This window comes from Triturus cristatus, chromosome 8 (genome assembly GCF_964204655.1).
Source record: "Triturus cristatus chromosome 8, aTriCri1.1, whole genome shotgun sequence".
Taxonomy (NCBI): Eukaryota; Metazoa; Chordata; class Amphibia; order Caudata; family Salamandridae; genus Triturus; species Triturus cristatus.
In genome coordinates this window covers 505,862,556-505,934,644 of record NC_140591.1, presented here as the reverse complement: position 1 = coordinate 505,934,644, position 72,089 = coordinate 505,862,556, and positions in this window count along the sequence as shown.

Below are 72,089 nucleotides of genomic sequence, written 5' to 3'. Positions count from 1 at the left end.
TGCACTAATAAGGGAGGTATCCGAGTTTTAATGCCATATTGGATGATGCCATGGACAGGAAAGGAGTGGCTCGCACCTTACACCCGGCGGCAAGTGCCACTCTGCAGTCAATAGTTACGGATGGGAACCTAGTAGACATAGGGCGCAACAGACACCCCATGGTGAGGGAAGGTACATGTATATCAGATCATCACTGTCCGTGGTCCCGCCTGGACTTTTGGCTGGTCTCCAGGGACGCTGCAGCCTGGACTGTTGGCATATCGCACTTGCCGCGCACACTGTAAGACCACGCCCCATGCTTACTGCAGATGTCACTCCCGGGGTCACTCCCCTGTGCATTTACCTGGCGACTCCCACCACATGCTATGCTCAATGAGGCCTTTAAGGAAGAGATACGGGGAGATATCACTGACTATTTTGCTAACAATGTGGGATCTGTGGATACTGAAGCATCACTCTGGGAAGCTTTAAAGGTGGTGATTAGAGGCCAGTGCATTGCGAGACAGGCAGGGGTGCTGAAGGCAATTCGGGGCACGCTCGCCTCCTTGGAGGCCCAGATTAAGGCACTAGAGGAAACCTTTTACTCCAAAAATGATCCCCACACTGCGCAGAAATTAAAATCTCTACTATTAGATTACACGGAGGAGGCACAGCGCGAAACAACGTTCCTAGGCAAGTATGCTGAGGCTCGTAGATACGGTGAAGGGGATAGGCCGGGTCGCACTCTGGCTGGCATGATTAGACCATCTAAATCAGCGACGTTTGTCCATGAGATACGTAATTCACAGGGTGATATGCTTAGAGGCCACGTGGGGGTGGCTGGCGAGTTCTCTTCATTTTAATCCCGGTTATACACGACTACTCAGGGGCATGTACAGAAGAGCTGAAGTCGTTCCTCGACACACTGGAACTGGTCTGGTTTAACGATACCCATAGAGAATATATGGACCTCCCATTTACAGCAGAAGATGTAGCACAGGTTATTAAAAGCCTGCCCCTAGGTAAGGCTCCTGGCCCTAACGGTCTGACTACGTCATTCTATAAGACTTATGTCGAGGAATTGGCACCTAGGCTGTTGGCGGTTTATGAGGGGGCACTGGAAGAAAGGGGTGCTGCCTCAGTCCATGAGGGAGGCGACGATTCTCACGCTCCTAAAACCTGGGAAATCGGAGGAGGAGCTGGACTCCTACCACCCGCTCTCTATGATTAATGTGGATGTCAAAATCTTAGCGAAACTTTATTGCTAACAGGCTGCAGCCACTCCTGCCAATGATAGCACTGCCGGATCAGTCGGGATTCATCCCGGGGAGATCGACATCCCATAATTTACGAACAATATTTTCGGTAATGCACTACCTCCACCCAGACGAAATAGCTGCGGTGGTGTTTTTGGACACCACTAAGGCATTTGATACACTTGAGTGGTCCTACCTTTTCTCCATTCTAGGGTGCATGAGATTCAGTCCGCTTTTTATGAACTGCATTAGACTACTGTACACCTCACCCAAGGCACGCGTTCAAGTGAATGGTTTGCTCTCAGACCCCTTTTCGATCTCACGGGGTACTAGACAGGGGTGCCCATTATCCCCTTTACTTTTTGCAATTGCAGTGGAGCCCCTAGCAGCTCGTATCAAGCAACACCATACTGCACGGGGTATTGGTTTCAGCTCCCGCAGTTTGCTCATCTCCTTATATGCGGACGATGTCACGCTTTACATTATAAACCCCGAAGAGAATCTGGACCCGTTGCTGAGGGAGTTCATTCGCTTTGGTGGACTCTTAGGTGTTTTTATTAATTGGGCCAAGTCTGTGATATTCCCGTTGACAGATGGTTCCCCCCCAGTAGAATTCCCCTTACGCTGGGAAGCTGTAGTGGTCAAGTATTTAGGGGTCTGGATCAGTCAGAATACGCAGGAGGTGTGGCGACTAAACTACGGCCAAACAATGGTGTGGCTGGAGGACAAGGTAAACGTGTGGGCTAAGCTGCCGCTGTCATTGGCAAGCAAGGTTAGCACTACCCAAAATGGTTATCCTGCCAACATTTTTATATTTGTTTGTTAATATACCGATCCCACTCACCAGACACTTTTTCAATACCCTCAAATCCCACCTGATCACACTGTTGTGGACTGGAAAACAAGTTAGAGCTTCTTGGGATCTACTGACTCTCCCACTGCGGCAAGGTGGTTTGGGAGCCCCTGACATGCAGCTTTATGCACTATGTGCACAAGCACAATATTTGCATTACTGGATGCAATATTTGCATTACTGGGTTGAAACTGACGCAATGGCCCCCATCCCGCTTAAGGTCGCGCTGTATCAAAAGCCACACCGCCCTCGCGGCGACATAGGCTGGGACCCTGTGCTGGTCGTAGGATGAACTGCGCAAAAGGGCGGGGATCCCATTGCTTTATGCCCCTTCCATCCCCCTCCCACAAAATCCAATGATGCCTTGCATACAGGACAGTATGAGTAAGACACTAGCTCAGAAAATGAGTCTCCAGAAGTTTCAGGACCTATACCCTGGAGATGAATTTAGACCTCCCCCAGTTGCACCCGAGGGACTGGTGGTGCCATTCACTGAGATCTTTTTATATCATAGAATATGCACGGTGTGCCGTTCTCTCTGGGAGGAATTCCCGAGGGCGCCGCCTACCCTGCATTGGAAAACTTGCTGAAATTCCCATCTCCTCGTAAACTTGTTACACGCCTATACACTCGCATGCAAGACACCACTCCGATACTAACGCCAATCTCTTTTAAACATTGGAACGACAAGCTAGAAACACCATTGACCAAAGCCCAATGGGAATATTGTTGTGGGCAGCTCTCGGAACGCTCCCCGAACTATAAGTTAAGATTGATTCACTTCAAATATTTGCATAGATATTACAGAACTCTGGTGAGCCTCCACCGTATGGGCCTTCTAGCCAAGGGTTATTGTTGGAGATGTGGCTATGCCCCAGCTACATTTCTCCATATGGCGTGGCATTGCCCCTGGATAGCCGATTTCTGGGTGCAGCTCTTTGAGTCGGTAAACAACATGTTGGGGGTATTGCTGGACCCGTCCCCTATTCTTGGCCTATTGGGGTATGTAAAGGACACTCCGCTCAAGTTACGTAAGCTGCATGCCCTTCTCCTTCTGTTTGCAAAGCGCCAGGTCACTGTCTACTGGGGCAGATGGCGAGTGCCCTCCATTAAAGATTGGGTTGGAGACATCACATATGGGCACACACAATTGAGTACATTTTGGGAACTGATGCCACCCTCCTCTAGACCCCGTAATATATGGGATCCATTCTTAACTTGGAACACTGATTCACAAACAACAGCTGAAGTGACAGATGTGGAGGTCTCACAGACATCATCACACATGCGATACATTCACTCCTCACACCTACTCCCAATTATAGAGAGCAGTGGACGTTGTGTCTGGCAAGTGATTGGATGTGCCAATGTAGTAATAACCCTCTCAGGGAAAACTGTGTGTAGCATTGTTACCTTTGTATTAATACTGATAAAATATGCGTACACTCTATTGTTCAATTAATAGCATGCCTGCGGTCTGTGGAAGGTGTGTACGGTGTATTCTGTCATTAATATTATGTAATGAAGTGACTCTATATGCATGTGCTCCTTTATTGATCCATATCAAACTGGCTTGTTGGATTTTAATGACATTGTTTGTTTGAAATGTCAATAAATAAAATTTCAAAAAAACTTTGTGCGAACAAAGCAAACACATGGAGATGATGAAAGGAGTGTTGAACTTTTCAAAGGTGAACACCCTAAATATCGATTCAGAAATATCGACTGCCCAGAATATCGAAGTCAAAATATAGAGTGGACAGAATATCGAATTATCAAAATATAGATAGGTCAGAATATCGAAATTGGGGTACGAAATATCGATTTCCATAATATAGAATTTAAAAATATAGAATTCCATAATATCGAATTTTAAAATATAGATTACCATAATATCGAATTTAAAAATATAGATATCTATAATATCGATTTTTTTTCAGTGGTATGTATGGTAGTATATGTGTTAAAATTATGTATTATTTTTGTAATGTATGTTTAATTTATTTAAACTAATGAATGTTATGTAATTTAATTTTTGCGTAATTTAATTCCGTAGCGGGTTGTGGGCTTATAGGGGAATAGGGTGGGAAGTAATTTAATTATGGTTAATTAAATATTAATTATATTTATATGTTCTGATAATTAATTGATTGATAATTAATTTTTAATTGGTAATTAATTTTTATTAATTGGTAATTATTTTATATTAATTGATTAATTGATAATTATGTGAATTGTATTTTTTATTATTAGGAGCGGGTTGTGGGTCTGTAGGGGAATTGGGTGGGAAGTAATTTAATTGTAATAAAGTAAATAATTATTTTTTTATTTATGTGTATTGATAATTAATTATTAATTGGTAATTAATTAGTATTAATGGGTAAATAATTTGTATGAATTGGTAAATAATTTTTATTAATTGCAAAATTATTTTTATTAATTGATAATAATGTTAATTGTATTTTTTATTATTGGGCGTGGGTTGTGGGTTTATAGGGGAATTGGGTGGGAAGTAAATTAATTGTAATAAAGTAAATATTATTTTTTTATTTATGTGTATTGATAATTGATAATTACTTATTAATTGGTAATTAATTTGTATTAATTGGTAATTAATTTTTATTAATTGTTAATTATTTTTTTTCAATGGTAATTATTGTTATTAATTTGTAATTATTTTTAATAAACTTTTTATGGGTCTTGATAATTAATGTAATCTTATTTTAAAATTAAATCATTACTTTCCCTAGTTTTGTACTCTCAGGAGTGGGAATAGTATTTTTTACACTCCCGCTATCCAACTCTTTCCCTACTGTTGCACTCACTGGAGTGGGAATAGTAATTTTTACCCTCCTTCTATCCAACGCTTTCCCTACTGTTACACTCTTTGGAGTGGGAATAGTAATTTTTACCCCTACACTATCCAGCGTTTTCCCTACTGTTGCATTCACTGGAGTGGGAATAGTAATTTGTACCCCTACGCTATCCAACGCTTTCCCTACTGTTGCACTCACTGGAGTGGGAATAGTAATTTTTCCCTTCCCGCTCTCCAACGCTTTCCCTACTGTTGCACTCTCTGGAGTGGGAGTAGTAAATTGTATCCTCCCGCTATCCAACGCTTTCCCTACTGTTGCACTCTTTGGAGTGGGAATAGTAATTTTTACCCCTACGCTATCCAACTTTTTCCCACTGTTGCACTCACTGGAGTGGGAATAGTAATTTTTACAGCTACGCTATCCAACGCTTTCCCTACTGTTGCACTTATTGGAGTGGGAATAGTAATTTTTCTCTTCCTGCTATCCAATACTTTCTGTACTGTTGCAATCTGTAGTGGGAATAGTAATTTTTACCCCTACGCTATCCAATGCTTTCCCTACAGTTGGAGTCACTGGAGTGGGAATAGTAATTTTTCCCTTCCCGCTATCCAACGATTTCCCTACTGTTGCACTCTCTGGAGTGGGAATAGTAATTTTAACTCTCCCGCTATCCAATGCTTTCCCTACTGTTGCACACTTTGGAGTGGGAATAGCAATTTTTACCCCTACGCTATCCAACGTTTTCCCTACTGTTGCACTCTCTGGAGTGGGAATAGTAAGTTTTTACCCCTACGCTATCCAACGCTTTCCCTACTGTTGCACTCACTGGAGTGGGAATAGTAATTTTTCCATTCCCGCTATCCAATGCTTTCCCTACTTTTACACTCTCTGGAGTGGGAATAGTAATTTTTACCCTCCCGCTATCCAACGCTTTCCCTACTGTTGCACTCTCTGGAGTGGGAATAGTAATTTTTACCCCTACGCTATCCAACGCTTTCCCTACTGTTGCACTCACTGGAGTGGGAATAGTAATTTTTAACCACTACGCTATCCAACGTTTTCCCTACTGTTGCACTCACTGGAGTGGGAATAGTAATTTTTACGCTCTCACTATCCAACAAAAGCTCTACTTTTTTACATTACTTTTATTATATTTACATTTTAAGCTTTTTTATATCATATTATGTATGTTTTATTTAATTGTTTTTAATATTTAATTACTTTTATATTATTTTTAATACATTAAAAAATTCGATATTTTAGCTAACTATATTTTAACATTCTATAATTTGGAATCGATATTTTAGTACTTACCTGTTTGTAAATAGGGAGTCGATATTCTGTCCTTCTATATTTTTGCGTCGATATTTTGGGCATTCTATATTATGTCCCTCGATATTTAGTCACTGAACCCTTTTCAAACACTCACCCCCAGTCACAGATCTGGGTTGAATCCATCATCATCCTTTAGCTCACTTTGTCACCCTAGTTCAGACACAGCTATTTGCAAATCAGTCTTGACACTGTGGTGCCGATCACGATCCGGTAAAAAATTCCCCCGTGCGACTCGTATCGGGTCTTTTTACCGTACGAATCGTACAAGTGCCGTACGAACTGGCAATCACGATTCGCATGGTAAAAAGTCCATACGAACCGCACTGGGAATCATTCCCCACACGTCCTCGGGTCGGAAAATGTGTCCGACACGTCCTCGGACGATTTACCTTACAAACGTGAAAAGCCAAGTCCGACCGAGGAATCACGATCCATCCCGTGCGTCCGAGGTTACAACCGTATGGAAAAAACACCGTCCGCACCGAACTCCTACAGCAACCATGGAGACATGTGCCCGCATACGCGCCCAACACTCCCCCCAGCCCCCGTACGTCCGACACGTACCCCCCGTATATGTATACCCCCACCCGTCTATGTACACCCCAGTACGTTCCAGTCGTACCCCCACCCCAGTACGTGTCGTACCACCGTCAATGTACACCCCCCCACCCCTGTACGTGTCGTACCACCGTCTATGTACACCCCAGTACGTTCCAGTCGTACCCCCACCCCAGTACGTGTCGTACCACCGTGAACCTACACCCCAGTACGTTCGAGCCCCACCCCCACCCCAGTACGTGTCATAGCCCCGTCTACCCACACCCCAGTATGTTCCAGTCGTACCCCCACCCCAGTACATGTCGTACCACCGTCAATGTACACCCCCCCACCCCTGTACGTGTCGTACCACCGTCTATGTACACCCCAGTACGTTCCAGTCGTACCCCCACCCCAGTACGTGTCGTACCACCATGTACCTACACCCCAGTACGTTCGAGCCCCACCCCCACCCCAGTACGTGTCATACCCCCCGTGTACCTACACCCCAGTACGTTCCAGTCGTACCCCCACCCCAGTACGTGTCGTACCACCGTGAACCTACACCCCAGTACGTTCGAGCCCCACCCCCACCCCAGTACGTGTCATAGCCCCGTCTACCCACACCCCAGTACGTTCCAGTCGTACCCCCACCCCAGTACGTGTCGTACCACCGTCAATGTACACCCCCCCACCCCTGTACGTGTCGTACCACCGTCTATGTACACCCCAGTACGTTCCAGTCGTACCCCCACCCCAGTACGTGTCGTACCACCGTGAACCTACACCCCAGTACGTTCGAGCCCCACCCCCACCCCAGTACGTGTCATACCCCCGTGTACCCACACCCCAGTACGTTCCAGTCGTACCCCCACCCCAGTACGTGTCGTACCACCGTCAATGTACACCCCCCCACCCCTGTACGTGTCGTACCACCGTGAACCTACACCCCAGTACGTTCGAGCCCCACCCCCACCCCAGTACGTGTCATACCCCCCGTGTACCCACACCCCAGTACGTTCCAGTCGTACCCCCACCCCAGTACGTGTCGTACCACCGTCAATGTACACCCCCCCACCCCAGTACGTGTCGTACCACCGTGAACCTACACCCCAGTACGTTCGAGCCCCACCCCCACCCCAGTACGTGTCATACCCCCCGTGTACCCACACCCCAGTACGTTCCAGTCGTACCCCCACCCCTGGACGTGTCGTACCACCGTGAACCTACACCCCAGTACGTTCGAGTCGTACCCCCACCCCAGTACGTGTCGTACCACCGTGAACCTACACCCCAGTACGTTCGAGCCACACCCCCACCCCAGTACGTGTCATACCCCCCGTGTACCTACACCCCAGTACGTTCGAGCCACACCCCCACCCCAGTACGTGTCATACCCCCCGTGTACCTACACCCCAGTACGTTCCTGGCGCACCCCCAACACAACCTCCTAAGTACGGAGCGCACCCCATGCCCCAACATCACAACCGCATGTACGAGTCGTACAAAGCCACACACAAGGACATAATCGTACAACCAAATGGCCCATGTACACACCGTACACACGCTCAAAACGCACGTACACAACAAGGACAAAACAAAACAACACAAGAATACACCATTCGAAAGGCACACAGCCACTAAACATGGCCAACAACCACTAAAATAACACAATCACTGACCTGCAACTGTCAAAAACAAACAGAGGCCCAATACACCACCACTCCTTATAACACACCCACCCAAAATTCAAACACTGCCACACCCACCCATGGACCAATAAAAAGGGCCCACACACACAAACCATGAGCCTTTGCAACAGACTCACTGCTGCCAGACACCACAGAACCAGACTACAAGCTACACCACACCTTACACTTGCACACCTTCACACGACCACCCTCACAAACACCCTCTCATCACATTCACACACACACACAACCATCCACACCCACCCCCAACATCCACACACCCCCCACACCCACACCATCCCCACCCACACCCCTCACCATGCCCACTACCAAGAATCCAAAGTTCAGTCACCGAGAGTTGGAGGTCCTTGTTGATCAAATCCTCAGAGTTGAGCCACAGATCTTTGGAACATTGGTCAGAAGCACCAGCCAGGCAGCCAAAACAGCCATGTGGCAGACCATCGTCGATGCTGTGAATGCCGTTGCGGACACCAGGAGGACCAAGCAGGATTGCCAGAACAGGTGGTACGATCTGCGGAGGAGGGTCAGAGCCAAGAGGCAGGAGGAACACGACCAGGCCAACGCCACCGGAGGAGGGCCCTCCCGCAGACCCGTACAGTACCATCCCTGGGAGGAGAGGGTGATGGCCATACTGCCGGTGGAGGCAGTTGAAGGAGTAGAAGGACTCCGAGACCCGGGTGAGTACACAAACAACGCACCTCACATGGGGGGAACTGCAACCACAACCAAAATTACTAACAGGCACGCAACCACCACAAGCCATAGCATGACTCAACCACACTCCATGAGCAGGCACATGCCACTGCTGCCACCATGCCCCATGCACCCAGCTGGACAATGTCAAGTCACAGGCCACAGAAGACAACAACACATGACACGGTAACCCGGATGGCGGGAGGCTGGGCACCAAAAATCACATAGTGCGACTCCAAAGCAGACAACAATGCCCTCTGCCCATATGGCCTAGGTCACAGCCAGACAAACACTGTGTCCCAACACAGGAATGACTTGCCAGCAAATGGCGGACGCCTTGCATCAACACATGGGGGTGAAGGCACTGTTTTGCACATGACAGCAGCTAATGAACAGCCAACATTGTGAAAGAGTGGCAGCACACACCACCACAGCAGCAGCGCACAGACACACAGCTGACAAAATGGGTGCCTGGAGATCAGAAACAAACTCACATCAACAGGCCAAGGGCCACTCAAAGATCTGCCAACAGTGTGTGCCCAGGAAGCTGGGCCAAGGTGACAGAGGGTGACACACGGAGGGAGGGAGAGGGGGACAGAGAGGGAGGGAGAGGGGGACAGAGGGAGGGAGAGGGGGACAGAGATGGAGGGAGAGGGGGACAGAGAGGGAGGGAGAGGGGGACAGAGAGGTAGGGAGAGGGGGACACAGAGGGAGGGAGAGGGGGACTGAGAGGGAGGGAGAGGGGGACAGAGATGGAGGGAGAGGGGGACAGAGAGGGAGGGAGAGGGGGACAGAGAGGGAGGGAGACACAGGAAGATGGACAGAGGGAGGAGGCTGACACACAGAGGGAGGGAGAGGGGGACAGAGAGGGAGGGAGAGGGGGACAGAGAAGGAGGGAGACACAGGGAGAGCAAATCAGTCCTTTGGTGTGTGGGAATGTCTGCTCGTCAGCAGGTGGACTGCGTGCATGTAGACAAGGATGGCCAGTGCCAGAACCCCCCCTCTTCATCATGGCAAAACGCAGGGCCATGTCACAACCTGTACACGAGCACAAGGACAGCCACCTGCATCATATAAGTGTGTGGATCCACTCCATGTGCACATGTACAGTGCTACAAGGAAGGCGCAAATGCATGGCTCGCCACACATGCACACTCCACTGCTGACTGCAGTCACACTTGACGCAGCAAGTAAGACTGTGCCACACATAGTTAAAGGGGCCAAATTGGTGCCCAAGGGACACACCCATGCACAAGTGCACTGTGAGTGGAATGCAAGACAGATCCTAATTCCAAGAGGAAATGTGCCAACTTTGTAACGGATGAAACATGGATGTTGCATGGACCAAAATTAACATTTTCTCTCTCACACACAGGTCAACGTCGTGCTGCACCCCCCAACACTGGGGGGGAACACTCACAGGACCCGGATCTGCAGGAGACCGATCCCACCGGCAGCGACCACTCTCACCACTCTGCGGACGACCCCGACCGACCTGGCCCCTCTGGTTTCCAACCACCTGCAGCACCTGCGTCAGGTACAACCGTGCCAACCACCACCCCCACTCCTGCCACATCCCAGGAGACACCCAGGATCCCTGCCCCAACACCACAATGCAGCCAGGCTCGCCAGGAGGGACACGGTGTCCCGGGCACCCAGGAGGAGGCAGGCGACAACGCCAATGCCACCCCTCAGGGGTCCCGGAGACCCGATGTTCCCACAAGTGCAGGCCAGACGCAAGTGGGCAGGGGTGGTGGGAGTGGAGGACGGCGGAGGCGCGAGCCTGACCAGTTGGCTGGGGATCCGGTATTTTCCCATGTCCGTAACATCCTGGACTCATACCGGCAGGACACCACGGGCATGGCCCAGGTTGTGTCCGTCCTCGAGGGGATCAAGGTCCAGCAGGCCCAGCAACATGCGGGGCCAATAGCCTGTCTACAGGTACACCAACGGAGGATGGAGGACAGACAGGCTGAGCAAGTGACGGCGTCCCAGGGGATTCACGCTGAACTCCGTCGGATGGCCGACACCATGGCCGACCCTCCCTGTGCCAGAAGGCGGAGAACATCACCACCCACAGGGAGGGATCATGAGGAGGAGGAGGAAACATCCGACGGAGCATCCCAGACGTCGTCACGGCCTGCTGCTGAGGTTCCCCGCAGGAAGCCGGGTCGTCCACGGAAAGGACCGTGAGGGTGGCTGCTACATCACCATCTCCCAGGACACCTGGCCTGGCACCTGGCCCACTGGAGCAACAGCATCACAGCATCAAGAGACATTCTCTGCCACATGGCCCTGCTGGTCACTGGCTGACCAATGTTGACAAAGACTGTGGCATGGACTCTGAGGATTTCCAATGGCAAGGACACCAACTCCCCTACTGAACTTTGGATTCCCTAATCCCGGAAAGCCCCTCACTTTGTCCCCCCCCCCCCAATAATAAATCACACTATTTAGAGTAGATGCCTGCTGGTAGCATTATTACCTAACATGTGTCTTGTACAGTCTAAACATGCCTGAGTCATCTGTTCACTTCAACCATCCACACCCTGGGGCCTGAGTCTGGCACAGGACACATGGGTCACAGTTTATTAGGCAAGACAGACATGGAGCACCATACACACCCGTGATGGGCACAACCAGCTGAGGGGATGGCCGAACAACCGTGCTGACAGACACATTGAGTACAGCAACAGTCATGCGCAGAGGTCAGGGATCCTGGCCCGTGTCCTGGGGGGCACCCAGGTATGTGTAGACAGGTGGCAGAACCATGTCCTGCAAGCTTGAGTCCGGTGGATGCAGAGAATGGGGTCATGGACAACGTTGGATGCATGGGGATGGCACATGTCACAATACCCACACAGTCATGGACATCATGCCCAATACACAGTCTCAGCACACACACACAGCTTGCATCTTGCCACTCGACACATTGACACAGAGCCACAATCAGGGAATACCATGCCAGACATGCAGGATGCACCGTGCCAACACACCAGCATTGACTGAGAAGAGGCACCTTGGAGGCATAGGGACACCTTTATTAGTCATGTTTTTGGGATTGCAGAGGCAACTTGAAGTACACATGAACACATCATGTGGAGTAACATGTGGCTCCAACACTGGCACCCCCCTTCTGCAGCACAAATGCGTGATAGCCATGGAACTGGCACACAAGCGTCGGCTAACAGCTAAACACCCACAGCTGCTCACGGAGAGCCTGCCATACACCATACATCCGCTGATGTGGAAGTCCCACGCCATGTCAAAACAATGTTAAGCGTATGTGTCCGAGGGCAGTGTCACACACATTGATGCCATCATCACAATCCACTATCCCATCACTGATGACTGACAACCAGGCAGCCCATCTATTCAGGTGTACCCAGCTGCATGTCGTGTCCCATGAGGATGCCACATGTCTGCAGAGGAACCAAACCCCGACCGGGGCAGTGTGCACACATCGTGAACAACTGCCACACCCAATACACCCCAGATGCATCCCTTACCCCATGGAGACTTCCAAACGTGTCCGTGCCTGTAACGCTGAGTCAGCCCACGATGTCATGTCCATGAGGAATAGCAGTGCCACAACAATGCAACCAGCAAACGGCATGCGCAGGTACCTGGGGAAGAGAGACACACAAGAAGTCAGCCACAAAAAGCACAGCCACTTGCATGTGCAGTTACTCGACACATGTATGGATGACAACATGCTAGGTCACAATTATGACTGGGGAAATACTACCATCACTGCCACCATCACTCCAGTGACACACCCACACACACCTCTGACCCACGTGCCATACATGCAGGTGGAGACACACATCACAACGCATGCCACACGGGGACCAATGCGTGCACACTCAGACCCTGGTACTCACCACTAAGCAAAGAAGTCGCGTATGAGCCGAGTCCGGATGTCCTCTTGCGGCTCCACATCCTCCACATCACTAGCCCCATTGCCAAGCCCTTCGTCCTCCACGGGTGGATGGTCCTCGTCATGTTGATTCAGGATGAGTGGCACAGCTCTTTCAACTGCCATGTTGTGCAGCATGCAGCAGACCATGAAGATCTTGCAGACCTTCGCCGGGGCATAAGGGAGTGCACCGCCGGTCTTGTGGAGGCACCGGAATCGGCTCTTCAGCATGCCAAACGTCCTCTCTATCACTCGCCTTATCCGGCCATGGGCGGTGTTATAGCGGAGCTGGGCCGGCGTGATGGGGTTGCGGAGAGGTGTCAGCAGCCAAGGCATGTTGGGATAGCCAGCGTCCCCTACATGGGAAGCACATGGACATCGTTAGAACTGGTGTAGCGGTCGTGCTGGTCGGCTATACAGAATACAGGACAGACAGACTGTACCCACCAACAACACATGCCCGTTCGTTGCGCAGCTGCATCATCATATCAGGCATCCCGCTACGCCTCATGATGTAGGCATCGTGTGCTGATCCTGGGAAACGAGCACAGACATGTGAAATCACCATATTGGACAGACACACCACAAGGGCATTGATGGAGTGGTAGTGCTTCCGATTGCGGTACGCCACCTCCCGTGCGTGTGGTGGTACCAAACCTACATGTGTCCCATCTATGGACCCAATGACATGGGGCATCCCTCCCAGGGCATAGAATCCACGCTTGACCTCAGTCATCTGTTCAGGGGTTGGGAACTTGATGAAGTCATCCAGGTGAATCAACATGGCCTCCAAGAAATCATGCAGCACACCGCTGAACATGCTCTGGGACATGCCACCAACATGAGCTATGGTATTTTGGAAGGTACCCGTGGCCAGAAAATGTAGGGCAGCCATTACCTTCAGCTGGGGTGTCAGTGCCGTAGGATACCTGTGCTGCGGTTGCAGGTGTGGTTCCAGTCTCGCCGTCAGCTCCAGAATCAACGGTTGGGTGAAGCGGTAGAGCCGGATCCTGTCATTCTCCTGCATGGTAGCCAAGTCTGGAATTCTTCGGGCAACAGGAGGCGCTCTGCAGTAATTTGGAAGTGACAAGGAAGAGTGAGTGCACTACGAGAACAACTCATGTCTACTGAGCACATGTAAATCTGGCAATACACACATGCCACATAGGGAGTCAGGCATGTGCCACATGCCCAGGACACGTATGGATGCAAGGTGACACTCCTTCCAAGACCCAGCTACACACGGTGATTGAGAACCTCCCCATGCCACGCCATGGAAATAGCTGTGTCCCAGTGCAAGTGCACTGCCCGACGCAAGACAGGAGTGACATACACCCACACATCAGCAGAAGTGTGATGCCGATTGCAGAGACTGGTAGCGGAACACTGGAGCCACAGGTCACATGACATTACACTAGTCCAGCCCACACACCTTGCCATGAAGGTGCACATGTCATGACTCACCACACATTCCTTGTGAGTTTGCTGACATGGCCTTGTCACGCTACTCCGTGTCCCATGCATACATGTGCACCTCACATCCGATAACACATGTGGCATGGTGTTGGGAACAGTGTGCAATGACAATCTACACACAGCCACATGTTGGTTGCTGCAACGGCTGCAGCTTTTGAGGGTGCTACAACATCAACCTGATGTAAATCCCGGACACATATATGACATAGTCACATTGTGCACTGTGGGTAGTGACAAGTCATGTGTCATGACCCCTGTACCGGGCATCATGGGACACTTCCGTGTGTTGGTGTCCGTGCCATGCCAGTGACGCTCACCCCAAGTGCGCAGTCCCACATGCACACATGTCAAAGGAGTCAAGGGCATGCCTGGCACACATTGCACCCTCACACAGTACACATGTACACATCTCATCATACATCTGGTGCCTTCTCCACTCAGGAGGCATGTTCCACATCACAGCCTGTGACACCTGTGCCCCACACATGTAGTAATGCACAGACGATGCCTTGATGTCCATTCCTGGACAAGTATGTCCATCCATGGACAAGTATGTCCGCCCTATTCCTACATGTGTGTCGCCTATCACCACAGTGATGTGTAAAAACCGCCGTACTGCTGCTGAGAGGGCCTGTGCATGTTCCCAAATCACTGTGGGAGTGCTGCCGTATGTGTACCCATCGTGATGGCGAGCGTACAGGCATTTGTACGGTCCGTAGCACTACGGGTACGCATACGCGTGCAGACCCATAGTGATAGTGAGCGTAGATGCGTGTGTACGTTCCGTACCACTACGGGTACGCATACGCGTGCAGACCCATAGTGATAGTGAGCGTAGATGCGTGTGTACGGCCCTATCACTATGGGTCTGCACGCGTATGCGTACCCGTAGTGTTACGGACCGTACACACGCATGTACGCTCACTATCACTATGGGTCTGCACGCGTATGCGTACCCGTAGTGGTACGGACCGTACACTCGCATGTACGCTCACTATCACTAGGAGTACGCATACGCGTGCAGACCCATAGTGATATAGAGCGTACATGCGCGTGTACGGTCCGTAACACTACGGGTACGCATACGCGTGCAGACCCATAGTGATAGAGAGCGTAGATGCGTGTGTACGGTCCGTACCACTACGGGTACGCATACGCGTGCAGACCCATAGTGATAGTGAGCGTAGATGCGTGTGTACGGCCCTATCACTATGGGTCTGCACGCGTATGCGTACCCGTAGTGGTACGGACCGTACACTCGCATGTACGCTCACTATCACTATGGGTCTGCACGCGTATGCGTACCCGTAGTGGTACGGACCGTACACTCGCATGTACGCTCACTATCACTAGGAGTACGCATACGCGTGCAGACCCATAGTGATATAGAGCGTACATGCGTGTGTACGGTCCGTAACACTACGGGTACGCATACGCGTGCAGACCCATAGTGATAGAGAGCATAGATGCGTGTGTACGGTCCGTACCACTACGGGTACGCATACGCGTGCAGACCCATAGTGATAGTGAGCGTAGATGCGTGTGTACGGCCCTATCACTATGGGTCTGCACGCGTATGCGTACCCGTAGTGGTACGGACCGTACACTCGCATGTACGCTCACTATCACTATGGGTCTGCACGCGTATGCGTACCCGTAGTGGTACGGACCGTACACACGCATGTACGCTCACTATCACTATGGGTCTGCACGCGTATGCGTACTCGTAGTGATAGTGAGCATACATGCGAGTGTACGGCCCGTACCACTACGAGTACGCATACGCGTGCAGACCCATAGTGATGGAGAGCGTAGGCATGCATGTACGGGCCGTTGCCATGCATTTGGGGTGCCCTAGGGCCCCGAAACGCACAGTACCTGTGTGTGATGCTCCAAATTACATAGGGGACAAGTATTAAGGCCTACATGCATGCTGGTTGTCATGGAGACCAAGTTCAAAATTCGAAATTGTTCTGGAAGGTGCACAGCAGAAGTCAGTTGGAATTCTTCTACTTTGTTGCAATGTGTTTGTGGGGCTGACATCATGCAGGAGAATGAAACCGATAGAGAACCCACAGACTGCTAGGTTTGAAGGGATTGGTGGAAACATAGGATTAAGGGTGGGCGTAGTGGGCGTAGTGGGGCTACGTGAAGCAGCACGTAGTGTGCCCAAATCTACGCACACTACGCGCTCCGCGTAGCCCCACTACGTGCCACCCACCTCCCACCCGCCATTCTTTTAAATATTATAAGCAATGAAAAATAAAGTAAAGTAAGTCGACTTACCCGTAAGCGCGGCGTCTCCGGGGCTCCCTCTTTCAGTTTCTAATTTCTTCTGGCAAATGCGCATGCGCGGACGCCCGCGCATGCGCATTTCTCGCGAGAAATGCGCATGCGCGGGTGTCCGCGCATGCGCATTTGCCAGAAGAAATTAGAAACAGAAAGAGGGAGCCCCGGAGACGCCGCGCTTACGGGTAAGTCGACTTACTTTACTTTATTTTTCATTGCTCATATATTTAAAAGAAGGGCGGGCGGGAGGTGGGTGGCGGGTGGCAAGCAGCTACGCTTTGCCCTCGGCGTGTGCGTAGCGCTGCCCTGCTTCGCCTACTTCGGAAAGTGCGAAGCAGGCAGCGCTACGTACACTACGTGGGCGAAGCGTAGTGCTACGCCCGGGGTTACATAGGATGCAAATGTGAGTGACCAATCACTCTGTACTCCTGTGCATGAGACTGGGCAGAAGGGCACATATAAGGCAGCCAGGTCCCATGAGGGAGCACTTGCCTGCACATCTTTGCATTCGTCGACCCAGCTGCTGCTACTGATTCCCTGGAACCATGTCAAGGGCTGTGGAGAGGACACAGCCATTCACCCTGGAGGAGAACATGGCTCTGCTGGATGTGATCCTCCCACAGTACTCCATGCTGTATGGGCGACCAGGGTATCAGGTGAGTGCATAGGCCACTGCCACAGACTGTCCCTATGTTGTGACTGTGACTTCTGCCATTGCGTCCAGGTGTAACACACATGCCATGTACTGTCGGGGGGGTCCCAGGGGGGGGGGGTGCCTGATGTCTCCCAGCAGTGCCCTGAGACAGGAGAGGGGGGGGCCTATCACTCCCAGCAGTGCCCTGAGTCAGGAGGGGTGGGGGCCTATCACTCACAGCAGTGCCCTGAGACAGGAGGGGTGGGGGCCTATCACTCACAGCAGTGCCCTGAGACAGGAGGGGTGGGGGCCTATCACTCACAGCAGTGCCCTGAGACAGGAGGGGTGGGGGCCTATCACTCACAGCAGTGCCCTGAGACAGGAGGGGTGGGGGCCTATCACTCACAGCAGTGCCCTGAGACAGGAGGGGTGGGGGCCTATCACTCACAGCAGTGCCCTGAGACAGGAGGGGTGGGTGTGATGCACAGTGTGAGCCTTGATCATTGATTGTGACATTGCCATCATTCCACCTGTGTACCCACTGTGGCACGTACAGCTTTTTCCCTCACCAGGGGATGATGTCCCTATGACAAAGGTGCAATGCGTTGGCTGCATGACATGCCTTGTTGTAACCAGCTAATTTGTACCCATATGTCTCTCTGTGACATGTGGCTGGTGTATTGATGTGGTGTCACTTGTTCCTCCTCACAGGTAGGCGCCACTGCCAAGGAGCAGATCTGGCTGACCGCCGTCAGTGCCGTGAGGGGTGTGGATGGTCGGAGGCGGAGCCTGCCCCAGGTGAGAAAACGCTGGCAGGATATCCGGTGCTGGACGCGGAGGATTGCACGGCTCCTGCTGGGGGACTCACCTGAGAGCCACAAGAACCGCGGCCGCCGCCGTCTGAGCCACCTCCACAGGCGTGTGCTGCCGGTGGTCTTTCCAGACCTGGAGAGGCGCTTACAGGCGATGCAGCAGCCGGAAGGGGGTAGGTACATGTGTGTTTGTTGTGTGTCACCGGCATTTGTAAGGGCACAGTAGCATGAATTCACTGGCAGGGTTTAAAGGTGCTGTGCTGATCCTGTTTGCCCCAGTATAGCGCTGTGCCCCTGCCACCCTTCCCCTCCTTGCAATGTGTTCCCTGGTCTGTGTGTAGTCACTCCTTCACAAGGTGATGTAGGCTGGCGCTTTGTCCACGAGAACAATGACTGTAGCATCATGTGTGGGGGTGGTGTGTAACAGGTTGTGGGACCTTGCCTGTGCACTGACAAGTTCACTGCATGTGGGTTCCATGTCAGTTGGCACTGATGCTGACTCCAGACATGGGAGTTGGTCTCTCATGTGTCATGCCTTACAGCGCGCATGTCCTATGTAGTGGCCTGTGACATGATGTGCATGAGTGTGCGATACACATAGTGCAGGGATGGTGTCGTGTGTTGCAGTCATTAACATTCAGTAGCATGTAGTTGCGTGCCCACTACTGTCCCCTGGGGCACCTTTTCCTCAGTGGTGTATGTGTCATCATAAACGTGGACAATCTCAGTGTCTACAGCGTAGGTTGTGCTCTGTGCCATTGTCCCCTGTCACCATGTATATAGACGTGCTATTTTGTACAGGTGTCCACTGTGCAGCCTGACCTGATTGTCCTTCTTCATACTCACAGTTGCCAGTGCCTGTGTGTCTTGTTATACTCATCTGAGGATGGGCACTGGTACCTCATTATTTGTACAGGCGCACCTTGGCTGTTTGGCGTACACTCTTGCTTTTTGCCTGCCCCTGTGTGTATCAGCCAGACTATGAGATGTTGGTGCCACCTGTGTCTCAACAATTTGCCTCGTGTAGGGTCTTGTTGGTGCGGGCAATGCCTATGTGTCAAATCCTGATTTCTACTTGCTGGGTCTGGGCAGTGTGTGATGTGTCTGGACACACACGCAATGTGCAGTGACCGTGTCATGTTGGGCATGTTTTCAGCATTACCTATGCAGCATGTGTCTCAAGTTCATGGATATGGTCCCTGGTCATCGGTATTTTCGCCAACGCTGTGTGGTGCAGATGCAGTGCTGGATTGTCCCCAGGGCCTGGGTGCTCTGTCAGACTCCGTTTCCTGTGTTTAGCTATTGTCTCATGCTCTCCATGGTATTTCAGTGGCATGGTGGCTCAACCAACTGTGTGTTTCATGCCCTACATCGGTACCTTGTTTAGTAGATGTTAGGGATCTTCCTTTTCAGGCTATGCAGTGTTACCTATGTCGATTGTACTCATGTGACTGATGTGTACAGCTGTCTGATTAATTTATGTCTCTCCACCCTGCCCACAGCATCGTCGGGGGACACAGAGGGAGACATGGACACAGGCAAGGCGGAGGGACCGAGCACCAGTGCCAGCCGTGACATCGGGGCTGGCACATCGAGTGGGACAGAGGTGGAGGATAGTGCGGCCGAGGACCTGTCGACTGGCACGTCAGAATACGAAGCTGACAGGTCCGAGGAGGATGTCTCCGAGTGGGCGGTGGCTGCACCAGCAGCTGACAGCGGAACAACACCTCGCACCGCCCCCTCAGTTCCCACCAGCCGCCTCCCACTTGCTCGTGTCCCTTCCCAGCGTGCCCGGTCACAGCATGTCTCCTTCCTGCCAGGCACCGCACCCCCTGCCCCTGTCTCCACTGCTGCCGCCAATGCAGAGTCTGTGGACATCCAGCGGCAACTGCAGGTTGGTCAGGCTGCGATCCTTAATGTCCTCCATGCCCACGGCAAAACCCTCACCAACATCGAGGCTTTCTTGGAGGGCATTCATTCATCGCAGGCTGACCAACGCAACTTGCTGAGGTCCATCGACTCCACACTGACTGCAGCAGTGGGTCTCCTGCAGCGCGACCTCCCCCCACCTACCCCTGCCCCATCCACACTTCCCACTCCCATGCCTGTCCCACGTACACCCAGACGTCGGCATGCACCCACATCAACGGACACGGGCACCACACCAGCAGGGAAGGTCCACCGCACTCCTCCTGACACGCACACACAGGGTGAGGTAGGCACACCCACTGGGTCTTGGGGCAAACGTGTGACACGCAGCCATAGTGGGAGTCCACATTCCACCCAGTCCACTCCCTCCAAATCCCCTCCCCTCAGCTCTCCTGGCCACATCTCCCCCAAGGACTCCTTCATGGCCGCTCTGTCCCTGAGCCCCACAGTTACACCACCACGCAAGCGGTCAAGGAGGTCCCCGGTCAGGGTGGTTGAGTCTCCCCCCCTGTCTCCACCCTCCCCCGGTGGCGCTGCGACCCATCCCTCTGACCCCCCCCCTCCTTGGGGCCTGAGGTCCCTTCGGGTGCAGGGGACTCCCTGGAGGACCTTGCAAAGGTGTGTAGTGCCATCCTGGCCTCCGCCTTTGGCACTGACCCACCCCCTGTGGTGGAGTCCTCCATCCCTGCACCCACAACGCCGCCCCTTTGCCCTGATGTCCCTGCGGTGCCTGTTGCTTCCCCCCCCCTGATGCCCTCACCAGTGTGGAAGACGATGCCATTTGACTGTGCAGGCAAGGTAGGGGACACGCATCCCACTGTGTCCCCCATCCAGCTGAGAATCATTGACTGCCCTATGGGCTTTGTGAAGATTGAACTGCCTGCGATCCACGGACATTGTGCTCATGCTGAATAAAGCTTAATTTTGTTTTCATTATCACACTACTGCTATGCTGGTATTGGTGTTGGTGGGGCTGCTACATGGTTTTGGGTGGTGTGTAAGGGTTTGGGTGTGTGGGATATGTAGTAGTGTACTGCTCATTGGTGGGACCCTGGGATCTGTGTGCCATCACAAGGTGTTGGCTAACTTTCTTTGTTCATGTAAGCAGTTACTGCATGGTGCACTTGTCCCAGGGTGTATTCCTTCCTCTGTGTACCCAGCTTTCTTCCCTGCAGGGTGTTCCCAATGTTTAGCGCAGAGCTGTGTCTACATGAGCTGTGTGTGACGGAGCCCTTCTACTTTGGCCATGCATGCAGGGCCATGTCTCCACCTGCAACAATCGTGGCATCCTTGATGATCACTGTACTTGTGTGTGGAGTCTGTTGACATGAGTTCATGGGGACATGTTCCCTTGTAGCCAGTATGCATGTGGATAATTCTGGCCTCACACACATGTGTTACACCCCTCCTGTCTCAGGGCACAGCTGGGAGTGATAGGCACCCACCCCTCCTGTCTCAGGGCACTGCTGGGAGGACTCTGCACCCACCCCTCCTGTCTCTGGGCACAGCTGGGAGGACTCCACACCCACCCCTCCTGTCTCAGGGCACTGCTGGGAGTGATAGGCCCCCACCCCTCCTGTCTCAGGGCACTGCTGGGAGGACTCTACACACACCCCTCCTGTCTCAGGGCACTGCTGGGAGTGATAGGCACCCACCCCTCCTGTCTCAGGGCACTGCTGGGAGGACTCTGCACACACCCCTCCTGTCGCAGGGCACTGCTGGGAGGACTCCACACCCACCCCTCCTGTCGCAGGGCACTGCTGGGAGGACTCTGCACACACCCCTCCTGTCGCAGGGCACTGCTGGGAGGACTCTGCACACACCCCTCCTGTCGCAGGGCACTGTTGGGTGGACTCCACACCCACCCCTCCTGTCTCAGGGCACTGCTGGGAGTGATAGGTACCCACCCCTCCTGTCTCAGGGCACTGCTGGGAGTGATAGGCAACCACCCCTCCTGTCTCAGGGCACTGCTGGGTGGACTCTGCACACACACCTCCGATTTCAGGATATGTACGCTTGGCACATACACGGTGGGGGTACGCTCAATGCATTCGAGGTGAGGGTACGAGTCTACTTACACTGGTGTGGTGGGGGTACGCTCCATGCATACGCGGGTGAGGGTACGGGTCGAACTTACACTGTTGGGGTGGGGGTACGCTCCGTACGTCCGTGGGTGGGGGTACGGGTCGTACTTACACTGTTGGCATGGGGGGTACGCACCTTGCATACGCGGGTGGGGGTACGGGTCGTACTTACACTGTTGGGCTGGGGGGTACGCTCCTTGCATTCGCGGGTGGGGGTACGGGTCGTACTTACACTGTTGGCATGGGGGTACGCTCCTTGCATACGCGGGTGGGGGTTCGGGTCGTACTTACACTGTTGGGCTGGGGGGTACGCTCCTTGCATTCACGGGTGGGGGTACGGGTCGTACTTACGCTGTTGGGCTGGGGGGTACGCTCCTTGCATTCGCGGGTGGGGGTACGGGTCGTACTTACACTGTTGGGCTGGGGGGTACGCTCCTTGCATTCGCGGGTGGGGGTACGGGTCGTACTTACACTGTTGGGGTGGGGGTACGGTCCGTGAGTCCGCGGGTGGGGGTTCGAGTCGTACTTACACTGTTGGCATGGGGGGTACGCTCCATGAATACGCGGGTGAGGGTACGGGTCGAACTTACACTGTTGGGGTGGGGGTACGGTCCGTGAGTCCGCGGGTGGGGGTTCGAGTCATACTTACACTGTTGGCATGGGGGGTACGCTCCATGCATACGCGGGTGAGGGTACTGGTCGAACTTACACTGTTGGGGTGGGGGTACAGTCCGTACGTCCGTGGGTGGGGGTACGGGTCGTACTAACACTGTTGGCATGGGGGGTACGCTCCTTGCATACGCGGGTGAGGGTTCGCGTCGTACTTGCACTGTTGGCATGGGGGGTACGCTCCATGCATACGCGGGTGGGGGTACGGGTCGTACTTGCACTGTTGGGCTGGGGGGTACGCTCCTTGCATACGGGGTGGGGGTAGGGTCCGTACATATCCGTCCCCACGCTATGTGATGTTTGTGCGGCCCGTACCCAGGCCTTTGCCACGTGGGTGCGATCCGTCCCGCCATTGTTGGGGTGACGTGTGTGGGCGTGGTCCGACTCATACCCACGCTCTTCAGGCGTGGGTACGGGACGTACCTGTCTGGTTGTGTTGCCGGTTCGCGTGGTGACGGACTTCCGTTGTGGCGGTCGCTGGCTTATCAGGACACGCCCCCACCCCCTCGTGGTGACCAGGGCATGGGAGTCAGGTATGTCCAGGCCATGTGTGGTGTGTGACTTATGTGGTTGTTTTGTGGCCTGCCCTGGTCGTGCCACCCCCACCCCACCCCACTTTCCCCCCTCCCTTAGTTATTCTGACCTTCTGCGGCGTCTGCGTCGTAACCTGTAGAGGAGGTGTACTGCTATGAGGGCAGGGATGACTCGTAGGTTCGGGTCCATGTCTGTCCGTCGCGTACTGGTACTCCTTGCTCGCGTCGTCCTGTCGCGTACGGGTCCTCCTTGATCGCGTCGTCCTGTCGCGTACGGGTCCTCCTTGGTGGCGTCGTCCTGTGTGTCCGTCACGTACTGGTCCTCCTTGTTCGCGTCGTCGTCTGTCCGTCGCGTACTGGTGGTCCTTGTTCGCGTCGTCCTGATTTCCCGGCAGTTTTTGGCTGCCGCAAAATATTCACCGTGAGGGGTGACGTCGGTGCGAATCGTGATTCCTGGGTCGTGAATGGCTGGCTGCGAGCGTCCCGACGTCAGGTCGGCGCTTTCCCGGATCGCATTGGTAGGTGTTTTTTTGTTCGGTCGGGCTTTTTTACGATTCGTACGGTAATGGTGTACCCGTGCGAATCGTAATTCCTTGTTTGTGAAAATTGGAGACCGGGTACGCATCGGGCGGAGATTGTGCTCCGTCCGACGGTTCGTACCCGGTTTTTGCAGGATCGTGATCGGCACCTGTGTCTCATGGGAACAGTCCAGACCGAACTGCCAGGCCATGTGTTCCCTTGACCGGAAACAAGCATCCTGGGACCATTTTCGCGCTAATAGCCCGGTGTTCCCCGTACCTGAGAAGAAAAATCTATTTACTATTTCCCCAGATTTTGCACTGTCATGGAGGACACTAGACAGCGACAACTTATGCCAGCCTTGATTCTTATTTTCATCTTTACTTGTTGCTCTAGTTGGCTTATATGCTTTCTTGCATTCCTCTATATCGGTCTCGTCCTTTTGAGTTTGTTTCAGTCAGCCAACAGGTTTCTATATTTTTTGGAACAGTTACCATTGAACAACTTCTCTCCCCCTTGTTTGTAATTTCATACCCAGGTAGTAAGATTAGCTGAAATCTGTCCACATAGCTTATTAGTAGCCATGAATATCTCATCATTCCAAGTACAAGGCAAGATTCATGGCATTCATATAATTGAATAAAAGATTCTCTAGGAAAACTTCAGGGGTCACCCTGGCCCATTTTAATCTCCATGCCTGGTCCTTGGAAATATATCAAGGTTTTAGGGTCCTATTCCTTGTTTTATTACTGAGTTCAATACCCAAGTTAAGTCTAAAATTTCAGGATTGTGGTCACTGAATTTATTCCATTCGGCCCCCATGCACTTAACTTGAGAGGTCAAAGGAGCTGATAATATAAAGAAATATATAATATAATGACGACCACAACCCTTGAATGATGGAATGACCCCCTGTCAACTCACTGCAGACTTAAATTGCTGCTGGCCATGATATCCTCCAACAGTTCACCCTTCATAGTGTGTTCAAAATGTGTTTGATGAGGGCTGCCACCAGCAAAGCCCATCATCTAGGAGCCAGTTTCGTTGGCACAAATAGATTTTAAAATCACCAAAGATTAAAACACAAAACTGTGAAGTTTGTTTTTCCCCATAGCCTTCCAAGAGGCACTTTAAGGAAGCCTGAGGTTCCGTTGGTTCTCTTCTCACAAATGAATTATCAAAATTACCCGCCAGCAAGGGCAGGGTGTTCTTAAAAACCAGCCTTACTGCCAAATCATTATAAGAACCTGTATCCACTAGGGCAGAGGTACAAGGGATTTTGAGGGAGCCTAAAGTAATTAAACCACCATTTGCTCTACCCGAGAGTGAAGGTGACACTGCCTCATGAAAAGAAGAGAAGCCTTCTACTTAAAAAGATTTATCTGTGTCCCATGTTTCTTGCACAGTGTGGTTTCCATCTACGGCATTCAGCCACCTAATATCATCCCTTTTATCTCTCAGCCCAGCAATATTCCAGCTCATAGCTTTTAGAAAGGGTTTCTGCCCGCCCTCTGGCTGAATTAAGGGATGGGCCTTACTCTGTCTACTCTGGGAATTCGGGGAATGGAAGTTACTTGGGTTGAGCTGAGTCAATCGTTTTTGTCCAGTCCACACAGAGATGTGATCCTGTTCTCTAATGGGATTTCCCTATTCAGGTTAACACCCTCAGCCTTCGAGTGCAAACTTGAGGTTCGCATCCTTTGCAAACTTGATGTTCACATCCTTTTCTCATAATTGTGGGAGGTGAGCGATGGAATTAAATATTGCAAAAGAAAGACACTAATCACTGAGGATGGTTTTTGAGTAACTATCCTACCATAAGTAAGGTCTTTAGTAAATCTAGAGTGCCTTAAGTTCACTACCACACAGTCTCCATCAATGCTTTTCGCCTTGCTCCCCACCCAATCCACTCTTCTTGCCATAATTGTATGCGGGACAAAAGGGACCCATTCACTACTATGTTATCAAACCAATGTTTCACCTTGCGCATTAGATCAAGTGTAGATTCTCTTATGCCCACTTTATTGGGGGGGGGGGAGGTACACCCATTACAATCCCTACTAGAAGTGCTGAGTCAGGTGGAAGATGTAGTGTGGAGGACTCGTCCCTGTGTTTTGGCCCATTTCTTGGAATTTGGTGAACACTCTGTGGCTCAGTTATCTAACTGGCGGCTACGTTAATTTATTTTTGGCACACTAAGTTCCACCTCCCTGCTCCCCTGCAAAGGTGGAGGCAAACCGGCCAATATCAACACAGTGTAATCGGACCCTTCTGTCATCTCCTTTGACCTTTATGCAATCCCTACCTCACTACACCAATTTCCCCACATCTTACCTCCTTGCTACAACTAGACACATTGGACAAAATAAATTGATTTGCAATTATGGCAACCCCCCCTTGAGTCACTTGCACTCTGTCTTAGGCAATAAGAAAGCTTTGCCTCAATCCCATCCAAACACGTTAATAGTGGAGTTAGCAATTCTTTCAACAGATTCTCAAACTTCATGAAGAGCGTGTCCAAGAGCATTCTGATAATGGCGGCCTCACCAACCTCTGAATTCTCAACTGCCCCCTTAGAATGTGAGGTCACCTTCTTACCCTCCTCTTTTACTTCGACGGTGGTTCTACGAGGGTAGAGGATTTCACATGGGCATAACCCTCAATGGCTGTAGACTGCGAGCCAGTTGGCGACTGAATTGGCCCTGGCGGTTGTATTTCAGTCATAGCTATAACACCGTAAGATGGCGAGACCAAGTCCCCTCTGGCTATTTCAAACAGCAGTCTCCTTTCCGTTAATCCTGGTTCTTTTGAGATGACCCCGGCCGCCTGAACCAGAAACGAGTAAATGGTGGTAATTGCCCCCACCCCAATCTTTTGTTTCCCCATCAGAATTAAACAAGTACTAACCCAGAACAGAACAGCCTCTTCTGGCCACTGGCAGGTGTAGACAGGCCTGTTCTGGCCCGGGTGCGTCCCGCACTGCAGGAGCGGCTTTCTGGTTCTAAATGCAGCACCTCTGTTCACAGCTGCACAGTGTGCGGTTTCGCTGACCAAGGGCTGATAGTCATTTTAGTGCCCTTACTGACGACTGTAAACACCCCACGGCTCCTTAACTTAACACTCCTGCACTGCGGGAATGGCTTGCTGGTTTTAAATGCAGCGCCTTCGTTTACAGCTGCACAGTGGGCGATCTCACTGGCCTAGGGCTGCTGCTGATGGTAGGGCTCCCACTGATGCCTGTGAACAACTCATGGCTTCCTAACACTCCCCTGTGTAAATTATTTCTTATTTGCAAAAATAAAGAAGGTCAGAGAAAACTTCACAGCACAGTTACTGCTCCGCACTGTTCCACTTGAGTAGCAGTAACCAGCTGCGGCTCTCCTCTTCCTGCCTTCGCACCACCACCTTCGATGGCTTAGCCAGACTTCGCTAATTGATCACTCTAGGAGACATGTTTACGTTCACTCAAAATGAATATGATTGTATGTGTTAACTGAATGCACTTGTTAATGTAGGTCTGATGCTGGTGAGCTTTTATTTGCACTGTCTGTATTTATATGTGCCTAAACATGTATTATCTGCTTGCGCATTAAAAAATATCACACAAAAAAGAAATCTAATACAAGGAAATACAACAAAAAACAAATTACCTAAAATAAATAAGGTCAGTTAGCTTTGCCAATACCTGCTTTTCAAAGAAGGCCCTTTCCATGTGCCTTATGGTCATTTCAGTCTCTCCATTGAAAGCAAGGAGTCACTAAGGCCAACCCCCCCCCCCCCCTAATGTACAAAAATGTAGATTTCCACCACTTCGTCCACTGCATTTCTTCTTTTTTATAGAAGGACTGTGTTAGGAATAGACATATGCCTTTTATGGGTTATTTCCCCTTATAGTTACTTTTGTGGTAGTCGTTCGGACAAAAATTGTATTGAAGTATTCGATTGAGATAGGTTTCTGTGGTGGGTTTGCATGAGTATAAGATTTTATTTTGCATACATGTACTTAGAGGGTCATTATATGGCATTCCTTACATCAGGAGTGCCTTTACAGTACATGATTTTAGAACAGAAGTGGTTATATATATATATATATATATATATATCTCTCTATATATATATATATAGAGAGAGAGAGATATATATATATATATATTATCTACTGGCAGGCACCAGTAGATAGTTATAGTTAGGACCGTGTTTCCATAGGAAATATGAAAATTCTATTTTGAATAACTTTGGCGCCGGTTGACGAATCCTCGCTAAATTTTCAAAACTAATGGGGCGTTCCGCTCAGCTCCTACCATGAAAGTCTCGGGGTGATTCGTCAAGCGGGGGCTGAGAAAAAAGGGGAGTCCCAAAACACGTTTTCCCCATGCATTTTCTCATAGGACCTTTAGTCGAAGGTACAGCCCGAACGGCCGAACAGAATTACTTGAAATTTGGCAAAGAGGTAGTCCTCAGGTCAGGCATGTGCCTTTTGCATATATGGTGTCAATCTGTTCAGTAGTTCCTGAGAAAATTGCAGTTAAAAGCACATAAATATCTATAGCCACGCACCGTGCGCGCACGGTACGCGCACGGTGCCGTGCGCGAGCGTAATTCTGATTGGTGAATTCATGTCAGTCAACATTCAAATCGGTCGAAATCAGGAAGTGTCGACCGCCATTTTGTGTGTGACAGTGAAAAAGAAAGGTGGAGAACGTGAAAAGGAGGCAGGGTACAGAGTTCCTGACCCCCTAGCTTTTGTCAGGGGGTCCCTGAAGGACCATGAAGGGTGAAAAAAACATATATATTTTTTTGAAATCGCGGGGTGCGTGCATGTGGCGCGCACGGTGCGCGCACGGCGGAATCATAAAAAAAATAGAATTAAAAATCAAATTTAAGTGTTTAGATGTTAGGTGGCTCTAAAAAGAGCCGTTGTGTTAATTGAAGGACAGAGGAAAAAAAAGACATGGTAAAAATTATAGGATGCCGCACGTGTGCTGCTGTATCTTGCTCTCTATTAGGGGAATGCTGGTGTCCGCATAAGAGAGAAGAGCATTGCACGCATCGCACCGTATATGCACCCTCTTAAACAGAGGGTGTATATCCAGAGGAACCGAACCAGGTGAAGCTGCCACCGCAGATGAAGTGCTCGGCTGAGCTGCAGATGATGTGCTCGGCTGAGCGCTGCGGATGTGCTCGGCTGAGCTGCTGGAGGGTTTTCTCTAGCAGCTCGAGCATAAGCCACAGGATGTACATCTCTAACGTGCCTGATCATAGTGAAGATACTAAAAGAGTATTTCTTTTTAGGATCTCCTCTTGATAAGACACGATCACAAAGAGTGCAGGTGACTGTTGGAGCATTCACCTTCTTCTGGACGTCTGGAAATATAAAAAATTGCCATATAAAAGAGTCTTTCTGTTTCCTCTGTCTCTGTCTCACAAGGGTCTCCTGCTCACTCCCAGAAGATGACTGCTGCTCTGCCATTCTCAAGTACTGGAGTACTGGAAAAGCTGCTCAGCTCCTTCTCCCAGGGAATCAGAAGTAATAATGAGGGGAGTGGGTGTGGTGTTGGAAGTTTCTGGAACTGAAACTACTATAAACCAATGAACAGTGTTGTTTCTAAATCACATGACTTGCCGTGCACGCATGGAGCACGCACGCATGCGCGTACGCGCACGGGTCAGGCACGTATGCACGTACGGAGCACGCGTGCATGCGCGTACGCGCACGGAGCACGCGCGCTTGCGCGTACAGAGCACGCGCGTACGGAGCACACACATCGTACGCATGCGCATGTGGAGCACGTACGCATGCGCACACGGAGTACGTACGCATGCCTGCACCGTGCGCGCACCGTGCGCGCACCGTGTGCGCACGGACAACAACCCTTAAAAAAAAAAAAGTGTTTATAAGTTTATAGAAGATATTAACTATGCTGTTCAACTCTATCCAAATGAAAAAAAAAAAACTGAGCCATTCCATATTACAGGATAAAGTTAATCTATAACTATATATATAGGTAGCTTATTGTAAAATAAATATTTAAAAAATATAAAAATACATTCATAAATTAGCATTTAAAAAACCTTGCAAATTCACTTAAAAAAACATAGGTTTCACACACGTTATAGTTAGGAATTAGCATTTAAAAAACCTTGCAAATTCACTGAAAAAACCATAGGTTTCACACACGTTCTAGTTAGGAATTAGCATTTAAAAAACCTTGCAAATGTACTGAAAAAACCATAGGTTTCACACATGTTATAGTTAGCTGGACATTTCACTCGTAAAAAACCAATGAAATTCCCCCGTTATAGTTAGGTCAGCTAACTATAACTCGCGCGCCCGCAATCTACTGCTGATGACGTCACATATTACATCACTCATGACATGGTCAGTGACATCACTCATGACATCACTGATGACATCTCAAATGACATCACTGATGACTGCCTTCTGCCAGTATCCCAGGTAACATGACTTTAAAGGTTTCTGCTGTTGGGGTTTGTGTATTCCTTCTAGATAATGACACAAAGGGGATAAAGTGTGGAAAGGATAGGCATACTACCTGGATGGCTGGGGTGGCCCTGTACCGAGCCTCACTTACATTTCAAAGGGATTTTCCTTCTGATACTTGACACTAGTCTTTTGTCACCTCCGTCTTCTTTTAGCCTTGACATGAGAAGGGAAGAGCTTTCCAGGACCAGATGTGGAGATACAACAGGGAGTTCCCTCACTTCAAAAGCTGGCACCAGGTATAAATATTAGACCTCCTGAGCCACACTTCAATATGCTCCTGGACCTGGTAACATTACAAGAGGAAGGACTGCCTCGTTCCCCTTAGCGTAGTCCTCTGGCGAACGGCAACATTACCAAGACAGAATTTTCCTAAAACAATTAAAAGAATCTGGCACAAATAATTTCAAATTCAGTATGGAATATTATATGTTTGAAACCACACCAACAAAGGTGGAACATTACACATTAGTACAGACTACACCAGCCAAGTCACTGCCCTGAGGAGAATCCCATAATAAACATAGGGATTGGAAACGCGTCGGCAAAGGCAAAAGCTCTGAGGGATAACAACTAATAGTCAATATTCCCAAGGGTATTAACTCTCAGAATAGATGAAATAAGCAACTACAGATATGGGAGTTAATTTGCAAATGATCCATTACTGTTGCTTGCGACAAATTGTTTCTGGTGTAATATTATTGTTTGCAGTATATTAGTTGTTCGGATTTTATTCAATTTTGTTTAAAGATACAATTATATACTCAATTTTTGGTGATTTAAGAATGCATCATTTATGTCATGACTTGCTTTGAATAAGAAAAAAATGTATTCACAAAGTGTTAAATGTTTGCCAATTAATTGGTAGAACCAAGAAAATAATGAAATGGTTCTCAGTCTGCTTTAAATAAAATAGCAGCAACGAAAAAAGTGGTCGGAAAATTCCTTAATGTTTGAAACCTAAGGGAAAAGGCAGGAAGGTACTGTATTACCTCAAATTCCTGCCCGTTCAATGTCACGCAGTGCAGCAAGCCGATTTGCTGTGCTGCACTGAGTGACTTTTTCATAAATCTGCCCCTATGTTTGTGAGGAAATATTTCTTGACTTCTGTTACAAATATTGTTGAGCACATTAACCTCTCTGAATGATAATTGCTTAACAAAGCTAAAGCGAAAGGGCATTATTAAGGCGATGCCACAAATCAAACCATTAGAAAACGTCCATTGTTCGCAAAATTGTAGGAACAAGTAGTACTGCAGGAAGGCTAAAAAACAAGGAGATCCAGATTTATCAAGCCTTTGAGTTTTCCTTGCATGGCTCAATGCAATGCAAGGACAAGCATAGTCTTCAGTGATATTTACAAAGCCATGCAAGGGGTGATCTGCGCTGCTTTGCGTCGCTTTGTGAAGAAATGTAACACAACGCAGCTGCTTGGGTTGTCTTATGGTACATTTCAAGCTGGGAGACGTTCCATGTATGAAACATGGGCGTTCCCCTTCATCTACCCATGGATTTTGGTGCATTCCCAGATTTAATAAAGCTACTAAACTTGGGAATGCGTCAAAATACTATGCCTACCCAGTAAGGTGTAACAAGGAGAAATATCTTTATTTCTCCTTGTTATTTTCTCTTTCAAAGTGTGCTTCAATCAAACAGGGAGTTTAAAGTGCACTACTCACCCATGAGGGTCTCAAGGCGCTGGGGGGGGGGGGTTGCAATTAAGATTCAGCCGAAATGCCAGGTGTTCAGAGTGGGGGACCGTCTGATGTTGACTAGGAACTCATTACAGGCTTTGGCTGCGACATAGGAGGAGGCTCTTCCACCCACTCTGGTTCTGTGGATTCGTAGGGTGTCTGCTAGGGTGAGGTGTGAGGAGCGGAGGTTCCTTTTGGGTATGTGGAAGGAGATTCTTTTGTTGAGGTATTTGGGTGTGGTGTTATGGAGGGGTGTGTAGGCATGGGTGAGTAGTTTGAAGGTTACTCTCTTCTCGACGGGGAGCCAGTGGAGGTCTCGCAGTTGTTGGGTGATGTGCTCATGTCGTGGGTTGCCGAGTATGAGTCGGGCTGTGGACTTCTGGATGGATGGAGTTTGCCTAGCAGGGATTTGTTGATTCCAGTGTAGAGGGCATTTGGTAATCCAGTCTGCTCATTATGAGTGCGAGGGTGATGGTCTTTCTGGCTTCATGGGGATCCACTTGAAGGTCTTGCGGAGGATGCGGAGAGTGTTGAAGCAGGTGGAGGCGATGGCATTGATCTGTCCAGTCATGGTGAGGGAGGAGTCGAGTATGATGCTGAGGCTTTGGGCTTGGGAGTGAGGGGGTTGCTGAGGGCAGTGGGCCACAAGGAGTTGTCCCAAACTGAGGGGGTGGGTCCAAGGATGAGGACTTCTGTCTTCTCCAAGTTGAGTTTCAGACAACTGCTGCTCATCCAGGCTGCAACGTCTTTCATTCCTTCTTGGAAGCTGAGTCTGGTGGTTCTGGGGTCCTTCGTGAGGGAGAGGATGAGCTGGGTGTTGACTGCGTAGGATACAATGCTGAGTTCATGCTATCTGGTGGCGGCGAGAGGGGGCATGTAGATGTTGAAGAGTGTGGTACTGAGCGATGATCCTTGGGGTACTCTGCAGTTGACCTCTGTGGGTTCTGAGAGGAAAGGCGAGAGTCAGATCCGTTGGGTTCTTCCAGCTAGGAAGGAGTGGAGCCAGTCAAGGGCGGTTCCCTGTATGACGGCGCCTGGCGTCTGGCTGGGAGAGTGTGTTGGGAGATGGTGTTGAAGGCTGAGGAGAGGTCAAGTAGGATGAGGGCTACGGTGTGGCCTTGGTTGAGGAGCGTGATGGCAAGGAGGGCAGTCTCGGTGCTGTGATTACTGCGGAAACTGGACTGGGAGGGGTCGAGGATGGTGTTCTCTTCAAAGAAGTTTGTCAGCTGACTTTGGCTGTGGAGGGGAAGGAGAGAGATGGGTTGGTAGTTTTTCAGGTCCGTCGGATCTGCAGATGGGTTTCTGGAGGAGGGGCTTGACTTCTGCGTGTTTCTGGTCATTGGGGAAAGTGGTGAATTTGAAAAAGGTGTTCATGGTGCATCGTAGCTTGGGCGCAATGGCAGCGGTGGTTCTGTGGAAGATGTGCAGTGGCGAATGAAGAGCGAGGGCCGGGGGTCTGAATGCGAGGATGCTACGAAGTGTGGTTCTAGGACTGGTCTGGATCTGGAAGTGAAGGTGTTCAGTGGCGGTGGATGAGTCACTAGTCTGTGGAGTTGAAGAGTCGGAGGGAGCTCTTGTGTGCAATGGCGAGTCCTCTTCCTGGGCGGTTGGGGCGATCTTGTAACTGTCATGAATGGCAGTGTCGATATCGTGGCAGAGCACAGTTAGTCCAGGTTTCTGTGAAGAAGGCAACATCTGGCAAGATGGTGTCGAGGTGGTCCCAGATCTCTATGGCATGTCTGTGCAGGGAGCATACATTGAGGAGGATACACCTCAGTGTTTCGGTAGTGCTGGTGTGGGTGCGATGGTCTTGGGGTGCGGAGGATGGTGAAGGATTGTTGGCAGCGTCTGCAGGAGAACTGGCCATGGATGGTGTTCGGCGTAGATAGCTGACAGTTGTTGTTCCTCTGGGGTTGAGTGCGCGGAGAGCAACTGAGTCATTGCGGTGGGAGGTCACAGATCCAAGGTCTCTGGCACTGAAAGGGGGTTGCACACTGCCTCACATCCCAGCACAGTTCACCCCTTTGCATCCTGGTAAATGCAGTACAAAATTAGTGTTTACTTGAAATTTAGCAGTAGTTTTTCACTAAAGTTGGTGCAGCCAACCAAAATAATGGGTTCCTTTTTCTGTATATCCTCTTTACCTCATAGCTTTGTTCTTGATGAACAGAGCCCTTGCCACCAAGCATGAGCATGGCATTTTGGAAAATGAGTTTGGATTTGGGTTCTTTACTTATGCTCCACTATTTAGATATGTTCTGCAGATTTGGAATTGTATATCTAAGTTATCCCACATGAGACATAATTGATTCCCTTCCTTTTTCTAAACTCATTGGCTGCATGCTTCTTATTTTGTCTTGCATACCAACAGTACTATTTGCATGATTGCATCATGCTGTGTATAAGTGTGTGTCTATGATGTGTATGATGTGTTTTTTCAGAAAAACAATGTTTTTCTTTTGTTTATATTACTGTGGAAAGTTTGTCGATTTCTAGCCCTTCCTTCTGCTGGGTTCTGTTTTTGATGAGGATATGATGTGTATTATTCAATTCTTTAATGTCTTGTATAAGTGTGGAGTTGTTAGAAGATCTTCAAAATCGGAGCCCTATCTCAATGCTTGCTGGCTGCACTAGCAAACATCTTTGAAAAATATTTAAAACAGGTTCTGGCTGAGTTCATAACCGCCCATGATCTATTGGACACCTCAGAAAATGGATTTGGTAGTGGTCATAGCACTGAGTTGGCATTAGTTGCCGCATCAGATTCTATACGCTGCCAGGTGGATCAGGGAAGTGCTGCAATTTTGGTTAGGTTGGATCTGTGTGCTGGATTTGACACAATATCCCTATCTTGCCTGGTGCAAAGACTGCATCTGACAGGGGTGAGGGATACAGTTCTGGACCTTTTAGAGTCTTTTTTGACCAATAGGACTCATATAGTCAGCTGTTACAAGTTCAGGGCAGAACCGTTCCAGCTTCCCTGTGGTGTCCCACAGGGGTCCTTCTTTGGCCCTACCATTTTTAACATCTATATATTGCCCCTCTAGTTAGACTGGAAAGGTCTTTAGCTTCAGGTGTTGTCCTATGTTGACGACACGCAAATCATCATCTTTTTTAACTGATGATTTGCCCGGAATTGCTGACAGGTTTAAACAATGCATGCTCAGTGTCAGCACTTAGATGAAGGAGAATTTTCTGAAACCTAATGCAGATAGAACAGAGATCCTGCTTTTATATCATTAAAATCTTGAAAAAGGTCTTTCCACTCATCTCAGAAGAGCTCAGAGTAGCAGTAGGCATTGCCTTAATAACAATACACCCTGATTATTGCAAATGCCTTATACTTAAACATCAATATGTCCTCACTTAACTGACTGCAGGTCATCCAAAATGCAGTTGCTCATCTGGTTCTGAATGTTCCTAGACAGCTTTCAGTGAGGGAAGATATGTGCTTTCTTCACTAGCTTCGTGTTAAAACGTGTGTGACATTTAAGATGCACTGCATGGTATTTCTGACTCTCCATTATCAAGTGTCTGTGCCCCTGAAAACTATTTTTCACTGGTACACCCCAAAAAGACATCTTAGATCATCTTTCCTCAAGAAGGTGATCGTTTCAAGATTTCAGAAAGCCAGATGAGTTGGCAACTCCTCTTCAGTAGAGTCAGCCAAACTATGGAACACTCTGCCAACACATATCCCCAGTCTGGACTTTTTGCAGTCTTCGAGAAGCAATTGAAAACTTGACTCTTCTCTCTTCTATGATGGCAGCTCCTTTGGATTTAGTGGATGCCACTTTCCTTTGCAATTTTAGAACTGTGACGCCTTGGCATAATGTACTTTATACGTTTCCTTCCATTTCAGTTAAAGAGCAGCATAGTCATAACAGGTGATTAAATAAGCGCATTGTTTATGAGTGTGTCTAGGTATTTTAGCTGATCCCTTGCAGTTGGAATTTGAATATTTATTATTTTAGCTTGTAATATTGCTAGCACAACTGTTGTGAGGGATGTATTTGCACTACAATGTTCCAGTTGCTTTGCAATTCCAGGAAGGGATTTGTATGTGGTGGGGGAATACTTTAAGGCTTGAGGGGTGTAACTTTGACCACACTGGATGTGGAGTACTACTTGAGAAGATGTACGTTTTTCTTTGTAAATCAGTCATTTTTCTGCCTGATGTCCTCATGTTTAGATATGTTTGTAACTTGCATTGCCCTCCTTGGTACAGGCTTCATTTCTTCCATGCCACAGAGATTTTTGAAGAGCTTTTCCCCCATTCATTGGAAACAATAACATTTAACCTTGGAAGTGTGTTACCAGGCCTGTGGAGCCTTTTCATACATATTTTTTAGTGTTGTAGGTTTGAATTACTCTTGGTAAACCCCTGGTTTGCCAGTCTACAAAAAGGAGCTAAAGGGGCAGAGAACAGGTCATCCCCCACTCAATGCATTGCATACAACAAAGACCTGTTCACACTGTGAACCAGTATTTCATACATCCGGATTATTGGCCATAAACATTAGGCCCTCATTTGTAGCTTGCGATTCTGTCGTCTAAGCTATTCTACGGTGTGGTTCTTTAAAAAGAAGATAGAGACAGATTGCCTACGAGGAATGTCAATTTGACTGTTTATGTATAATAACCTTATGTCTCCCACCCCCAAATGTGGTGAAAAAAGAGTGTCCTAGCACCCATTTAGTTCATCACTAGCTTCATGCACAATTTCTTGCTGTTGGAGTGTTGGTAGCTGATGATGAGAAATTGAGGTAGCAGGCGAGTACCATCCTGCTAAACCCTCCTTGGTGGCGCTACCGTGAGGCACCAACACTCCTGTTCACTCTTTTTTCACCACATTTGGGGGTGGGAGACATAAGGTTATTATACATAAACAGTCAAATTGACATTCCTCGTAGGCAATCTGTCTCTATCTTCTTTTTAAAGAACCACACCGTAGAATAGCTTAGACGACAGAATCGCAAGCTACAAATGAGGGCCTAATGTTTATGGCCAATAATCCGGATGTATGAAATACTGGTTCACAGTGTGAACAGGTCTTTGTTGTATGCAAACCCCTGGTTTGCGCCTGGAATTTAGGAATAAGTGAGGACTGCTACTGAAGTGATTCAAAGCAGAATCTTTGAGGATTGTGCCCAATATATTGCTTATGTATGGTTTAACACTATGAGCACATAAGAATGACTGCTCTTGAGTGCACCTTTCTGAATGTGGAATAAAATCGAAAAAATTTAATGTTTGGTACCTATTGGACATTGGGTTGTAGGTTGACTGGGGATGCAACCCCTGGTCAAGCAGTAACCACAATCCGAAGTCAGGGTAAGAGGCAGGCAAATACAAAATTGACCTGTGCTCAACCCTCTGGTAGCTTGGCACAGAGCAGGCAGGCCTAACTTTAGAGGTAGTGTGGGAAATATTTTAGTATTACTCAAACAGTTAAACAGTAAAAACACCACACAAAATGATTCCACATTTCACACCAATTTAGAAAAATAGATCTGACTTTAACAAATAAAAAAAGACCAAAACGTCAAAAATCCAATTAGTAGAACCTGAGATATTGATTTTAAGAGTTTATAATGAAATGTTTTTGCCGAAAAGCACAAAGCTCTATTGGGGATATCTGGTCGTGCCAGACCGGAACAAAATCACAAATTCAGACTGACCGCAATGGAGTGTGAGCCGGCTACAGGGACCAAGATATGCCAGCTGAACAGAGTGTAATATTTGCAAAGAAGTGACAGAGCACGGCGTTAGCCTTCCTGGCTTACCCCAACCCTCCGCCACTTCTGAAAGGCTGGGCTGCACTATATTCACAACAACACAGTCAGCCCTGCATTTCCCCCTGCGCTGGCGCTAAATTTAGCTGCCTAGCGCTAACACAGGCACTATTATGTTCCCCAACCTAGGCCTAAGTAGAAAAGCGACCTTTCACCTTCATTTGTCCTACGTTGCTCTACATAACAGTTCTAGCACTGACCTTTTACCCAGTTATGTGCTGAATAAATCTCGATTGGTTTCCTTGACACAAGCCTCATTTATTATGCATTAGAATTCTCAGTAAAATCCCCTGCACATGGCCTACATAAAAGGACTGACACTCTGTATAAAAGTCATGGTCATCGTCATCCTAGGGCGACAGAACTACTTTGCATAGTTGCAATTATTGATTTAGGCTCATTTACATAATCATACTCAAAACATATTGATTGTGGTAGGAACCCCATGGCTATCTTTGTGGTATAAAAGAACCATACCTTCACTAGGTAACCAGAGGAGAGGCTTCCACCATAACACAAGGCACTAAGGTCCCTGCACGCTGAAGCTTCAACACTCAGCGGTCTGACATCACTTGCTGGGTATCCAACTCGAGACCAAGATGGGATCCTTCATTCTCTCCCATCAGGTCATGGGGTTGGCTCTTTCCTAGGGAATTCTTGGATTACACCCACATACATGCTAGGTACACTCTTAGGTACACTTGGGTAGGGTCCGCATCATAGGGGTACGCTTGAATACTGTTATGTTTATATGCCTGCATATGTTCACTGTTTTAGTCCATGGTAGAATTCTACCTTCTATTTACTCTGTTGGTGCTTGTAATCTTTTACATTTGCTTCTGTCTAATGATTGGCTCAGCAAACATGTTTTATACTAGAATGACTCTGGTTCAATAAATGCTTATTGAAAACATTCCCAACGTTTATTCTGTGCATAGCTCTGAGATTAAGTGAGCATGATTGACTGAGCCAAAAGTACTGTACTGTTTTCACGATCCCTGAAGGGTCAAAGGTTGTCATGTTCCATGGTTACCAGAAACTATTCGCTCCTTGGTAAGGTTAGGGGGCTTATGGTGGCAGTGTGAGCTAGCTGGTTTATAGGTGACATATCCTGTGGGGGTGTCTGGAATCAGTCTAGACACCAATACCTCAGTTTATGTTGTCCAACAAACGCGCAGATCCTATGTATTTTTAGGAACTACATGACAGCACCCTTGCACCAAAGTGCAAGGGTGCCTGTGTTGTGGGGAATGATTGTTTATGTGCAGCAAGCTGTCCCCTCTTGCACATAAATAATCTTACATGGCGATTAGTAACTTCTATGTGTGATGCTTTGTGCAGCACACATAGAAGTTATAACTCGTCATTTTTAAAATGATCATTTATGTGCAGGAAGGGACACCACCGTTCCTCTCAGAACCCATAGAAATCGGCTGCAGAGTCACACAGGGCTCCTCCCTGAGCCCCACCCTTTTCAACATTTCCATGGCCACCCTCACAGCCATAACTAGGAAGCATGGACTCAACATTATCTCCTCACCAAAGAGCCCACAATTGTCAGAAGCAACCTCCATGACAGGATGAAGGCTGTCTCAACCTGAATGAGAGACAGCTGCTTCAAGCTCAAGTCGAACAAGACCGAAGTCCTTATTTTGGGGCCCAACACCTCCACTTGGGAAGAATCCTTGTGGTCCACCGTGTTAGGAACCCCCATACCCATGGATCACACATAAAACATTGGTATCGTACTGGACTCCTTGCTCACGATGAACTGCCAGATCAACACTATCTCCTCTTCATGCTTTCACACTCTTTGCCTGCTTCAAAAGACCTTCAGATGATTCCCACTGAAGCCAGAAAAACGGTCAGCCATGCACACATCAACAGCAGACTCGACTATGGAAACGCATTCTATGCAGGTGACCCCCAGAAACTCCTCAGGAAACTACAGAACGTTCAGAACACCGCAGCTAGACTGGTCCTCAACATCCCCTGCCACAGCCACATTTCTGAGCACCTGAGAGAACTCCACTGGCTCACAATCAAAAAAGAATCACATTCAAGCTCCTCCTACACACCTACAAAGCCCTCCACGATGCTGGACCAGCATACCTGAACCATTGTCTATCATTCCACGTACCCACCAGACACCTCCACTCTGCCAAACTGGTCCTGGCCACCATTTTTTGCAGAGTTTTATATAGCGCGAACTTGACCCAATCAGGTTTCAGAGCGCTTTACATAGCACCAGTTACGTTACATTAGGACACACCATTCCTCACATCTAAAAAGCCAGGACCAGAGGATGATCCTTCTCCTACCTCACCGCCAAGACCTGAAACACCCTGTCTGTCCACATCAGACTGTCCCTGTTGCTGACGCAATTCAGGCAACCCCTTTAGACCTGGCTTCTTCGACTGAACCTCAGCACCCAGCAGGACCTGCAACCCCACCAACACTTTGAGACCCTAGCGGGTGAGTGGTTGTGCTTAACAAATACAGATTGATTGAGCTTCTGTCAATGAGGGATGTGGGGAGCATGCGCCGAGAAAAGTGACGCACAGTAGTGGTTTGGTAGGTGAAGCATCAGTCCCAAGATGTAGGAGGCAGTTGCAAACTGAGTCTTTTGCAACTGACCCAATCCACACAGCAGCAGCGATGCATTGGTTCTGCTCAGGGCTGCGCCACTCAGCCGAGGAGATGCATCGGTTCAGCTCTGCTATGCATCAGCTCCACTGGCAAGCACCTAAGGCCCACTTCCAAGAGTCCAGAACTAGGGTGGCACCAGTTGGAAGGGTTGACTCACAGATGGCAGAGTCCAGGTGCAGGGGTTGGAAACCTGTTGCATCTCTGAGGCTTCAGATCAGGAGGCTAGCCAACTGGCCCTTGGAGTCACTCTGGGTTCTGGGGTCAAGAGATGCAGGTCCTGTCCTTCTCAGCCAGGCAAGAGGGCATCAGGCAGCAGGTCAGTGCAGCAAAGTAGGAGTCCACCAGAGGGGCAGTCATTCAGCACACAGCAGTCCTTCTTCCAGGCCCAGTAGTGTGCTGAAGTGGTGGTGTCTGAGGTCCAGCAATTATACCCAGTGGTTCTTATACCCAGTGGTGTTTGTGAAGTTGAGGTGACTTAAAATACATGCCATTGAAGTGCACAGGAGTCTTCCCTTCCTGCCCTGACTGCAGACTCACTATAGGGGCATATGCAGCCCTTTGTGTGTGGACAGGACCCAGGATTTCAAGTGGAAATGTGGCTGTGCCCTGCTCCTCCATCCCACCCTGATAGAGATGGCCCATTGAGGCACAGCTGCGCTTTCATTGGGCCCGAGTCACAGAACTAACTTAAGACAAAATCCTAAACTGACTACCATTTTGGTATTCACAGAAAGCCCTTACTCATTTTGGTATTCACAGAAGGCTCTTACTCATTGATGAGTAAGTGCCTTCTGTGAATACCAAAATGAGTAAGTGCCTTCTGTGAATACCGAAATGAGTAAATGGTAGTAAGTTTAGGATTTTGTCTTAAGTTAGTTCTGTGAATCGGGCTCATTGTTTGCGGCTATCTATTAGGAATATACAAAGCCCAACTGCCAACTACACTTAATCAAGTGAGCAGAGATAGGCTACAGGTACCAAATGGCTAAGGCAAGAAAATGTTCACTTTCTTAAAGCAGCATTTTCAGAACTACAATTTAAAATCTGAATGCATTATAAGTTTCGATTTTAAATTGTGATTCCAGAGACACCAGACTTGAAGGGTTTATTTCTTCCAAATCGGAAAGTGCACTTATAAATTGTACTAAGGTAATTCCAATGTTATCCTATGGGAAAGATAGGCCTTGGAGTAGTGAAAAACAAATTTGAGAGTTGTTCATTACCAGGATATGTAAAACTTAAAAATATATGTCTTGTCTTTTAAATACATGGTACCCTGCCATCTGGGTTGTCCAGGGTCTACCTTTGCGGTGAATTATAAAAAGAAAAAGGGAATGTTTGGGCCTGGCAAAAGGTTTATCTTGCCAGATCCACATGGTGTAAGCTGCACACACAGGCTCTGCAATGGCAGACCTGACATATGGTTAAAGGGATACTTAAGTGGGTGGTGCAATCAATTCTGCAGGCCCACTAGTGCAAAAACAACAGTTGATCGACAGAATGTAGAACAATGTCATACATTCACCCCATTATGTACCAGCGAAGGGTTTTAGAGAAAACAAGACAGTGGCGCTCAAGCAGGATACCAAGAAAAGTGTATAAGGTACATGAAGAACTGATGCTTCACGGTGCCACCAGTACAGAGGTGGACCCCAAACCTCTGAAAACAGTTAAGAGCCAGAGGCCCTGAACACTGTAAATATAGAGCAAAAACCGGGCACACGTAATAGATAAACAGTTGATACAAAATCGATCAAATTATCTGAAGGTCGACAGTGTCGACCTTCAGATAATTTGATCGATTTTGTATCAACTGTTTATCTATTATGTGTGCCCGGTTTTTGCTCTATACATTCACCCCAGTACAGAGCCCACGATTAGCATTACATTTACAGGACCTTGGTACAAGTATTACCTCTGTACTAGAGACTTATAAGCAAATTAAATATGCCAATTGGGATGAACCAGTCTTACCATGTGTAGGGTGTATAGCTCAAGCACTTTAGTGCTAGTTAACAGTGGTAAAGTGTGCAGAGTCTTACTACCAACAAAAACGAGGTCAGAAAAAGTTAGGGGGGAACCACCTTAAGGCTGTCGGGTCTAACAGTACCCAAAGCAGAAGTACATCATGGTTTATATTCTGAAAATATTTATTTTTTATTGTGACTCTGGCCCTGAATGGGTAAAAGTTAATTTCCATGACGAAGACAGTTTGAATGGAGTGAATTGGTTCTTCCACTGAATAGACACACCTAATCTTTAAAAGGAGTTTAAAGGACATCTACTTAATTTCACAATTTTCATGTATGAATTATTGTTGATTATTCAAGACAGAAAATATTGACATAGAATCTGTGTTTGTCTAACTTTATTATAAAAACAAATACGTTACTTATACTCCACTAAAGTGTCCTCTCTATTTTGGTCTTGATTGACAGTGCAGTTGTCTGCCAGAGGTATTTTTATATATTCTTTAAAATATCCATAGTGGCCTATGGATACCCCCCAGAGGAGTTTTACTCTCTCATGCTAATGCCTCATTGGTGTATCCTTCTGTCTTCCAGAGAGTGCTTCCATTGGACGATAGATGTCTGAAAAGTATAGTCAATGAACCCATTGTTTGTCACATTCAATTATTTGTATCCTTAGTGCATTCTATAAAGAACAACATTCTTGATTGTTACATTTTCTCCAGCATTGGCACAGCACACAGGGCAAGTTTTAATGTGGCAACACCATGTTTGCAAGCAATGCACATAAACTAAATTTGTGAATGTCTATGTTCATATATGCTAGTATATTAAAGCTAGACATTTTGGCTTTTCCAGTGCCTGTTTTTGGTCTTCAAAAAAGATTCACACTTGAGTTACTTTTGTTGAAGCAAGAGAAAAATTGAAAGATGATAAAAAATTAAACACTGAAGAACAGGCCCTGCATTGCTTGAACGGCTGTGCGAGAAAATGCAATAATAATTGAATTAAACTCTATATTTGTAATGGATCCAACAGATGTGTATTAAACTGCCATACTCTGTCAGGGGCGTCTTTGTTCTCAGCGACAAGGATAAGTGTCATTGAGGATCCATACCCTTTGACATTAACATCTATTATGCCATGTAAGTGCATAGAAAATGCATTAGTGTCTTCTATTGTTATGGAGATTCATGTAATTCAAAACTGACGTAAACCAAGCACCGTGCGGACAACTGAAAACACGATACAGCAAATGGATTTTAAAGATGGCCTACTTCTGTTCAAGAAAAAGGAACAGAGCTTGGTAACTGTGTAACACTCGTGGATCTTAGTCTGATGCTCTGCTAAGAGCTTCACACTCTGTCAAAAGCAAAGACCTTGGTATAAGTGCTTGAAACATAAAAGTTGGAAATGTGCCCTTCCTGCAGGGTCACCCAGGACTATTTGCCTAGTCATTGAACCCTACTTTTGTTAGCTGTAGAACTCTGTGCACTTTTTAAACATGGGACAATTTTATTCACATATAAGTCCCTGGTATATGGTACTACCTGTACCTAGGGCCAGTAAAGTAGCTGCAGCTCTCATTGTGCTGTTGCATAAACTTAGACTCTGGTTTAGCTAGCCAAGATTTGCTTACATACCTACATATGTCTGAACTTAGTTCAGTGCACCGATGCTTGAATGTGATAGTGCGGGTTATTGTATCCCCACATAACCAAACTCAATACATGGCTGATGGGGTGTCCATGCTTTCTGGGTTACTAATAGTCCCGAATAAGGGTGTCAGGGAAGCAGTGGTAATTCAAGCACAATTTTTGTTCTTTTTTTTAACAATATATTTTTTATTTGTTTTCCCGCACAAGTGAGATACATCATCATCATCATAATAATAACAGGCAGGCTGCCAACCTCTCAATTCACCCCCTCCCCTCTCACTTCCACCCCATTTGGTCCACTATAGGTGTGTACTCAGGATGAAGTTTAGGTCTTAGTCACAATCATCTGTGTGGCCAAGAAATCCCCCCTCCGTCTCTTGTCCTACAGGTTGCAAAAGCCTTCCACACCTTATATAATTTCGTGAGTCATGAATAATAGATGAAAGCTTTCCATAGCATAAATTAACCAAATCTTATTCCACTACACATGCATAGAGGGCACATCAGGTTGCTTTATTATACCTTTGCTAAAGTCAATCAAACATTAATCAGAAGTGGAGAAATTAGGTTACCCATGGGTGTTGTTAATGGGAAAATAAAATAGAGTCATCCCATCTTCAGGATCACCCAACAATCAGACTAGCGGATTGAGTGGAAGCTGAGTGCCCGAGATCTGGCGAAGCATGTCAGAATCTCCTTCCAATATCTCTGAGTATTCGGGCAGAACCGCCACATATGTATTCATGTGTCTCTCTCCTCACAACCCTTCCAGCAGAGCTTCAAACCTCCCATGATGGCATGAAGCTGGGAGGGATACAAGTAACACTGAGTCAATAGTTTAGAGGCATTATCCTTGTAGGCCATGCTAATGGAGGACATTGCCACCCAACGCAAGATGTTGGCCCATTGCTTCTCCAAAATATCCCTTCCCAAATCATGCTTCCATTGGGCCACGTACCTAAGCTTATGAGGTGAATGTCGGTCTAATAAACATCGATGGAGCCAAGTAATGCCTTTATGTGTGAATTCTTTAGCAAATAACTGTTCCAATAGTGTCTTCTGCCTCGCAGCTATTGGGGCAACCTCATGGGATCCTGCCCCATGTAATATTTGTGTAATCTTATAGCGATCCTGAATTTAAAGATGCCAGTCACATATGCCAATTTTTGGTTCTTTATAATATCACACACAAGTTATGCTCTAACAGAAAAGAGTATTTATTTCAACAGTCTCATCCTGTTGTTTAGCACTTGTGAAATAACCGCAAACAATGTGAATACAGCACTAAAGCATTCTACTAACAACAGAAATAATATGAACATTTCCACCATAGTGGAAATATCATCTGGCAACCTAACACACTAAAGCTTGCACCTATGCTCTATAAAATGAGAGCATGGAGTAGCTTAACTTGCATTTCGAGGGTCTTGGGTGGACTCAGCGCAATATATACCTGTTCACAGGATGAACGTTGTAATTATCAGTAACCCTGAGAGAGTGTTGCTTGAAGGAAAAACAAACATCAGCTGTATCTTATGTACTAACCTGAGCAAAGGCCCTCTCTATTCCAATGGCCACTTGATAAGCCTTTTATGCTGTGATCACTCATCTTATCTGAAATGGGGAATTTTTGAGGAATTTCTGACATAACCTGTGTGCATCAATATGCTAGTCTTAAATGCATTATGCATACACAAATATGGTAAACATGCGTCCATTCAGACTATATTGTCCATGTTATTAGAGTTAGCTGGCATTAAAATGTAGATAACAAGATGCTCATTTCAGACTGATGTCTCATTAGGTGTTCTTTTCAATGTCATTGTCTGAATGACTTGACATCTTTAGCAACAGACAACCAATCTCTTGGCTAGTAATAGTGGCAGAGCAATGCAAGGGATTTTCTATGTGACATGGGGATTTCCCCCACCACCCCAATATGGCAACTCTCAGGTCAGGTTTACCTCACAGCCTAACAACTGGGTCTAGCGGACAGAATTTCCTGTCAGCATACCTGTAAATGCACACATGACCAGGCCAAATTTGGAAAATGTATCTCCAAATGCCCACACCTGAGGCAGTTGGAGTACCCATGAAGGATGATTCTTCGCAAAGAGATGGGGGTATAGTAAGCACTATTTTCAGATCCCCTTCTTAATTTCCAAGCCGATTTCCTGCTCAAATGTAATTTTAGCTGTTAGAGACAGAGCAGGTGTTTTCTTCTGCGCAGATTAAAAGACTTTAGAGATTAACTGTTTAGTGGAGGTTGTCCCAACAAGAGCCATGCTACGGTGTGAAATGGGGTGTGTTAAAAAAGAAAGAGTAGGATTGCTGATAATATAGAAATATGTCCAGAGGTGAGCAGGGAATTTCACCCTCAAATTCGGAAAGTGCTATTTATTATACAAGTTGCCCCATTGCCAATAGCCATGGCTGGGTAGCTGCAAGATTTCTTTTGGTTCCTGGGTTACAAACAATAATGGGAGATGTTAGAGGGGTACGTTAGGAGAGTATATAATGTCCAATCTCACCCTCTCATGCAAGCTACACCAGGCCCTAGATGTAAAGCTCGTGGTGGCCACATTTAGTGTATATCGTGGATTAGGAGCCCGATCAAGGACTGAAATAGCGCCTGAACTGATAAATCTATTTTGACTGGGCGATGGAGACTCATAGGATTTTGGGTCGTACCAATAATTGGCAAAATGTGCCTGGGTGCCTAGATACTAAAGCTTCTGGACAGGGGCCTTAGAACCCCTGCTATGTAATGGCAGGGTAAGAATTTCCCATTATATTCAGGTCTGTTTACCAGCCCAGGCTAATCTAATCAACTGCGTGAGAAGTAGGTGAAAAAAGGAGCCAGTGAGTGGCAGAGGTATGTTTACAATCAAGTAAAGCAACTTAGGAAGGATCACCGTCTTCATGAGACCTATCAACACAGCTAGTGACAACGGTAGGGATATCCACTGAGTAATCTGTTTGTAGACCTTTTGACAGCCACCTCATAGTTATCTTTAAGAACGGCATCCATGTTCCAGTTTATTTAGATGCTCAAATATTTTAGAGACCTGTGCACCAATCCAAGGAAAAATCTGGAGTGAACCGCGCTGCGCCTTCAGTAAGAGGGAATCTTTGGGGTTTATTCCAATGAATATTAACCTCATACAAGGCCCAGAATTCGATGTATTCCCTCAAAATGTTATTCAAACATTCCCTGGGATTCCTCATGTAAAGAGTTATATCTTCTGCATATTGGTATATAAGGATATTACGACTGGTAGATTGTAAAGTATGGCCAGAGCAGTGTTGGCGAAGTTTCGCTGCCAGAGGATCCAACTCAAGTGAAAATAAGACAGGGGATAGAGAGCAGCCCTGCCTTGTACCCCTTGAGATAGTAATGGGTGGCAACATGACTCTATGTATGCGCACTCTAGCCTCTCATGAAGTAAAAATACGTTTTACTTCACTTAGAAATAATCTGGGGAGGCCCATCTCAAGTGAAACAATAAACAGGTATTCCAATCCAGGGAAGGGAATGCCTTGGAGGCCTCCAGAAACATTGCAACCATGTGAAGGTCTTAATTCAGATCCTGTAGTAAGGAAAAAGAGTGGGGAAATTATGAACTTTGCCAGGCGTAAAATCAGACCGATCTGTTCACAATCATTCTAGTCGCAATAGAGACAAGTGATTAGCAATCAATTTTATGAGTAATTGTGCATCACAGTTGATCAATGACATTGGATGGTATGACTCACATCTCTGTGTCAGTTTGCCTGGTTTCCATAATGTTATAAGCACTGCTTTACTTTAGGGATGGGGAGAGATCCCGCTTTGTAAGAGCCTCTTCAAGTAGCACCATTAAATGAGGAGACAGTACTTTTGTGCAGTGCACATACAATTTGGATGGAAACCCATCCAAGCCCAGTGCTGGAAAGGTTAGGAGCACACTGGTCACGTCTTTCATCTCCTCTAGAGTGAAAGGTTGAGTGAGGAAAAGGTGATGTGCTTCACTAACTCAATGGCTATTAACATATGCAGCTGTGCGCCCATGGTAAATAGAGATTAGTAAAGTATGATATGAACTTCTGTAGAATCTGGGGCATGTCTTGAAGGCACACTCCTGATGTATCAATTATTTGATTCGATGCTCTCAATCAGCCACTTCCAAAAACTCGGGAAGCTAATCTCTACTTGGTGATTGTACATAGGAGCAGCCACTAGAGGCCAAGGTTTTCTACAGGACCTTGATTTCCCATTCAAAAATAGCTGGGCCTGTATGGACCTCAAGACCGCGGCATGCTTAGAGATGCACCAGCCCCTCAAAGTCACCTTAAAGACTTCCCACACTGTACCAATACTGTCTACTGATTTCAAGTTTAACTATAATGTACGAGCTAGATGGGTCTCCTCACCCATAGCCCAAAGTCCTGTGTGACCAAAAATCCAAACTAGACAACAAATTCTGGACTGCAGAGTAAAATGTGTCCTCACTACTACAGGGAAAATTGAAATCTCCAAATATCCATTCGTTTATGCCCATGCATTATGGCTCAGATATGGCTAGCCACTCCAACATTACCCCTGTCATCAATAATGATCTAGCTACATGATCCTGAAAACTACATAGAACCCCTGCCCAAAGCATTGGCTTAGTCGAGAGCACCTTGCCCCACAGACTATCATAGAACGCTGGATCATCTTTGTTTGCGCTATAACAATTCACTGTTGTGATACTGTTTAGGCCTAATCTGCCCTGCAATATTATATACCATCACTGAACATCTGCATAGGTACACAATACATGTAGAGCAATACCCTTTCTAACCAAAATGGAAACTCCACAAGTGTAGGATGAATAGGATGAGGTGATAAAATGGGAGGCCAATCTACCTGTAAAGTTAAATTCTGTGTGTAGAGAGAAGTGAGTTTCCTGTAGAAGGGCTGTGTATATATGATGCCTCTCTCAGGCTGCTAGACCATGACATTTTTTCCTGACTTGTTTCCCGGCATTCCAGTTCAGAGAGGTCACCCTCTTTACTACTGTGCTATACTGCATTGGAAAAGTGCTTCATTCATATACTGACTGATAACTACAGTGTCTAGTGTTATCAATACCTGACACACTGGGTGTTCAAAATGAGTATTGATTCCTACTGTACCATGTGATTGTTTAAAAAAATAAAAAATAAACTTTTATTCCTCCCCGTAGTCCACCCACTATGATGGGCCAATTCCGTCAGGACAATTTACACTGCCATGCTTTTGTGGAACTGCTCTACCAATTTGTCAATTATACAAAAAAAGAGCCAGGCATACTTATATAAGAGAGCAACATGTTTAACCCATGAGGATCACCAAAAGAGAAGTTACACCCTCGAGTGATAGCTGAGGATGCTGGAGGGAAACAGTTTGTGAACATCTCAGATCACTATCATGTAGCTTGGTACTTCATTTGAGAGACAGGCTTTGACCCCAATGACACTGGAGGAGAGGACTGAGCAGTACTGGTGCATTGTTTGGAAGGGTGGGTTCTTGGACAGCGAAAGACTACTGAGGTCATTCTGTAATTATTATGTGGTAGATGAGAATCAACTGTTTCATGTTTTGTTGCTTATGCATACTCTCTCTATCCGCGTTGTAGGGATTAAAGATGTTTCATTTGCAATTTACAGATGTTGTGTTTGTAGTCGCCATGACTGATATTGAAAAGCTAATGGTGGATGGGTTGGGATTTCTGTACATATTTGGTACTTTCTATGTGATCTGATTGTAAGCTACACCACTCTACCTCTACACTTTGAGTTCACGGCACACTCCACTGTCAGTATACACAGGGACGGCACTCCATAGGAAGAACTTTACTTGATATCTTGGAATATTTGGGGTCTGATTGATCATCACAAAGCATATCAGGTGCTCGCCTATTTAGATTGTCACTCTGTCAACATTGCACTCCTAGAAGAAACGCATCTTCCCCAAACCTGATCAAGACCCTGCTCAAAAACAGGGCTCCAACAGTTCTGCTCTTCCTATAGCACATACTCATCAGGTGTCATATTCTGCCCCGCCCACACATTGATTTCTGACTATATCACTTTAATGCAGATATGGAGGGACAATTTCTGGTCCGGATTGGATCTCTTGAAACTGTAAAGATGGCCCTCAGAAACATATATGCACCAAATATCGACTTTTCCCATTTCTTTCTAGATATCCTTGCCATATTACGACACTCAGAGTAAAGGTCGACTCAATACTATAGGGAGGGGACTTTAATCGGGTTTTAAATCCAGACCTTGATAGCACGGGAGCATGACCCACTGTTCTCATGAAATGCTTGCGAGCCCTGTAAGATGTTTTATATCTCTTTGGGCTTTGTGACCTCCGGTGACATTCACACCCATCCTATCTGCCCAAGTGCCCCTCTCGATTGGACTACTGGCTATCTACATCTGACCAAGGGACATAGGCTGCGAAGTTGCCCATCTACCCCGCACTCTTTCAGATCATTCTCTAGTTAACTTGAAGCTGTAGCATCCAGTCTCTCGCTCATACAGACCACAATGGCGTTTCCCCGCAGACTCTCGCTTAGACCAGGTCTTTTGGGACGAGCTACACACAGCCACAATGGAATACTTCCAGCTCAACAAAGACTCAGGGGCAAATTATCAAGAAAGGGCGTTAAAATTATCGCTGCTTTAGCGGCAGAAAACTACCACTAAAGCGGCGATAATGGGCTTGATAATATGCTCCATGGAATTCCAATTGAAGCCCATGTTCTAGTGTGAACATGGGCTTCTATTGGAATTCTCTAGTGCATATTATCAAGCCCATTATCGCCGCTTTAGCGTTAGTTTTCTGCTGCTAAAGCGGCGATAATGTTAACGCCGTGCTTGATAACATGCCCCATAGTTGGGAAATATGCTGCATTATGGCCCTTAAGACTTTTATTAACCCCTTCCCCCCTCATGACGGAACCACTCCGTCATGAGCCACGGTTGCGCTGTGCTCATGACGGAGTGGTTCCGTCATGCTACGGCCGTTGGCGGCCGCTCCGCCCACGCGGCGCTAATTCCCCGCCTGTGCGTGCGATTAGCGCAGTGGGCGGAGACGTGACGGAACCACTCCGTCATGAGCACAGCTCAACCGTGGCTCGTGACGGAGCGGTTCCGTCACGAGCACCGCACCACCACGCTGCCCCCAAACCCCCCCCAGGGGTTAATGGAGTTGTGACAGCCAAACAATGAAAGAGCAACATCAGTTGCTTTAAGAGTTCAGAGACCTAGCGGACCGGGAGGTAAATTTTTTAGGCAAATATGCACTAGCTTATGGGCACTCACAAACATTTTCTGGGGCCAAAAATACAGTTTGGGTTATGCCCGAGGGCTGCATCAATGTTGTGACACTCCCCAACTCAGGCCCTCCTTTATGTTTTTTAAAGTAAGCATTAGAACTCTATCAAAAAAAGCAAATTAGTGCTATTTCAAAATGTGAATTTTTCGCACAACTTTCATTTACTAATCTAGCTAGGAATTGTTAATAAAAAAAACAATGCCCACCTCATTTTGCAGGCACAAACTTCGATGTTAGCGTGTGCCTAAGAAATGACTTAACAGCCATGTCACTGTACCTTATTTTCTTTTTAGATCATTTTCAGCCATGCTGCGTAGCAGTTGCATTGCTGTACAGTGTTACTCATAGTACGGCTTGCGGGACGCCAGCGGCCCGGCAAGCCTTCCTTGGCGGCCCACGGACCTTGGAGACATCCTACCTGTGTTTAAAAAAAAAAAAATTAAATAGTGTTAGCAAACACTGCCGGTTGCAGCAGCCCGGACTCTGAGACTCTGCTCTGTGGGGGCCGGGGGATACCAGTGATTGTCAAAGTGGAGATGCAGGGGCCTAAGAGGTGCAATACAACAAAGCTTTATTAACATGTAAATGGTCTTTTAAAGACCTTTGAAGTACTCGGGTGCGGCTGTGTGTGCGTGCTGGGAAGCTGTCTCAGCCCGGGCTGAGGGCTGACACACACACACTCTCGGGGCTGAGATGACAGAGGGTGACGGAGGGAGGGAGAGGGAGACAGAGGGAGAGGGAGGGAGACAGAGGTTGACAGAGGGTGACAGAGAGAGGGAGACAGAGAGGCGCAGTCTGGGGGAGACAGAGGGAGGGAGGCAGAGGGAGGGAGAGAGAGAGGGAGGCAGAGAGGGAGGCAGAGAGGGAGACGGAGGGCAACAGGGAGAGGGAGAGGGAGGGAGAGACAGAGGGAGAGAGACAGAGGGAGAGAGACAGAGGGAGAGAGATAGAGGGAGAGAGACAGAGGGAGAAGGAGGGAGACAGAGGGAGGGAGAGAGACAGGGAGAGAGACGGAGAGATAGAGGGAGGGAGACAGAGAAAGAGAGACAGAGGGAGGGAGACGGAGGGAGACAGAGGGAGGGAGGGAGACGGAGGGAGGGAGGGAGGGAGACGGAGAGAGACGGAGAGAGGTGGAGGGAGACGGAGGGAGACGGAGGGAGACAGAGGGAGGGAGAGGGAGGGAGAGGGAGGGAGAGGGAGGGAGACAGGGAGGGAGATGGAGGGTGACAGAGGGAGGGAGACAGAGGGAGGGGGAGGGAGACAGGGAGGGAGACAGATGAAGAGAGACAGAGGGAGAGAGACAGAGGGAGAGAGACAAAGGGAGGGAAACGGAGAGAGACAGGGAGGGAGACAGGGAGGGAGACAGGGAGGGAAACAGAGGGAGGGAGACAGAGGGAGGGAGACGTAGGGAGGGAGACGGAGAGGGAGGGAGAGAGACAAGGAGGGAGACAGGGAGGGAGACAGGGAGGGGAGACAGGGAGGGAGACAGGGAGGGAGACAGAGGGAGAGAGAGACAGAGGGAGAGAGAGACAGAGTGAGGTAGACAGAGGGAGGGAGATGGAGAGGGAGGGAGAGAGACAGGGAGGGAGACAGGGAGGGAGACCGAGGGAGGGAGACGGAGGGAGACAGAGGGAAGGAGATGGAGGGAAGGAGACGGAGGGAGGGAGACGGAGGGAGGGAGACGGAGGGAGGGAGCCGGAGACAGGGAGGGAGAGGGAGGGAGACAGAGGGAGAGAGACAGAGGGAGATAGACAGGGAGAGAGACAGAGGGAGGGAGACGGAGGGAGGGAGACGAAGGGAGGGAGACGGAGGGAGGGAGACGAAGGGAGGGGGAGGGAGGTGGAGGGAGCGAGACAGACAGAGGGAGCGAGACAGAGGGAGGGAGACGAAGAGGGAGGGAGGGAGACAGGGAGGGAGACAGGGAGAGAGACAGGGAGAGAGACAGGGAGAGAAAAAGAGGGAGGGAGATGGAGGGAGGGAAACGGAGGGAGGGAGACGGAGGGAGGGAGATGGAGACAGGGAGGGAGACAGAGGGAGGGAAACAGAGGGAGAGAGACAGAGGGAGGGAGACAGAGGGAGGGAGACAGAGGGAGTGTGACAGAGGGAGGGCGACAGAGAGAGAGAGAGAGAGAGAGACACGGAGAGAGACAGGGAGAGAGACAGGGAGAGAGACGGAGGGAGAGAGACAGAGGGAGAGAGACAGGGAGAGAGACGGAGGGAGAGAGATGGAGGGAGAGAGAAGGAGGAAGGGAGGGAGGGGGAGGGAGGGGGAGGGAGACAGGGGGAGGGAGGGGGAGGGAGACAGAGGGAGGGACACAGAGGAAGAGAGACAGAGGGAGAGAGACAGAGGGAGGGAGACGGAGAGGGAGGGAGATGGAGAGGGAGGGAGACAGAGAGGGAGGGAGATAGAGAGGGAGGGGAGAGACAGGGAGAGAGACAGGGAGGGAGACAGGGAGGGAGACAGGAAGAGAGACAGGGAGACAGACGGAGGGAGGGAGCCGGAGGGAGGGAGACAGAGTGCGAGAGAGACAGAGTGAGAGGGAGGGAGACAGAGGGAGAGAGACCGAGTGAGAGGGAGGGAGACAGACGGAGGGAGGGAGACAGAGGGATGGAGACAGAGGGAGGGAGATGGAGGGAGGGAGATGGAGACAGGGACGGAGACAGGGAGGGAGACGGAGACAGGGAGATGGAGGGAGACAGAGGGAGAGAGGGAGAGAGGGAGGGAGAGAGGGAGGGAGAGAGACAGGGAGGGAGACAGAGGGAGGGCGACAGAGGGAGGACGACAGAGGGAGGGCAACAAAGGGGGAGACAGAGGGGGAGACAGAGAGGGAGGAGGGAGACAGAGGGAGGAGGGAGACAGAGGTAGGGCGATGGGGGGAGAGAGACAGGGGGAGAGAGACAGGGGGAGAGAGACAGGGAGAGAGGGGGAGCGACGGAGAGGGAGGTGGGAGAGAGGGAGGGAGAGGGGGAGGGAGAGGGGAGGAAGGGGGAGGGAGGGGGAGAGGGAGAGCGAGAGAGAGATGTGTGTATGCCGGGTCTGGTGGCTCAGTGGACGAAGGTGTCTGCTGCAGGGACCTGTGTTCAACCTCATGGTCACAAATTTCTTTTTGCTTTAGCCCCGCCCCTCCCCCTCTGACCCCGCCCCCACTGGTGCGGCCCTCGGCCACAAACCACACTGTAAATTTGACACCCGAGAGAAAGTTTGTGAGTACCCATGCTGTACACCATGGTTAAAAATCATTGCCAACGCCAATTGGTGTCATAAATGAGACTTTTTGGCTTTGTAAATGTTTGTTCAGTTATGGTGTCTGAATTACATTTTAAACAAAATTACATGTTGATTAAAGACCACATTTTAGTTACAAAATATTTTGCCCTTTATGGCAACCTGAGTTGCCCCTTCCTACACTGTCTGACTCTGCCTTGTCATAATATCAATCACAGTTCCCATACATTTGTATACACTATACAGCTATAAGCCTTCAAGAACTACAAGCTAGACTGGTTATAGAAACAAAGCCCATTAGTAAAATAGCACAAAAACATAACCTAACAACATTGTTTTATTGTTTTTGGACTTTGATTCTACAGTCATTTCAGCTTGCTCTATGACTAGGCAAGCCCTTCTCATACAACAAGCTACACTGATTACAGATAGCAAACACGGAATCACCAAACAATGTTGCGTGGCTAACAAAAGCAACAACAAAAAACTGCACTAAGAAGCTTTCTCTGCTGCACTCTCAGCTTACCGGGGGAGGGGGTGGTCCCAGAAGAAGATATGAGGGCCGCAAAGGAAGGTGTGCCAGGCTGCCAGTGGCCCACAGGTCATACTTTGAGAATAGGCCTGGGCTAAAAATCTGTTCCGCTCGCGGAAATTGCAATAACGTGACAAATTATCGCGTTCCGCGGAGAGCGCGAAAATGTCAAAATTTCCGCAATCCGCATTTTACCGGAAATTTTTTGCTTGCTCACGCTGTAAAATAATACATTCTTGCGTGCGTGCGATCGCCTTACCTGAATCCCCGCGTTCGCCGACAAGTTTTCCCGATCCGGTCGCGTTCTCCACGAGATGTTGGATTGTTGGTAGCCATTTGCGCTGTATCGCTACAGTTCGCGCCCGCAGTAACATCATTCGTTGCGCGATCACGTCTTTCTTCTCGCGATCATGCACCACGAGACAAGTGAAAACAAGATGCCCGCGCCCGCGACCAACCGCATGGGTAAGTTGGCGAGCCGCGACCACGCAGAACATACCGCGAACGGGCGGGAAAAAAACTTCCGCATCTTCGCGATATTTCCGCGTGTTTGTGGAGATTTTTAACATTTTCGCGATAATTTGCAAAAGTGAATTTCGCAAATTCCGCCCACCCCTATTTGAGAACCACAGCACTAGCTCATCAATATTGTGAGGGATAGTGGCATGAAAAGACCTGCTCTTGGCTCTTACATTGCGATAGACAACAGGGAGCATATACACTATTACATCCCAGACAAGCTCACCACTGGTAAACGAACAATGATAACATTATGACTTTTGTGTAGCCCTAGGTGTAGTTTGCTATGCAGAACTCTGCGAAGCTACAAAAAAACTCAGCGAAGTTCCATGAGTGGTGGAGTGCAGTGCGAACTGCAGTTTGTGCTGGTATTCCTGGCGCTCGGGTACAAATTCTACCCGAGCAGGGGCTCGCGCTCACGAACTTACCGTTCGCAATCGCGAACTTACCTTTTGTGATCGCGAGCGAGGAAAAAAACTCTGCAGCGCATTGCGAAGCGGAGTTTTCTGCACTCCGCGAGCTCCGCAGAGTGCAGAAAACCCCGCAAACTCCGCGAACGGAGCAAAGTTCACTGCCCAGGCCTACTTTTGTGACATATTATGAGCGCCTGTATGAAACGTGACTCACAGACTCTGCTACACATATATCTGCTTACCTAGCCCTGATTTAGTTGGATCATGGCCATCAGCAGTTTCTGAGTCACTCGATATTGGTGGAGGAAAATGTTGCTGTCATAGAAACTTTAGTGGGCCCGACATCTGTTGCAAGAAATAGTGTTACTGTTTTTTTTAAAAAACATACTTTATTGGTTTTCATTTATATCCGACACATTTAGCGATAACATAAAGCCTTTACATTACTTTCTGTCCAGTTTGGTGTAATACAGCTTCAAACGACAATGGTCTGCGGTTAGTTACTGGGTCATTGCAAGTAACTAATGTCGTACATGTACATAAGACTTTTCCTTAATTACTCAGATATCTAAAATGTAGGCAAACGTTAAATAATACAAACTGCCCGATACACCGCCCCCCTCCCAACTGTGTTCTAGCAATGTTCTCAATATCAAGGTAAAGTTTATGTCCAAATACAATTTGCATGGTACTTTGTACTGTATTGATCGTGTCCCTTAGCCCAATCAAGTGTACAGTATAATCTTGCGCCCTCATATGTCAGAACTGTTTATTGCGTGTTCGGGGTGCTAGGTGTGCGGTCAGGGTCTATGCCTTTAAAGGCTTCTAACAGTATATCCCATTCCAGGGATATCTGATTATTCCGCAGCCCACGGTCCTCCTCCTGGCATATAGCAGCACTTTCAGCCCACCCCAGCGTAGCTTTTCACTGTGCCAGGTGTAGGTCGCAGGAGGTTTTGGTGACTTACATGTCATGGTTATGGATCTTTTGGCTATGATGAGTGATAGGTCAAGGAATCAGAGCTGGACCTTCTGCGAGGCTGGACGTTTACGGAGGCCTAACAGGCACTCCAACACAGAATCTGCAACATTGAGGTGTGTGGCTGCCTCTATTTGGCATTGGAACTCCCCCCAAAACCCTCTCCGGCGCGGGCATGCCCATAGCATGTGTGGTAAATCTGCTTCCACCGACTGGCATCTAGGGCAATGATGTTGCATATGTGGGAACATCCTCTGTAGGTGGCGCGGCGTAAGGTAGGCCCTATGTAAGACCATACATTGTATATATTTGAACATTGCGTTCCGGGTAACTTTTTGGGGGTGTTCCAGTATATCAGCCTATTCTCTGTCCGATATCTTCCGCTCCACATCCTCCACCCATTTAGCTCGTAGGACATCGAGGGGCACTGCAGCATGTGCCCGGACCCCCACATATAGCCATTTGATGAGATGGCGTCCCTGTCCCATGTAATATAAGGATTTAACTAATTTGTGCATTTGTGGTTCCTCCCTCTGGGGGAAGCCAGTGTTTTTTTTACATATTGCAATATCTCTGCGTGTAACATGTACAAATGATTTGGTTCCCTGGTTTCCCTTACAAAGTTCTCATGCTTCATTAAAATCGCGCTTTTGAATAACGCTACCACCGTGTTCACCCCCTCGACTGACCATGTCCTAATCCTGCCCCTCGTAAGCCTTCCGTTTGGTTTTGTGATCCCCAGTAGTGGAATGTTGACTGCATGGGAGGGCAACGGGATGTATATTGCAGCTCTTTCCTCCAGTACAGCAATGCTTTATGCAGCAGAGGCGGCACATTCGAGGGGATTTTATACTGTGGTAGTAATAATGTGTGTAGGGTTCCCTGGCCAATATTTTGCATGGTATATCCAATCTCCTGCAGGTTGCGGCCCACTGTCCAATAAGACAGCCATTGCATTTGGCATGCCTAGTAGTATGCTCTACGGTCCGGTACGCCTAATCCCCCCTTACATGTCTCCAGCTGCAGGTTTTTAAGGCTCACCTTTCGCTGTCCTGTTCACAGATAAGGTCTGAGAGTATAGTCTAGTGTGTGGAAAGTGACTGGCGGTACTATGACCAGCAGGTTGGTAAAGTAGTACAGGAGCCGGGGAGAACCACCATTTCTGACACTGCCACATGACCCATGGCCGAGAGAGGTAGTGTGGTCCAGAAAGCAACTTTCGAGCGATTACCCTATTAAGGTTGCCTTCCAGCATGTCTGCGTGGGATCGGTATATGTGTATGCCAAGATACTTGAAAGTGTACTGAGCCACCGGCAATGAGTGCGTCCCAAAGCCGACCACCTCAGGGCGTGTGTGGTCTTTGAAAAAGAAGGCGTTCGATTTTGATTCATTAATAGTGAGGCCCGATATGCGTTCAAACCATGTAAAAAGGGATGGGGTCTAGCTCGCCTAGGAGGTCTTGTAAATAAATAATTCTGTCATCCGCATCTGCAGATATCAGATGTGTGGAATTGCCCACCGGTATCCCACGTTGGTTTGCTTCTTGAAGCAACCGAAGCTCCAGCGGCTCCAGTGCTAGTATGAACAACAGTGGGGAAAGGGGGCATCCCTGTTGCGTACCCCTGCATACCAGGTACTCTCATGATATGTGTCCAACTGTCCGGACTCTCGCTGTGGGGGCCTCATATCGCAGACGCAGCCACCAAGTTATTTGGGGGGCAGCCCGAACTTTATAACAGCCTTGAACATATAGTCCCATGAGAGCATATCAAACACCTGTAGCAAATTGAGTGCAATGCAGCCAGCATTTGGGAAATGTTCAAGGTTAGTTGCCATTATATGGTGTAGTCTACTAATGTTTAAGGATGTAATGCGCGCTGGTATGAATCCACATTGATCTATGTGTATTAACTTATGCAAGTCGGGGAGAAGCCTCTTTGCCAAGATTTTGCTTAATATTTTGTATTCTGTCGCCAGAAGTAATAGCGGGTGATACCCTGTTATGTCTGCTGTGTCCCTCCCTGGTTTGGGAAGTGAGACTACTAAGGCCTGTGTGGTGGTATGGGGGAGGTGAAGCAAGTCTAGCGATCTGTTGTATAGGTCCTCTAATTGGGGAATTAAAGTCTCAGAGTAGGTATCAAAGAAGTCCACTGGTAAACTGTCCAGTCCCAGTGCTTTATTACGTGGGAGCCCATTAATAGCAGCTTTTAGTACAGCCCTCGTGATAGGACCTGCTAGATTTGTTTGTGCTTCTGCAGGGAGCTGGGGATATGGTAGGTCTACTAAGAATGTGTCTATTAGTGTGATGTCTAGTGGAGGTGGCTTACCATAGAGTGTGGCATTATATGTACAGAAGGCGTAGTCGAAACCCTGCTGGGTATACACTGTGTCTCCCCCCTTCATGGCAAGTTGACTGATTACAGTGATTGCGGGGTCTTCTACCAGAATCTTCACTAGAAGTGTCCCAGATTTATCTGCATCCATGTGTTTTAACTGTGTAAAGGACCTATAGTCTATAACCCTGAGGGTCTCTAATAACTCAGCATGCTTGTAGAGGAGCCTGTTTTGTGGGGTCTCTCGCTGCTTTCTGTTCCAGCCCGTTCATAGCATCCTCTACTGCTTCCAAGCTTTTATGTACCTCTAGTCGTGCACCCACCATGGCGCTGATCGCAGTTCCCCTTATTACTGCCCTGAGCGCATCCCATTCAACTATTGATCGAGGACGCGGTGTTGCCTTTCTCTGAAAAGTATTTTGTGAGTGCAGTGGATAGGGTGAAGTGGAACACGGTGTCCAGCAATTGGAGCCATAGCTTCCAAGTGGGGACTAGGGTGGGGATTCTGCCCCAGATAAGGGAGATCTCTAATGGATTATGGCCCGAAAAGGTTTTGGCTAGAAATGAGGCATGTGTCACTTGCGTGGCTATGGAGAGGTAACATAGAAGTCTATCTATTCTTGTATGCAATTGGTGGACTGGGGAGTAAAAGGAGTATTCCTTATTTGCTAGATTTCTAATTCTCCACACCTTACACAATGGCCACCCGTCCACCCAGCTACAAAGGGCCTATGCTTGCTTAATGGTTCCCACTCCATGGAGAGGTGGGTGGGAGCGGTCGAGCCTGAAATCCATGACTGCATTGCAATCACCCCCTAAGATCCACGGGTGTGCCTCTCAGCCTGCTAGTATTGTGTTTAATCCCATTAAGTATTTGTTCTGATCAAAATTTGGTGCATATAAATTTCCTGATATGACGTGTGTACCATCTAGTTTCCCGTGGAAAAAGATGTATATACCCTGTGCATCCATACGCATTTCTAGTTCTACAAACAAGACCCCATATCTGATCCAAATCGTTACACCCCTGCAAAAGCAGAGTATTTAGTAGAGGATATTTGCCCCTTCCATTTCTTACAAATGTTGCCGCTTCTGGTTCTGTTAGGTGTGATTCCTGCAAGAAAACTATCGGCGTATTGCGCCTGATTAGTTGTGCACACACCCTATGTCGCGTCTGCACTGAGCCTAGACCCCGAACGTTCCAAGTGACCAAGTTATATGTGTCGAGCTTGTGCACTGGATGGTAGTGATGGCGTGTGTGTTCAGGGCAAGGAGTGGGGACCATGATGCAGGACGTGTCATCAGTTGCATGCTAGAACCCCGAAAACTCCCATTGGACAACTAATACAGGGTCCAGCTGGTGAACTATGCAGGCAAAACCAAAAATACAATATGAATAACTGTGCTGCATTTAACTGGTGCATACGCAATTAGGGGGATGCTGCTTACGCCATCCATATTATACTATTCGTATACATTAGCTCAGCAGAGCCCGGGCCTAACATAAGTAACATTGCATTGTCATTTTAATCAAAGCAAAAGGATATACATGTCTGTAAGAGAGTGTGCTGTCTCAGCCATTTCTCAATAGCCACTTGAACAATCTGGACAGCCGTATTTATGTCTTATTAGCCCAGAAGGCCTTCAGCAGCCTAAGGCGTCACTGTGGGGAATAGAGTTATGCTGCTCTCGGAGTCAGAGCGCACGGTGCTTCCCTCCGAGGATTCCAAATCCAAGCAAAGGGCACTTTCCCTGAACGTGGTTGATGTTACCAGAGCTTCATCTTTGCTCCGCTGTACTTAGTCATGGGTAGGGCTGAGGGCCAGTGATTTGTTGACGGTCTTCACATGACCGCCGTCCTTGCGTTCATTTGGGGCTGTTTAACGGTCCTCGAGGGGTGACACCGGGTAACCAGGCCGGATCCATGACCTCTTTCCATTCCTCCACATCGTCCGGACATCAAATAAGTAAGTCTTTTGATCATGAATAATTTTCAAATGTGCAGGAAATAATAGCCATATTTAAGGTTCATATCTCGTAATTTCTTTTTGACTGACTGAAAGGAGGATCTTGGATGCTGGACCATTAGGTTGTAGTCAGGATATAGTAATATCTGGCTGTTTTCAAATTGCATCTCGTACTCTATAGTTCAGAGTCCTGACTATCAGCGGCCTTGGCGGGGCACCCGTCCTAGGTTTTCCAGTAGGGATTCTATGGGCTCTTTCAACACAGAAGAAGTTCGATAATCCGTCAGGAGCTACATGGGCCCGGAACTACTGTTTCATGAAGACGGCAGCATTAGGGCCCTCGCTGCGTTCCAGGAGCACAATGATGCGCACATTGTTCTGTCTGGCTCTGCCTTCCTCATCCTCAACCCTATCCAGGAGACCATTAACTTGCCGCTGTAATGTCTGCATTTGTGACATGTGCTCTTTGTGTTGGGGTAGGATCTCCTCCAGTACCAAACTGTTAGCCTTCACAGTAGTCGCCAGTTTGGTGTGATCGGCCTTTAGCAGTGTAAAGCCAGTAGTTAGTGAGCCAATCTGCTGCTCTATCGCCTTGCAGGAGTCCCTTACCTCTTGTAGTATTAAATCTAACTTGTCCGGGGTGCCATCTCGTTTGTTGGCGGTATGCAGGTGAGCGAGGGTGGGAGCACAGAATGTTCCTGCTTGTCTGTAGGCTGCAAGTTAGGGGCAGTCCCCTCCTGTAATTTTCCTTTAGATCACCCGATGGTTCAAGGCGGGCTCCCCATCCAGCCCGCTGCTGTGGAAGGGTTGGTGTCTCTTTTGGTGGACGATAGTGTGCTCGCACTTGGTCCCTTGAAGTTGGTTGCTGTATTATAATCACCCAAGTTCTTGCCGGCTTATGGTGTACAGAGCTCTTTAGTGCGCCCCTGCTCCCAGTATGTGTCTGAGCTTGCTTCCGTGGAAGTAGCGGGAGCTCAGTCTCTCCACTATACTGCCTGGTATGTTTGCACTCTTTGCAACCATTCCCTGTAGTTGCGACTTGCAATGTACTTAGGAACTTAGGAACTGAGGGAGTTTTTCAGCAAATCTCAGATCGGGTAGTGCTTATGATATTCCCACTGCAGAGTTCTGGTGAGGGTGCTCCTGTTTTTCCCACTTCTATGCACTTCCCGGAGTGTTTAGAGTGGTTGGGTGCAGGGCCGTTCACTTAAGATCACTTAAGCCCCCCGACTGAGCGTGCCGCTCATTATATAGTGTTACTGGTTGAGGGCAGTGAAATCCTTCTCAGGCATCTACCACAATTGTTCGCAGGGTTAAGTCACATGCAATCCCTAAAATAACCTATGCTCAACCCTCAGGTGTCATGGCACAGAGCAGTCAGGCTTAACTAGCAATCTGTAAAGTATTTTTGCAACACTTCAAACAGTAACAAAGTGAAAACACACCATAAAAGGATCTCACACCAGTTTAGTAAAATAGAGTATTTTTAAATAAATAACGCAAGACCAAAAGGACAAAAAAACTAATCAGTGGTGCTGGAGATATCCAATTTTAAAGATTTTAGGAAAAATAGTTCCAAAAAGCAAAAAGTGGCAACTGTGGATTTCTGGTCATGCAGGACCATGACAAAGTCACAAGTACAGGCCAACGGCGATGGAGCAGGGTCCTGTTACAGGCACCCAGTTAGGCCTACTGAGCAAAGTACCTTAGATCCTGGTTTGCGGAGCATTGCAAGAAGCCCCATCAAAGATGTGTCATGCAGACGAAGCAATGCATCAGTTTTGAAATGAGATGAGGCTGAAGTGCGAGGTCCTAAGTCATCACTGAGGATCCTGTCGCAGAGGGCTTGTGATGCCATGCCCACTGTCGATGATGGGTCACATAGTCGGGGAATTGTGTTTGCTTAGAGGAGCTGCAAGTTTGCAATGCGGAGTCCAGCAAAGTTATTGAGGCTGCTGTTGATTAGTAATGCGAGGGCCTGTGTTGACGATCCATCAAAAATGGCAGTTCCGATACAGCAACAGGCTCTAATGTGATGTGGGGCTTTATGAAAATTTCAAACCATGCAGCAGTGGCAATGTGTCAGTTCTGCTCACAGTTGTACAGCACAGTAGAGGAGATGTGTTAGTTCAAGTGGATCCACAGAGGCAGACAGAGTACCTCAGGCCCACTTCTAGTGGTCAAAGACTGGGGTGGCACAACTCGACAGGGTAGACTCACAGTTGGCAGAGTCTAGGTGCAGGTGCAATTTTGCTGGAAGCCTGTTTTTTCCCGGATGCTTTAGATCAGGAGGCCAGCCAATCAGCCCTTGGAGTCCCTTTGGGATTCTGGGTTCAAGAGATGCAGGGCCAGTCATTCTCACCCAGGCAAGAGGGCTGCAGGCAGCAGGTCAGCACAGCAATGCAGCTGTCCAGTAAGGAAGTAGCCCAGCAGGGCAGCAGGTCAGCAGGCAAGCAGAGGGGCAGTATTTTAGCAGCACAGCAGTCCTTCTTAATGGCAGAGTATCCACAAGTCCAGAAGTGTACTGAAGAGTTGGTGTTTGAGGTCCAGTATTTATGCCCTGTTGTGTCTTTGAAGTGTCTTTGAAGTAGGGGCGTCTAGAAATTTCCCTTTGAAGTCCCAGGCATCCTGCCTTCCCTGTCTTAGCTCCAGACTAACTACAGGGGGTATTAAGTGGAGACAGGATATAGCCTATTCAAGTGCGGTAGGGCTGGGCCCAGCTTCGCCCTCCCATCGTGACAGTGATGCCCATCCAGGCACACCTAAGCTCTCTATTCTGTGTATCTGTCTAGGAGGAATACACAAAGCCCAACTGTCAGCTTCACACACTCATGTGACCCAGGGAGAGGCTACAGGCACCAACTGGCTAAGCTAGGAAAATGACAAAATTCTAAATGTGGCATTTTCAAATTTGTGATTTAATATTTAATTTTACCATATGTTAGGATTTTTCTTACAAGTCCAAATACACCAAACATTAACTGATTACCTGCTCCCATTTGAAAATGTAATAAAGTCACTGCAATACTATCCTATGAGAGAGGTACGCCTTGTAATAATGAAAAACAAATGTGAGCTTTTTTCACTACTGCAACATGTAAAACTAAAAAGTACATTTCCAACTTTTTAAATATACTGCACCCTGCCCGCTGGACAGTCGAGGGCCTACCCAGGGGTGACTTACATGTATTAAAGAGGAAGGTTTGGCCCTGGCAAATAGTTTACTTTCCCAGGTCAGAATGGCAGTTTAAAACTACACACCCAGGCTGCAATGGCAAGCCTAGAGGCATGTTTAAATGACTGCTTAATTACGTGGCACAATAAGTGCTGCAGGCCCATTTGTAGCTTTTATTTTATAGGCCCTTGTCACATATTGTACCACTTTACTAGGGAAATAAGTAAATTAGATATGCCATTTGGGAATAAGCCAATATTACAATTTTTTAAGGAGTGAGCACATGTACTTTAGCACTGGTCAGCAGTGGTAAAGTGTATAAAGTCCTAAGGCTACTCAAAACAAGAGCAGAAAAAAAGGGAGGAGGAAGGCAAAATGTTTGGGGGAAGACTACCCTAAGGCTGACAGGTCTAACACCTGTCAATTGACTCTTAAAAAAGCGTTCAAATATGTATTACCACCCCACCTTATGGAGGTATTCTCAGTGGGCCTAACTGCTGGCATCCTTCCTCCAGCCCTGCACAAAGCAGTAATCTCTGTCCTCCCCAAACCTGGTAGAGATGCTGCACATTGTACTTCTTATAGACCCCTCTCGTTAATGATTTACAATAATAAAATCCTTGCCAAAGTGATTGTGACTAGATTATCCCTATTGCCCAATAAGATAGTCCCCCCCAGCAGAGGCCGTCTTTGTACCACACTGATCAACTTTCATTAATCGCCACATGGTGTTTACTGTTCAACATCAACTTAAACCGGAGCTTGAGACAGCAGCAATACTATTGAATGCTGAGAAGGCATTTGGCTTCCAGGTGTGGGACTTTCTTTTGGAAGTGCTCAGGCACTTCGGAATACCAAAAGGATTTTCGTTTTGCTCTATATTAACTCCTCTGCCAGAATCACAGTTAATAGTTTTATATGCAGGCCATTTAAAAAAGATAGGGGAACCCGGCAGGGATGCCCCTATTCCAGTTATTGTTCATCTTAGGCAATTGACTTCTTTGCTAATCACCTAAACAAGCGATACTTGCACAGGGGTTTGTCCTTCCGCTCCAGCACACTCTTACTATCAATGTATCAATGCTGCAGATGATATTCTGCTTTTTGCTAAATATCTGGATGTTAATGTGTCCCCATTGATCAGAGAAATTATTAGATTCAGTAGGCACACTCATGTTCCCATTAGCTGGGACAAAACAGATATATTTTCGCTCACTGATTTCACAAGATCATGCCTGCTGGAATACCTGGTCTGGTGGGTCACGGACTTGCTCATATACTTGCGAATTATCCTACACACTGATGTGGCATCAATTTTTCATTTAAATTATGGTCCTGTGCAAAGCTTCCGCTATCCCAGGTGGGCAGAGTGGTGCTGCCAAAAATTGTAGTTTTACCTAAATTCCTATATCTTTTTCAAAATATTCCCATTCTCCCTTAATATACATTTCTTCGGCAACTCAAGTCCCTCCTAGTCCACTTAATCTGGTACAGCGGTGTCGCTTGGATATGTTGGATACACTGACCCTCACATACGAGTGCGGGGGGTTGAGGTTCTCAATTTTGACATATATTACTACATGGCACATTGTCACTATGCAACCCATTGGTACCATCCAGATGCATGCCGCACCTGTTAGACCACACAACCTTTGGGTGGTCTTTGTCCAACTTTTTCATGTCTCCCTCTATTTTTCCTAGTTTTTGCCAGCTTTAGGACTCTTCGCACTTTACCACTGCTAATAAGTGCTAAAGGGTCTGTGCTCTCTCCTCTAAACATGGTAATATTGGTTCATCCCCATTTGATATATTTAATTTATTTATAGGTCCCTAGTGAAGTGCACTACATCAGCCCAGGGCCAGTAAATTAAATGCTACTAGTGGGGCTGCAGCACTGATTGTCTGACCCACATAAGTTGTTATATTTCATATCGGTACCATAATATAGGTCCAGGGAACATCGTACACTTTCCCTACATCAGCTCCCGTTATTTTATATGAACGAGCCTTATAAGGACATAACTCCAAATAAGGACAGAATGCCTTATAGGGACATCACGCCTTATAGGGACTGTAGCCTTTTATGGACTAAACCTTTCACCTAGTTCCATGTCGAGGGTGGGTTTTTCCCAATTGATATTGCTAAGACGTTATCATTAGCACATATGAATAATTGATGAGTACACTCACCAGGAGGCATACTTCACCTCTCCCATCGACGCACAATGTTTAATCTCCAACATCATCATCATACTGAACAATGGATAACACACTTACATAGACTGTATAAATACAGCACCTCTTTGTATCAGAAGGCAGGAGAGAACCGAGACTTCAAGACCGACACACTGACCAGAGACAGCTCCAGCATGCCATTGCTCCAGATGACAGTGGTCTGACGATCCCTTGCGGGGTGTCCAGCTCAAGTCAAGGATGAAGTCTCATACTCTCACTATTCAGGCTTTGGGGTTAAACTCAATCCTAGCGGGATTCTTGGCTCATAGGCTTTTAGGCTTAGGCTCTGTAGCACCTACTCACATGCTAGGTACACTTAGGTACATCTAGTTAGGCATCTTAGGAGTAAGCTCTTTATTTTTATAAATGCATTTCATATTCATCTCTATGTTCGAGACTATTGAAAAATGGTAGAACAATACTATTCCTTTTTATTCACTGTATTGCTGGTTCTATATCTCTGCTACTGTGTTACAGTTGTAACAGCGCACTTATTCTACATGAGAAGAACTATGGTACAATAAATTCTTATTGTAAAAACGCTCCACTGTTTCTTCTCTGTATCTCTCTGAGAGCAAAACAAGCAAGCACGAGTGACTGAGTGAAAAGTAGTATATTGTTTCCGCAAGTCTGAGGTTATTGTGTTCTGAGGTTTCCAAAAAGTAATCTCTCTGATAGCAGGAGATTCTAGTGGCATTGTGAGTTAGCTAATGCAAACCATAGGCTAACATATGCGGCAGGGGTGCACGGAGTCAGTCTGCCACCAGACCCACAGAATATGTTATCCGTAAACAGCGTAGGTCCTGCATGACAGGGTACTCTTAGGACTACACTACAAAGTAGCCACTTAAACATGTCTCAGACCTGCCACTCTATAGCCTGTGTGAGCAGTTTCACACTGACAGGTCGACCTGGTAAGTACATCCTCTTGCCAGGCCTAAACCTTCCTTTTTTATACATAAACGTCACACCTTAGGTAGGCCTCATATACCTCACAGGGCAGGGTGCAGTGTATTAAAAAGACAGAACATGTACATTTAAACTTTACTATCTTCGTAGTAGAAAATTCCCAAGGTCATTTTTCAGTACTGCAAGGCAAATCTCACCCATTGAATAACATTGGGCTTACCTCATGACACATTTTACATGTAACTCCCAATTGAAAGGGCTGCATCCTGCCTCCACACAAAGGAATGATTACCCCACTGCAGTGTGTCAAGAGCCAGGGCACAAAGGGAGAACCTCTGTGCACTTGAAAGCTTGATTTGAAGTCCCTCCCACTTCAAAGGCACCACTTGTATAAGAACTGGACCTCTGGCACTACCAAATCAGTGCACTTCTGGACCTGTGACAACTCTTTCAGGAAGAAGAGGATCTGCTGTGCTGCTCTAGGACTGCCACTCTGCTGGAACTGCTGTTTTCTGAACTCTTGCCTTGCTGTGTTGCCCTGGTCCCTGCAGCTCTCTCTCTGTCTGGGTGAGAAATAATGGACTTGCATCACTTGAACCTAGATTGACTCCAAGGATGTGCTGGCCCGCTTCCAGTTGCCTAAGTCTGAATATACAAAAGACTTAGAACCCTCTTGTTCCAACCCCTGGGCACATCTGCTTGAGATTCGGTTTCAGGAAGAGTCTGAAAACCTGGCTTTTTCCAAGAAAGGAACTTTAAATCTTCCCACCGTTAATCCGGTCGGCTCTTGTGGTGGCTATTTTCAAGTCTAAGCGCTAGGATACCCGTAGGGTGGCAGTTCGCACTATACAATTCAATCCTGCCAAGTGGTGTCACCCCAGTCCTGGACCCTTGGAAGTGGACCTAGGCATTTGCTCCTCTAGCCCTGACACCTCCCCTGCCACGAGAGCAGAATCAATGCATCAAAGCTGTTCTGGGAACCGGACCTACACTTGGAACCGTAACATAACACTCGGAACTAGCACTTCGAAACTGATGCATCACCGTCACTGTGTGGAGAAGATCAACACATTGCCTCTACAGCGTGCAGAAACCCAGTGCATCGCATTCAGAACTGCTGCACTTTGGAACCGATGCTTCACTCACAGAATCAATGCATCTCTATTGTGATAAGGTTCAGGGTACTTTTGCTTCAGGGCCTGCATGGGTCCTCTTACTGGCCCATGCTCTATCGTGGTCATCCTGAACATTTGACTTTTCCCGGTTCAGCGTGACTAATTAACTCTTTAAGCGTTACTTGCTCCTAAGCGCTATTTTGACATTTATTCTTTAAAAATCCATATCTCGACTTCTGCACATTGGATTTTTGTGGTTTTGGTCTTGTGCTATTTATGAAATCATAATGTATTGTTCTAACCTGTTGTGGAGTCCCTGTGTAGTGTTTTTACTGTGTTGTTGCACAAATATTTTACACATTGCCTTAAGTTAAACCTGACTGCTTTGTGCCAAGCCGTCGGAGGGTGAGCACAAGATAATTTAGGTTGTGTTTTGACCTACCCTGACTAGGATTGTGGTTCCTGGTTGGACAGGGTGCATACCTCTGCCAACCAGAAACTCCAATTCCTAACATCCTCTATCTAACATTTCAAAGCAAACAGTCTGTGAGTGCACCCCTGATGTCGATACTCTCCCAGAGACAGACAAGACCCGAAAGGGAGGTGAGAACAGTTGCTATGACAAGCTGGGCATGGCACTCACTGTGTCACTGAGTAGGAGCAAACTTCTTGTTCTTCCCCGTGATTCCCCCTTTCAAACACCCCATTGTACCACTTACTTAGAAAGAACTGTGCAGGCAACCCTGCAGTAGATGACTCTTTTAGAGCTAGACCACCCCTACGTGGTGGAGCTGTCTCTTATGCTGCAACAACTCCAGGCTTGTGGCAACCCTATAACCTTGGATTTATTTATATTTGTAAGACTACACAACACAGGTTGGGAAAAGTTCCCAAATTATCTTGCAGAACCAATAGATTGTCCCCTGCTAACACAACTAATAACATCCACTGATATGACAAGAAGGATATCTCAATTATATACCAGTGTATCTGAGCATTGGGCAATAGGCACGATGCCAGCTAGACGAGCATGAGATGAAGACCTAGACATACTTCTAACTGATTTGCAAAGGCATACTGCTATGCTCACACTGGTCAAATATCTCTAAATTGTCATCCCCAACTTTTGCAATGCAAATATACTTGTAGGGCCTATAGTACACCAGCTCGCCAACACCGTATATACCCGTCCGAACCTCCTGCACTGTGGTGCAGAGCATGCAGGCATCCTCCATATTGCATCGGAGCACTATTTTATTAAATCTTTCTGGGAGAAGGTCATTAAACTGCTGGCTTGAATGAAGAACCATCAACTACGACCCCACCCACGTATGGTGCTATTGGGATACATCAAAGATACACCCAAAGGGGTCAAACATTTCACAGCAACGACTTTGCTCTTACCCAAGCATAGGACTGCAATGTACTGGGGAAGCCACAGCACTCTTGACTGAATAAAAGGCTTAACTGTCTGTAACTATTGAACATAAATCTATACATTGATGCTCCCAATAACCTCCAGGTCAAAAGACATATGGGGCCCAATTTCTCTATCAAAACATGGGTGAACAGTGACACGAGACTCACCATAGACAAGGGAATACTCACACATCAGATATTAGCATACTGACTAATTAAACAAAAAAAAGAAAGCATGAGAGGTAATACTGCTTTCATATAGCCTCCATGAAGTACAACTAATTGCACACAAAAAATGCGAAAGCCCAATGATTTGTTCCTGACTATGTTTAGTGCCACATCCTACTGGAATATTAAACATATCAGGAAAAAATGACATGCTTCATCATTGGCATTTTTTTTGCAACTTAATAGGACAGTACCACTAAGGGGACCTCTTAAATATCAATTTTTCTGAACATTTCTGGAGGTCCAGTCACAATAAAAGTGGTTACGGATTTACCCAAATAACTTTTTTCAGTGGGAACCTGGACCATGATTAAAAACTAAGATACTGATGCTTATCAAGAATCCATCTGTTCCAGCATCCCTAATATGACGACATGTTTTGGCCAATTTGAATATGCCTAAAAGGTCACTCAGTCTTCTCCAGGTCACCTCAACCTCTCTACCCACCCTCATCTAATTATAAGGGAGTAGTGAAGGTGAGGAGACATAAGGCTCTTCTACCTGTACATTTTTATGAATCTGTATGACATCAGAAACAAAATATTCCTTAATAAATATAGATTAGCATGAATGGTTGGCTCTTGTGGGCACGACATACCCACACATGCTTATATAAAAAAACATGCACACTCTAGTGCATAATTAAGTGAGACCACATTCTTGTCTAACAGCACACATCATGCCAAGGTGGCCATTCCTTACTTATATATAAGCACAATCTTATAGCACCCAACCATTGACCTGAGATATATGGTTTTGAATGTGCATGGAGAAAAAGGAACAACCTGACACAAGCTACGTCTTATTCACCAAGTTCTGAATTATTCCCTGACATCTGAATTACACCTGTTTTCACTCCCAGCGGTCGTGTCTACCTTCTGTTGTACTGCCCATTGGTCGAAGTGGAAAAACCCAGCTCTTCACTTCTTTGAGACACTGTCAGTGTTAAGACCCTAAAAAATCCTTTAACTAAAAAATACGATCAAGGTGGTGGCCCTCTATAACACACCACCACACACCAAGGGCCTAGGAGTTCCAGTTGTGTAATGCTAAATGGTTCAAGCAAAATAAATAAGTGATCCTATATTACACACCGTGGAAGTAGGTGTACCAGTTGTATAACGCTCAACTATTCAAGCAAAAATAAATGAGCGGCCCTATATAACACACCAGGGGCCTAGGTTTACCATTTTTGTAACGCTCAATGGTTCAAGCAAAAAATGGACTAACTACCTTCACCTTCTCTACTGTGCTGACTAGGAAAAATGTGATCTACGGGTTTGACCTAGTTTGCCACATGCCACATGCTCGGACTAAGGATAAGATGTAGTCTTTTACCCTTGTGATGGCAGCCTCTAGATGGAACTCCAC